The sequence below is a fragment of the Lissotriton helveticus genome, chromosome 4_1 (assembly GCF_964261635.1).
Source record: "Lissotriton helveticus chromosome 4_1, aLisHel1.1, whole genome shotgun sequence".
NCBI lineage: Eukaryota > Metazoa > Chordata > Amphibia > Caudata > Salamandridae > Lissotriton > Lissotriton helveticus.
Window position 1 is genome coordinate 606,412,193 of NC_136063.1, and position 72,089 is coordinate 606,484,281.

A 72,089-nucleotide genomic window follows, 5' to 3' on the forward strand; every position below is an offset into this window, starting at 1 on the left:
GTGTCAGTTTATGTCCCTCCGGGCTTGCAGTCCACGACATTCACGGACCTGGGGCGGATGGTGCTGGGTCTCCCTGAGGGTGTTTTGATACTGGGTGGTGATTTTACCTTCGTAATTTCTGGCAAGATAGACGCTATCCCCCCCAGATCTCCCTGCTGCGCGGTCCTGGTTGGGCGATTTCCTGGAAACATTGGGCCTCATAGACTGCTGGAAACTAATGCATCCAGAGCAAACACAGTTCACTTTTCACTCGGGGGCTCATGGCAGTCTTTCTAGATTGGATTATATCCTGATACCTGCGGCACTGTCCCCCTCGATTGGAGAGATTAGACACCTCGCCCGGGGCATTTCGGATCATTCCCCTATTTGGTTTCATTTTAATCTTAGCATCGGGGCTGAAGGCAGGGTGGCTCCGATTAACCCATGGTACCTCCTCAACCCCAAGACACGCGCTGAATTGATTAAATCATTTGTTTTTATTTTACTGAAAATGTTGGTTCTGTATCCTCACTAAGTATGGGTGGATTTTGCGAATCTGGCGTACGCGAACTTGCGTATGTACGGATTCGCAATCCGCAAAATCCGCGAACTCTCGCGAATTTGCGGATTTTTGTGTTTTTTTGTGTTCGCAAGGGTTTCTGCCAGTTCGCGAGGTTTGTGTACCAGTTCGCAATTGCGAACTTACTTGTCGGCTCGCAACGGCAGCGACTATGTTGTTTCTACGTCTGGTTCATCATCACAGGTTCACAGCACCCTCTGTTTCACCACTGCCACCCTCTGGTACACCCATGCCACCCTCTGGTACATCACTGCCACCCTCTGGTTGGTTTATCACTGTAGTTTATGGGGGTGAAAAAAAGCAAGCACACCTGCCCTGCTTCAACTGCCATGAATTAATTTGGGGTTGATTAATGTGTCACTGATTTTTAAACTTCCAGTCTGGCTGGCACCTGCTTCCTTCCTTATCTGTAATTTGCTTTCTGTTGCAGTGCAATTTTTTTTCACAGGACCTTTATGGCCTACTTGTAGCTATTCTATGAGCCTGCTGTGAGGGTCAGAGCAGGGTCATAGAATAGTTGCAAATAGGCAACTGAACTCTGGAGGGGCTCCTCAGGAAGCACTAGAGTGAATGGTTACTAATGTTAAGATTGAACTTTTGCACCTGCTGAGTGCTTTCAGTTTTGCAAAAATCGTTTTTCTGCAATTTCGCGCGATTTGCGGGGCGCAAATCCGTGCGAGATCGATTTCGGAAGCCGCGAATTCGTGCGAATACACGATTTGTTTTTTTTGTGGCGTGTTTGTTCGCGTGATTTTTTGCGTGTTCGCAAGCCGCTTGTAGCGCAACGTTTGCGAAGTTACCCTAGCGGTCGTACATGGGCGCGGCCATCTTGTTTGCGTGACGTAATTCTGTTTCCGGGCGCTATGTGTAATCTCGCAAAGTGTGCGGCTCGCTAGTACAATTTCGCGTGTGATCGCGAGGAAAATCTCGCGCGAACTTACCCACGCGGTCGTGAACGGGCGCGGCCATCTTGTTTCTCATTCATTGCTATGGTTCTGGGCATGCTCTCTGTATCCTCTGTGAATCTCTGCCATCCTTTGCTTGTTTGAAGTTTTTTTTGATCTATTTTACTTATTATCTATCCCTCTATTTTTCTAGCTCTATATTTTTGTGTTTTCTGCTACTTTTTGTTAATTTTAAACTACTTTTTTAAACGCTTTTCTTTTCTTCTTCCCTGTTCTATTTCTTCTTTATTATTTTGCTTCCTTTCTGCCCAGACCATGGCAGAGGGAGCCGGGAAGAAGCCCGCGAAGGGGAAGGGTCCCGCAGCCCGTGCCCGGCTCCCGTGCGGGCGTTTGAGGGGGGAGACAGTTATAGCTCGGGAGATTTTTAGTGCAGCGAAGGTGGCCGCACTGGTCTTTCACGTCCAGCGCCGCCTCCCCAAGACCATCATGGGAGGCGGCAAGATCGCTACCGGCTACGGGATCCAGGAGCACCGGAAGCGGTGGGAGAAGGTGTGCCGGGCCATGTTTGAACACTCTGGGGTCCGGCGCACCTATAACCAGGCCACCCACCGCTGGACGGATCTCATGGACCGGGAACGCGACTTGCTGGACGTGCTCGGCGTAGAGATCCCCGGGCTTGGTGAGTAGTAGTAGCTATTTCTAGCTATTTCATCACTACCCTGTTTTCTCCCGCTCTGTGTGTTATTATATTGCAAATTTTTGTTTTTTACCAAGAGCAATAAACTTGCGCCGGAACGCCCCCTGATGGCGCAGGGCTTTACAACGTGATGCATCTCCCATATGCGTCACGTTGTTAATATACGCCGCACCATGGCGCCTCTTTTATTCTGCCGCTGCGTCACAAAAGTCACGCAACAATGGAGCAAAAGAGCCGCAAGGGGCTTCTAAATCAGCCCCTACAGACTCAAGTCCAGTCCTTCCTTTGTACACATGGCGATAAGAAGAAATAGTGGTGGTGGATTGATAGTTTGAGTATTCACTGATCTGCAATCATGATGGACTTTGTCTGTCACTTCGCGTGCTGCGGACTGCTGCCTGCCAGGCCTAGGCGAACCTTTTTAGTAGTTTGTTTAGTGAGTTACAAAAGAACTTTCCAAGTCGACGGTCCGCAAATCAAGCAATACTAATAACGTAGTAGACCACATGAAATCGGTCAATATATCCCGTGGAATAGTTGTCTATTTGCTATTTCGCCAAAATATTTTGTTATTGTTCTTTTGAAATGTTTGATTTGGTTGACAAATATCATCCATGTTTTCTGGTCTTTCTTTCTTTCATGTTGTACATCAGCTCCCCCCAGGGGCAAGAGGGCATTGGAGGAGGCTGCTGCTGCTGCTGTAGAAGGCCAGGATTGGCCAGGCGAGGGCAGTGGCCCCAGTAAGTTTTCATTTTAATATAGAGTACCTATTTTTTTCTAGCGTTCCTCATTCGATTTTTTATAAATCGCCTTTGATCTTCTTCTAGACTGTATCTAAATTCTTATCCTGCCTCGACTATGACTCCCTGTGGTATTACTAGATTATTCTCATTAGGCTGTCTGTGTAGCTAACTAAGATTGCACATTTGGCAATTCCATTGGACTCCCATTCTAGTCAGCAATAGCTCTATGCACTGAGCCTTTCCTGGAAAAAGGAAAAATTTTACTTTAGATTAGACAGTCACAAATTATTAAATTGTTTTCTGTTTTTTTTTCACATTTCTTTATTCCTAGACCAAAAATTATATAGTAGTGAGTGGTGTATTCTAACATTCTTAAATGTACTTTGTAGGTGGAACATCTGGTGGCGGGGCCAGCGCGGAGGTGGTGGTGGTGGATGAGGACTCGGAGGACATTTCTGGGGAGGAGGCGGTGCAAGTGCCGGACGACACCAATGTGCCTGTGAGGGTTCACACGGTGGTGGCGGGCAGAGGTAAGCTATATATTCCTTACTTATTGAGATTGAAGACTGCAGACTGTGCTTTCTGCACGGGTGTATCAACCAGGTAGTAGCCTCCTCTAAATGTACTTCGACTTAGCTGTGAAGTTTTTGGCGAGAAGAATCCCAATCAGATCTGAGATGAACTTGATGGATGGGATGAACGAAAAGCAGTATTTTATGTGCATATGTCTGTGGTTACTGCTTTTGTCACAGAGATTCTTTTGTTAGTGTGCACATAAAAAAACGAAAAGCGAAAGAAGGGTGTAAGTAAGTGTGGAAGGACGAGAAATTTAATGATGACTGGCAAAGAAGAATGATATGTGTTTGCTTGGTCCCCAAGGTGGCTGAGAAGAATATGGTATGGTGCATGGCTGGGTGAATGATGAAGCAAGAATGGGTAGAAGGAGAACAGCCTTGGTGGGTGAAACAGAAACTGTATGTGTGCATATACTTTGAATGGATGGATGCCTGGATCATGGTACTATCTGACTCTTAGATAGCATATGTGTATCTAGAGAGAGTAGACGGTTACTGGATGAACTAAGTCAGGGGTCTTCAAACCGGTCCTGGAGGGCCGGATACATGCCAGATTTTTAAAATAACTACATGTATCTCAATGGGGATATCCAAAAAATCTGGCATGGATCCGGCCCTCCAGGACCGGTTTGGAGACCCCTGAACTAAGTGTTACTTTGAAGAGCATGTAACACCGCACCCGCACGTCCGTTCCAGTGTAGGAAAGGCAAGGAAAAGAAGTTGTAATTTTGTCCAAATACTACCATGAATAGTAGCAGTAGTTTGTATGCAACTGCAAGCACAGCATATATCCGGTTATTACGGTGGACCCTCCCTACCTCTCTTAATAATTTTAGTTTAGTAGTAGTACGTCATTCATGTGTGGGTGTATCACTGTTCACTCAAAAAAGCAAAGCACCTAAAGTCATCCCATATGTAATCAAATACATCCCATGTGAAGTGATAGATAATCAGATTATTTAGTTTCTTATTTTTCCTTCTCTAGTACTCATTTGCACTGTAGGGTGAAAGTTAAATTAATTAAGCAGTAGCCCTTTTAACAGAGTATTCTCAGTGCCACCTGTAATGGAAAAATATGAGCTTCACCACCTGCATGTACTGTACCGGTACAGTAACGCAAGTCTGTCTCACTCATCATGGTGTGCGTCTGTTTTTCTCGGGTGCAAGTTCACTGTGATGGCATTATGCCGGCTTGCAGAAGATAACGTACCAATTTTCATAAACAAGAGAGAAGAAGAAGAATGAGACTGGTGTACTACTGTCATAGTTGACTGTAATGGAAGTCCATAGTGCTCGTAGAATTTGTTCCTTAAACTCACACTAATGTTAGAGCAAGCCAAGGATGAAGAAGTGGGAGGTTAGATAGATACTGGCCTCAATAGTTATGTACTGTGCTTTCAAGTTACTACTTGTACTGTGACACAACTTTCTGCTCAATCATTTTGTGTTAATCTTAAGAGCATTGGTTACAGACTATGTCTTTCTTTCTTTATATAGTTGCTCCTCCCAAATCCAACAAACCATCAAGGAAGGAGCAGGCTCGAATGGCCCGGCAACGGAGGCTGGATGCCACTGTTGCAGACTATCGGCGGCTGCTGGCCCTGGAGGAGGAGGACACACAGTCTACTAGTACATCTACTGCGACAGCTGCATCCTCCTCCGGGCCCACACGGGCTGCCAGCCAGCGCAGTGCTCCAGCGGTACGGAGCCGGGCTACCAAAGCCAACCGCCACCGCCGAGCAGCAAAGACATCAGCTGCCCCCCACAGGAGTTGCAAGGCATGCCAGCGCCGCTTATCCCTCAGAGTGTCCTACCTGGAGCAGGAGGTCTTAACCTATAAGAACTTGGTGGAGGGCCTCCGCTTCGACCATGCCACCCTCTGCAAGGAGTATGATGCCCTGGCCGCTACAGTGAACAGCATCCTGCCGTAGTGTCCCTTGCCCCTTTTTTAGAGACTTTTGGGGGGTGGGATTTGGGAGTTGGGTTCTTTTTGGGACTTTTGAAAGATAATCGTTGGGGTTAGGGAGGGTCTTGAGGGAGATTATTTTGTTAGGGCTATACAAATATACTTTTTGAAACTTTATCTGAGCATACCTGTTTTTTACTGCTTTTGAGTCTGGTGGGTGGTGGTTTAATAGTAAGTTTGTTTTCCTGAAACTTAAGTCTGTGTCATTTTCTTCCTTTAAGTGTAAATGGCTAAATGTTTTCAACACTAAGTGCCTCTCACAGAGTAAGTGATCCCCCCTTTCCCACCATGGATTTTCTTCAAATCACTTGCAACAAAAATTACACATTCCCACGAGTGCTCTAAAACCCCAGAACTCAGTTGCAAAAATCAAGAACACCCCCAAACACATGCAATCCTGCTGCTAGGGCTAACCCTAACGAACCCTAAGTTACAAAAAGTGCCAAAACCTTTTTCCTCATGGATGTTGTTTAAACCAGTTTTATCCAGTATTAGACCTTCCCAGCAATGGCCCCAGAGCCGTCAACCCAGGCGAAAACAAGTAGAAGACCCCCAAACAGCCAAAAAGCAAAAATACAAAAATGTGGACTTAGTCACTTTTCTGAAAATTTGCAAAATCACTCACTGCGCGCTCTGCAGCTAGACCCTAACTCCCCTCTGCCTCCATGGATTTCCTTCAAACCTCTTGCTATCTAAACTATCCATACCCAGTAGTGCTCCCAGACCCCGAAACCCACCCACAAACACCAGGAAGCCCCCCAAACAGGCCCCCGAAAACGCTACATTGAGCGAAAAGTCAGAAAATGCAAAGCCTTTTTCCTCATGGATGTTGTTTAAACCAGTTTTATCCGGTATTAGACCTTCCCAGCAATGGCCCCAGAGCCGTCAACCCAGGCGAAAACAAGTAGAAGACCCCCACACAGCCAAAAAGCAAAAGTACAAAAATGTGGACTTAGTCACTTTTCTGAAAATTTGCAAAATCACTCAGCGCGCGCTCTGCAGCTAGGCCCTAACTCGGCTCTGCCTCCATGGATTTCCTTAAAACCTCTTGCTATCTAAACTATCCAAACCCAGTAGTGCTCCCAGACCCCGAAACCCACCCACAAACACCAGGAAGCCCCCCAAGCAGGCCCCCGAAAACGCTACATTGAGCGAAAAGTCAGAAAATGCAAAACCTTTTTCCTCATGGATGTTGTTTAAACCATTTTTATCCGGTATTAGACCTTCCCAGCAATGGCCCCAGAGCCGTCAACCCAGGCGAAAACAAGTAGAAGACCCCCAAACAACCAAAAAGCAAAAGTACAAAAATGTGGACTTAGTCACTTTTCTGAAAATTTGCAAAATCACTCAGCGCGCGCTCTGCAGCTAGGCCCTAACTCCCCTCTGACTCCATGGATTTCCTTCAAACCTCTTGCTATCTAAACTATCCATACCCAGTAGTGCTCCCAGACCCCGAAACCTACCCACAAACACCAGGAAGCCCCCCAAACAGGCCTCCGTAAACGCTACATTGAGCGAAAAGTCAGAAAATGCAAAACCTTTTTCCTCATGGATGTTGTTTAAACCAGTTTTATCCGGTATTAGACCTTCCCAGCAATGGCCTCAGAGACGTCAACCCAGGCGAAAACAAGTAGAAGACCCCCAAACAGCCAAAAAGCAAAAGTACAGGTGATTAAAGTTTTAATTATATTAACTTGTGCAAAACAAAGAAAGACAGAAACACAGGAATAAAAGTGAATAAGTACGAAAAAGAAAATTTCTGAATTCATTGGCTCATTTTCAGGGCTCGGTGTCAGGGAAGAAGAGTTCGTCCTCATACTCTGCAAATTCAGACAGGAGTAGGTCAGTGTCACCTAACACAGAAGAAATTCCCTCATCTAAGTTGCTGTCCTCCTCGTCTTCTTCCGTTGTGCAATCTGGTACTTTGAAATCTGGTGGTATGAGGTGCTCATTCATCTTGATCATTGTCAATATCTCCACATTTTTGGGCGAGAGGCGGGTCCGTTTGCAAGTTACAATGCCACCAGCAGCACTGAAAACACGTTCAGAAGACACACTTGCGAGTGGGCAAGACAAGTAATGTATAGCCAGGCGGGTGATCTCTGGCCACAATTCTTTTTTCCCATGCCAATACGCCAATGGGTCAGCATTAACATAGACCTCTGTTGAGTCATTCAGATAGTCCTGCACCATCGACTCAAAGTTCTCCACGGTTCCTCCACTTTGCTGAATTTTTGCTCGGACCTTTTGAGAACCATAACCAATCTCAGCTAGCCAATCCTCTTCATCGCCCGATATTTCTGTTGTGTCTGGTGCAGATGATGCGGTTGCCGGTGTCTTTAACGGCTGATAGGTCACTTCTGCCACAGCCACAGGTGCAGAAGTGGAGTCTTTTGACTGGGGATGGCCTGCTGATGCTGATGTACTGCCTTTTCCTTCTATTTGCTTCCGTTCTCTTTCAAACCTGATGGCTGACAAGGCTAGCCAACGTTTGTACTTTGTAACATCTTTATCACTAAAAGGAAATAATGCACAGCCTGCCAGCGCCTTTTTGTAGCGTGGATGCAGAATAGTAGCACAAATGTAATGCTGTTCTGAGTGGATCTTTTGAAGACGTTCATCGCCAAGTAGGCGCTCTAATAATTTCTCCGCCAAAACAAAAGCTTCTTGCTTTTCTTCATCTTTTTGAAACTTTGAAGACACCGCCTTCAGTTTGTGCTCCAGCATGCGCAACAATGGGATAGCTTTTCCCAAATTACAGTCCTCCCTGCTGACTGCACGCATTGGACCTTTAAAAGGTCCAAGCATGTCTGTCAGGCTTTTAACTAGCCCCCATTCTGCCGCATTTAACCTAAGGTCCTCCTTCACAGCTGTACCCAGTGTTAAGAAATACTGATCGAGTACCGTAAACTGCTCATACAGACGCTCAAGCATGTAGAAGGTTGAGTTCCAACGTGTTGGCACCTCCTGGATGAGTGCTTTCACTGGCATTCGACGTTCATGTAGCAGGCGCCTCAGCTGCTTCCGGGCCTTAAAAGAATGGCTGAAATGGTTGCACATTTTTCGGCAGGTGACCACTAACTGGCATGCTGGACTGTCTTTATCCAAGAATTTTTTAACAACCAGGTTTATACAGTGCGCCAAACACGGCACTCCGAAATAGTCACCCAGTTCCATGGCCTTAACTACATTGGCGCCATTATCCGTGGAAACATAAGCAATGCCACATTTTTTTGGAGACAGCCAGTGAAAGAACTTTGTGTTGAACTCATTCAAAATGTTTTTTGCTGTATGACGTTTCTCCAAGCCAAACATGGCTAGTGTTGCATGTTTCCGAGCAGCTTTAAAAACTTGGTCCAGGTCAGCACCTGCGTTTAGCTTTGCTTTAACCCATGAAAAAGAGACCCAGTGTGCAGTGATGCACATGTAATCAATGCCTGCGCCACTGGTCCACATGTCTGTTGTCAGATGTATAGTGTGAACAGCACTCTTCTGCAAAGCTGCCCCAATCACCTCCAGCACATCTTCATGTAGTGCTGGAACCGCAACTGGGGCAAAATAGTACCGGCTAGGAACCTTCCATTTAGGGCAGAGCGCTGCCACTAATTCTAGAAAACCAACCCCTTCTACAAAAGAAAAAGGGAGAAGATCCAGCGCTAGCATTTTAGCCAGCTTTGGGTGGTTGCGGTCATATGGCGCGTCTGAAAACAACATTGTTTTAATGTTGCCCTGGACCATTTTACGGGATGATGATGATGACTTCTTCGACCCAGTTACGCTCGCTGACGAACTTTTTCGCATTGGTGTCTCACTCTGTCCCACACTCTTAGTGTGGCTCACAGGGGGTGTGCTGACAGGGGTACTGGGTGTAAGTGAAGTGTGTGACACTTCTTCCTCCTCGTCATCATCAGATGGAACATCAACGTTTTCTCGACTTGCAATTCGGGCTTCCTTGATCTCCTTTAGGTGCGCCAACCATTGGACAGTGTGCTGTCTCTTAAGATGACCTCTCTGGCCTCCAGTCCCATAGTTGGTACCAAGCTTACCACGACTAACTGCAAGCTTACAAATGCTACAAATGGCTATGTTTTCCCTTTTTGGGCAAACACTAAAGAAGTCCCAAACTGCGGACTTCAAATGTCTGTGGGGGCCGGAGGAGGCGATACTGGTGGTGGTCGTGCTGCTAATGCCAGATGAAGTGGAGGATGTGTATTGCTGAACTTTACTACGTTGTGCACTTTCACCACCACTAATTGAGGTGGAGGTGGATGGAGGTCCCTTCTGGCGAGTAAGAAATATGGAAGCGGTAGGTTGTGGTGTACTAGTTAACATCAATGATTGTGGTGTTCCCATTGCCTCCTCGTCGACTTCATCATCACGCTCAGCAGCTTGTCGGGCTAGGGTCAAAATGTCTGTTTGCTGCATGCCCGCTGGGGCTTCAGTGACGTTAGTGATGATGACTGCGTCGTCGTCGTGAGAGTCTTCAGCAGCAGGAGTATACGCCACTTCTTGTTGAGCGTCATCACACTCCATAACTATGAGAGTTTCGACGACCTTCCTTTTACGCTTAGATACCTTTGTCAGATCATGGTGTGCCTCCTCAACCTCACGCTCAGACGGCAGTGGTGCTGGTTCCCAAGTAAGATCCATATCATCAGAAGGAGGTGGGCTTGAAGAAGATGTAGACACCAACACCCTTGATCTTTTCCTTGCTCGGGATGTGGAAGACAATGAATGATCATCAGGAGGAGTGGCTTCCTCGAATGATACCTCGGCTTGATTGTCGATTTCCAGATGTGCCCCTACTTCTGGAGGAACAACTATTGTGGCCACTTGTGCCCCTCCATGCACCTCTGCTTGCTCCTCTCCTTGCGCCGCCTCTCCTTCCACATGTACTTGGGCTTGTACTTGCACATGTGATTGTTGTTGCGGCTATGGTTGTTCAACACTCGTAAGATGAGTTACAACAACCTGTGTTGATTGAGGGACATTGCTGCTACTTTCTTGCGATGAGCCAACATCACTGGTCAATGGTGATTGAACAACTATACTGGCGGCCTCTGCAGCACTCAAGGGCTTGGACCTAAGTTGGCGTGGTGGTGGTGGCACTGAGCCCAATGGAGCGGGGGTGCTGCTCCCAGCTTGGTCCCCAGCAGATCCTGCTGCTGCTGCAGGCGTACTTTTTTTTTTATTCCCAAAAAATGTGGCGGGCGGCACACCAGTCTGCTTGGTAACTTGCTTCTTCTGCTCCTTTCTGGCATCTTTCTTGCTAGAGGAGCTACGGGGAACTTTTTTTGGGGCCATCTTCTTCAGATATCACTCTGAACAGCAGGCCGCAGTTGCACAAGTTGCAGAGTTGTCTGTGGCCACACGTGACGTTGTGCTGCACACACCGCAGCAGGACTTCTTCCTGGCACTGGTGGTTCTCTTGTGCACCTACAAGCAATGGAAGACAGAGGAACATCAGTTATACACCCCAAAAAGTCGAAAAAACACACAAAATTCTGCACAATCCCAGCCCATCCATGGCCTCAATGGTGTTTAAATTCAAGAAGACACCCCACAGAAAGACTAGGCCCATGCACCACTCACTACCCCTGGGCAAAAGGCCCCACCAGCAGCCCCAAAAAAACTACAAAAAACAACACAAAATTCTGCACAATCCCAGCCCACCCATGGCCTCAATGGTGTTTAAATTCAAGAAGACACCCCACAGAAAGACTAGGCCCATGCACCACTCACTACCCCTGGGCATAATGGATGAAAGCTAGGCAAAATGGGTGCAGGCCTCAGACACTGCCTCTCTTCAAAATGGCCCCTTGAACCCCAAGCACATGTTGCCTGTACCAGCACTCAAGATGGCCACCACCACCACCCACATGGCCAGTCCACATCAACAGTACACACCAAAAAAAACGAAAAACACACAAAAATCACCACAATACAATGCCATCCAGGATGTTTACATTAAAGAGAGTGAGACCCCACAGGCAGACTCAGTCCATGCACCACTACCCCTGGGCAAAAGGCCCCACCCGCAGCCCCAAACAAATCGACAAAAACCACAAAATTCAGCACAATCCCAGCCCATCCATGGCCTCAATGGTGTTTAAAATCAAGAAGACACCCCACAGAAAGACTAGGCCCATGCACCACTCACTACCCCTGGGCAAAAGGCACCACCAGCAGCCCCAAAAAAACGACAAAAAACACAAAATTCTGCACAATCCCAGCCCATCCATGGCCTCAATCGTGTTTAAATTCAAGAAGACACCCCACAGAAAGACTAGGCCCATGCGCCACTCACTACCCCTGGGCAAAAGGCCCAACCAGCAGCCCCAAAAAAACGACAAAATACACAAAATTCTGCACAATCCCAGCCCATCCATGGCCTCAATGGTGTTTAAATTCAAGAAGACACCTCACAGAAAGACTAGGCCCATGCACCACTCACTACCCCTGGGCAAAAGGCCCCACCAGCAGCCCCAAAAAAATGACAAAAAACACACACAATTCTGCACAATCCCAGCCCATCCATGGCCTCAATGGTGTTTACATTCAAGAAGACACCCCACAGAAAGACTAGGCCCATGCACCACTCACTACCCCTGGGCATAATGGATGAAAGCTAGGCAAAATGGGTGCAGGCCTCAGACACTGCCTCTCTTCAAAATGGCTCCTTGAACCCCAAGCACATGTTGCCTGTACCAGCACTCAAGATGGCCACCACCACCACCCACATGGCCAGTCCACATCAACAGTACACCCCCAAAAAAACGAAAAACACACACAAATCACCACAATCCAATGCCATCCAGGATGTTTACATTAAAGAGAGTGAGACCCCACAGGCAGACTCAGTCCATGCACCACTACCCCTGGGCAAAAGGCCCCACCAGCAGCCCCAAAAAAAATCGACAAAAACCACAAAATTCAGCACAATCCCAGCCCATCCATGGCCTCATGGGTGTTTAAAATCAAGAAGACACCCCACAGAAAGACTAGGCCCATGCACCACTCACTACCCCTGGGAAAAAGGCCCTACCAGCAGCCCCAAAAAAACGACAAAAACACACAATTCTGCACAATCCCAGCCCATCCATGGCCTCAATGGTGTTTAAATTCAAGAAGACACCCCACAGAAAGACTAGGCCCATGCACCACTCACTACCCCTGGGCAAAAGGCCCAACCAGCAGCCCCAAAAAAACGACAAAATACACAACATTCTGCACAATCCCAGCCCATCCATGGCCTCAATGGTTTTTAAATTCAAGAAGACACCCCACAGAAAGACTAGGCCCATGCACCACTCACTACCCCTGGGCAAAAGGCCCCACCAGCAGCCCCAAAAAAACGACACAAAACACATACAATTCTGCACAATCCCAGCCCATCCATGGCCTCAATGGTGTTTACATTCAAGAAGACACCCCACAGAAAGACTAGGCCCATGCACCACTCACTACCCCTGGGCATAATGGATGAAAGCTAGGCAAAATGGGTGCAGGCCTCAGACACTGCCTCTCTTCAAAATGGCTCCTTGAACCCCAAGCACATGTTGCCTGTACCAGCACTCAAGATGGCCACCACCACCACCCACATGGCCAGTCCACATCAACAGTACACCCCCCAAAAAAACGAAAAACACACAAAAATCACCACAATCCAATGCCATCCAGGATGTTTACATTAAAGAGAGTGAGACCCCACAGGCAGACTCAGTCCATGCACCACTACCCCTGGGCAAAAGGCCCCAACAGCAGCCCCCAAAAATCGACAAAAAACACAAAAATCAGCACAATCCCAGCCCATCCATGGCCTCAATGATGTTTAAATTCAACAAAACAGCCTCAAATCCAAATATCCAGCAGCACCCACAAAAAGTAATCCTTCCAGGTCAAGGTCCAAATGAAAGTGACCAGCACATGAAGAAAGCACTGGGAGGAGCCTGCTGGACAGGAACAGGAAGCTGGAGACTGTGGGGCACTTCCTTCCTCCCCCCCCCCCAAATAATGGACTCCTTGCAAAAAAAAGTGCAGGCAAACGTCAACCTGAGGAGTGATTCTGATAAAAATCATCATTTTCTGAAGGTTTATGCTGTTTGCTGGTGGATTTCTTGTGCAGAATTGCAAAATCTCTATTTCGCGAGTGCGAGATTGTTCCTGCCCGCCGCATCTACATGTTCGCAATTGCGAACTCTCACGATGCGTGCTGTGCAAGGTGGTGGCAAGCCGCGATTACGTATTCGCGGGCGCCAAACTCCCACGGGATTCCGCAGCAAGATCCAAAATGGCGCAGCACTCGCAAAACATTGAGAAAAACAACTCGGCAAACGCTGAATGACGGAAAGTGAATGCCGCGTGCCACACCGCATGCAGAAATATTGTATCACCAAGCAAAAAAATCCGCCGCGTGCGGATTTGCGGTTTTTCGGCAAATTCGCGAGAGTTCGCGGATTGCGAATTTGTCGAAAATCCGCAAAATCAGCGAGCGGAACGGATTTTACGCCCATGCTTAATCCTCACCTGTTTCGTTGTGGGAAGCTTTTAAGACTGTGATCAGGGGACAGGCATTGTCTTTGGTCGGGTGTGCCAAGAAACGTAAGACTGAGACAATAGTTCAGCTCGAAACTGAAATCACTGACCTGGAGATTGCATTGGAGCGGGGGGTGTCTCGGGATGCATTACATGTCCTCCACCTTAAACAATTAGAATATAAAACTCTGGTCACTGATGCGGCAAAGACGATGAGGAACAGCAGGGACGACTCTATGATGTGGGTGATAAAGCAGGTAAATTGATTGCTTGGCTGGACAGAAGAGAGAGAGCGAATCGAGTGGTTTCGGTGATTTTGACACGTGATGGTGTGGGTGTAACTGATCCCGTGGGCATTGTTGAATGCTTTGCTGATTATTTTCGAGAGGGTTATACCTCGGTGTCTGACAGGCCTGAAGAGGATTCGCACTTGTTGCTCCGTGACATAGCGCTACCCTGTTTGTCGGAATCGGAGCGTGATTGCTTGGATGCCATGCCCTCGGTGGATGAGGTGGCTCTCGCACTGCCCTCCCTTCGCTCTGGCAAGGCTCTGGGTCCCAATGGCCTTCCTGTGGAATTGTATAAGTTACGCCCTGATACTATACTGCGTGCTATGTTTCTGGCTGCGCGAGATAATGGTTCCCTCCCCAGGGACCAGCGTCTTGCGACCATTGTGGTGATCGACAAGGAGGGTAAACCTCGAGATCGCTGCTCGTCTTATAGACCCATTTCGCTTTTAAATACGGAACCCAAGATCCTCGCCAAATTGCTTGCTAATCGTCTGATTACGGTGATCGGCGACCTGATTCATCCGGATCAATCGGGTTTCATCCCGCACCGTAACACGGCATTAAATTTGCGACGTTTGCATGGTGTTCTCACGAGGGCCCCGACGCTGCGTGAACCTGCCATCTTGGCGTCCCTGGACGCCACGATGGCCTTTGACACGATCGAGTGGTCTTATCTCGGGGCGGTACTCGCCAAGTTTGGATTCGGCGCCGGTTTTATCGGTTGGGTCAAACTCCTGTATGAAACACCGCTAGCCCAGGTGGTGGTTAATGGTCGCGTCTCCGCTCCTTTTACTCTTGGTAGGGGCACACGACAGGGTTGTCCGTTGTCCCCACTCCTTTTCGCTTTGGCGTTGGAGCCCCTCGCCGCCTGGCTACGGTGGGAACCCTCGATGAAGGGAATACGCTGGTCGCCGGAATTTGAGGATCGCATTTCCCTATACGCGGATGATATTTTATTGTACCTTACCTCTCCCCAAAAATCACTCAATGTGTTGTTTGACGTACTTACCTCCTTCGGGAAGAACTCGGGCCTTATCATTAACTGGTCGAAATCCTACATTTATGTACTGGTGGGTGATGCCCCTCGTTTGCCACGGGGCTGTCCTATCCAGTTGTCGCAATCTAGCTTTAAGTACCTGGGTGTGTTTATCTCCATGGAACCGGCGGTTCGCTACGAACGTAATTTGCTCCCCCACTCCAACGATTACGCTCCGATGTAGCGCGTTGGCGTAAATTACCGTTGTCTCCCCTGGGAAGTGCGGCCCTTTTTAAGATGATATCCTTACCTCGTTTCCTATATGCCCTCCAGAATAGTTTTGATGTTATCCCGTCGACGTATTTTCGGGAAGTAGAATCGTTGCAGAGGCAACTAATATGGGACGGACGTTCGCGCATAGCTCTTCCGAAATTGACACTCCCCTGGTATGATGGCGGTATAGCGCTCCCGGATATTCGTAGGTATTACTGGGCTTCCCACCTTGCTGCCATTAACCAGCATTCGAAATGGACAAGTGGCTGCTCCCGGGTGGAGATTATTATAGGGCACTTTACTCGAGACCCTCCCGTTCACAACTCACAGGACCTACCGCTATAGCTGTGCGGGTATGGCATAGCGCAACTGCGGCTATGGGCTGGAATGATAAATTGATGGGTGCGACACCACTCTATGCCTCTGCGAAGTTGGGTGGCCTATGGAGGACGAAGGGATTTGATAAGTGGGACATGATCGGTATTAGTAAAGTGCGTGATCTCTGGGTTAAAGGAAAAGTTAAGGCCTTCTCTGACCTACAAACGGAGTATAATTTGAGTGACAGGGAGAGATTTCGTTACATCCAGGTACGTCATGCTCTGAATTCTGTGTTGCCAATGGGTAGTGCTGTTCTGGATTCCTCCCCCCTCGAAGATCGTATACTGGATGGCTATGTGCGGGATAGTACTATCTCGCTGTTCTACAAGAAAATGATTAATGACCGATCGGGTCTGCTCGATCGCATCCGTGAGGCCTGGATTGCTGATGGTATTGAACTGGACGATGAGGATTGGCAGTCTGCAATCGCCTCTCCCAAGGAGGTGGCGATTCCGGCCCGTCTCCGCCTGGTCCAACTCAAGATCCTCCATAGAATTTATGTCACTGGTCCCCGTCTAATTCATATGGGCTTCTCTACGGATGGTATGTGTCGGCGTGGGTGTGGTCTCCTTGGCACCTATCTCCACATCATATGGGAATGCCCTGTGGTGGTGCGATTCTGGAAACGTACATGAGATTATGGGTGATGTCACGGGTGTTGTTATGTTGCCGGAAGCCCGACAATGTTTATTGAATGTATGGGGTCCGAATGACTATGATGTGTTGCAGCTTCGGTGGGTGACTTTGGCCAACATGGTTGCAAAGAGGGATATTGCCCAGTTGTGGGGATCCCCAAGGCCGCCTACAGTGACTGCTTGGAAAGAGAGTCTGGACTGGTGCATGTTTCGAGAGAAAACAGTATATATTGCAAGAGGCAGGCCCGCAAAATGGGGGAAGATTTGGAATCCGTGGAACTCATACCGTGGAGAGATTTGTACACCCCAGCTTATCGCTATCCAGAGTCCTTCCCCATCGCCCTGACTTATATCCCTTCCGGCTGTGGTATATCGTATTGTTCCTATGCAACTCTGCCTCTGCCTCCCTCCCCTCATCTGCATTCAATGACTTTTTGCTCCTGATTCATGTATCTCCCATCCCCCATGAGCACAGACCTAATGACTGTATTATTGCTGTACTGCCTTGCTTGTCTGTTTGATGTTTTGTTGTTTTTGTGTTTCAAATAATAAAAAAGTTACAAAAAAAAATAAAAAAATTGTAACCACCAGGCCACCAAGCTCTCGCCACCTGCTACGGGCTGACGAGAATGTTGCGGACAATTATCCCTCTTCTTACCTTCCATGGGGGAAGAATTATGGTACAGGCCCTCATACTCTCTTGCCTTGATTATGGGAATGCTGTATATCTTGGAGCTCCCCAATTTACCGTCCACAAACTGCAACTGATTCAGAATTGCGCAACTCGCCAACTTCTCCAGATTCCCTGGTGGCAATCTGCAAAACTAGCACTGAGGAGTCTTCATTGGCTCACAGTTTAAAGCCATGTGCCTGGCTCACAGAGCCATCTGGAAGACTGGCCCGGCCATTACCCTTTCCCTGGTCACTCCCTATCTTTCTCCCAGAACCCTTTGCGCTAGTTCTTCGTTTCTGGCCACCCCAAAGAAAATACGAAGATCTGGATTGGGTGGATGCTCCTTTTCGGTCAATGCCTCCAAGATATGGAACACTCCCCTCCCCCACTTTACGGAAGGAAAATAACCTCTTGGCCTTCCTGAAACTCCTAAAAACCCATCTCTTCCAGACATCGCTTTAACTCCACAGCTCTTCTGTTTCTCTGTCAACAGCGCTCGGAGGCCTCAGGGTAGCCATGCGCTATAGTACATATATAAGTACAATTTCATTAATTCATTCCTTCATTGATATTCAGCCCCTACCCCTACTTTTCCACCCACATACATCACCCCTCAATTATTCTTCCCACATGTTTCTCTGTGCTACAGGGAATTGGATAGGTGCCTGTAAAGACCACCCAACTTACCCATGATCTCAGGTCAACTTTCGAGCTACTCAGCCATATTACCAACCTGTCCTCTCCCCTCCTGCTCTGCCTTTATAACCTCCATCCCACTCCACAGGCACCCCTTTCTCTTCTGCCCCCATGTTGCCAGATTGTATGCTGCCCAAGAAAGGGCTCTTTAGAGCCACTTCCATGGCCCGAGCAGTGGGCCACGCTCCTTATTTATGTGGGCACCTCCAACTTTTACAAACCTGCTCCTGTGGAACCAACCATGATACCCCACGTGGCCCTTCTACAGCCCTCAGCAATTGCAATTCCTTTCCTGGCACCTGTAGTCAGCACCAACATGGCCCTTTTATGGCCCCCTCCTGCCCCCAGCGCTCACACTTCTCACCCTGGCACCCGTGTGTGCCCCCCAAATAGCCTTAGCTTTGATATTAGGCCTCTAACAGCTAAACTTATCACAACCCCATGCAGTCAGACCGCTTCCATTCCCTTATAACTTGGGGACTCGATCGCAGTTGCAATTGCCTCACTGCTAGCTTCCCTGTCCCTCCCTATAACCTCTGTGCCCCTCACCCATATTTTTGGCCACATGCTCATGAATGGCCGATGTGGCCTGGTCCGCCCCTTAAGAACCGTCGCTCCATGCCCTAGGCCTGGTGGCTTGACTTGTTGCAGAGCGGCCCCAAAGACTCACCTCAGCCTACCCTGCCTGCATATCAAAAGGCAGGAACAATCCCACAACGCCCTGAGGTCGGCAGTCACCACTGACGCACATCACCCAGGGGCATATGTAGGTAAATCACATTTTGCAAATTGCGAATCGCAATTATAGAATGAGTGTCCCATTCATTCCAATGGGCCAAGAGGCCCATAGGAATGAATGGGGATACATTCTCATATTGCGATTTTCTATGAGAAAATCGCAATTTGAGAATCGCAATTCCAAGGGTGCTATGGTGTCCAAAGGACACCTGTTGCACCCCTGGAATGTGCCTGTAAGTACAAGTGGCGCACAGACATGCCCTAAGGGCATGTCTGTGCGCCACATGGCACTTTGAATTAAAAAAAAAATCATTTTGAAAGGAAATCGCAAAATACTATCTACTTGGAGTAGGTGGTATTTTGCGATTCCTTAAGACATATTCGCAATGTCAAAGGCACTCCTACGTAGTATTTAAGGAATCGCAAAATTGTGATTCCTTAAATGCTTGAGAAAAATAAGGAATCGCAATTTTTGCGATTCCTTATTTTGAAATGTGGCACCTACATACCAAAAGGCTGTTTGCGATTAGCAAACACCGGAATTCTGCGAATTCCGGTGTTTGCGAATCGCAAACGCCTTCCTATATATGCCCCCAAAAAAATTGAGGCACCCAGCCTCCTACAGAACTACTCCACCTCATCAAACGCTCTAATCTCGGCTGAGAAGCACTATCTTGCCAAATATGCTTACACAAACCACAGAAAAAAAGATAATAGCTAAAACGCCCTGTCACCAGGTCACCTTTTCTTAAAACGGTGGCGGGGAGCCAAAAACCAGCCCATATATATTCCTTGGACTACGTTGGGCGCTATTGTAGCCCAAAACAAGGTGACAGTTGCTGTAATGTACCAAATCTCCCAATATCCCTGGGGGGTTGCCCTGCAAACCCCTATTATGGCTGAGGCTGGGATATTGGATTTTGGGCAGTCTTTAGCTGCCTGGAGCAGCACTGGCTGATGCTTTGGTGGGCCTTTCCGGCTAGGGCTGTACCAGAAATCACATGAAAAACCCCTCAAGTCTCAGTGCCCTTCTTGGAGTCTCTGAAGTTTTTAGACCCCACCAATGAACTTGCTCCATGCTTCACATTGAACTTCCTGGTGGGTGGAGTCTCCGGTCTGCAACATCGGCTGTCCAGGCAGTCAGACCTCCCGCACAGCATTTTGGATTTTGCGTTTGACATCAGAAATTCAGATAAGTGCCAGAGGGTCTGTTACTAACTATTGTGAGATTACTGATAAGCTTTGCTGGAACAACACCACTAATCCAGAGTGTATTCCTGCAACCTGCGAGGCACGGACATTACCAGAGACCACATTTAAAGCAATGTTGTGATGTTTATGGGCAGTTGCCTTTAAACTTTTGGAAAGCCTCTGCCTAAGTTGTTGTGGTAAGTGTAAAACCAAAGCATTCATGAACCTTGAACTCAGTGTATATAAGTAACTATTTGCATTCTGTTTGCAAGTGTCATGATGTGATTTTAGGACTCTCTATGTTGTAATATGATATGGGATATGTAACTTGCGATGTTTGTTCTGAGTTAGAAACTGGTACCCACATCTTCATGCATGTCAACATGTAATAGGGGAAATATCCCTGTGAGGTAGCAGGATCTGAAAGCTGCAACAAAAGAGGACACTCCAATCTTCTCTTGAGGACAGCGGGTATAACTCAAGTGAGGAAATTGCATTTAAATTCAACTCAGGAGGGTGTGAAGGTATGCTGTTGGAAATTAAATAGATTTTTTTAATGTTTATATGCTTCTCACTTCTTCCCTGAACAGGCTGGACTGCACTTGCTATCCTGTGAAATCTAGGATAACTATAAGTCAGCCAGAAGGCAAAGTCTATGTGCTAATTTCTAAGAGAATACGGAATAGATCTAAACGGCATGTCGTAAAGCATGCAGGTACAATACTGGAGACCTCACTGTTTGTTTTCTCCACAGGCACAAACACACACTCATCTGTCTTTCGTTATTTTAATTTATTTTGTTCTCAAACTCTCTTCCCTTGGGAGCATCGGTCAGGTATCAGTACAGAAGTGTCAGTGGCCGTTCAGATATTTTTGGTGAATTTTTGGTCCAGAGTGCATCTGCGACTACACACGGTGAGAAGAACGTGTTCTGCCTAGGTCTGTTCCTGACAGAACATGACACATTAGTGTAATGACTCTCAATGACATCGAGCAAACAGTTGAGAAGAGATTTATATGTACCATGACTAAAGTGCTTCAAATGTGAACCAAAGAGAATAGTCTGAGTGGGTCCTCCACAACTTACTGAAGCCATAAGGCAATACGCCTCTCTGTGTCATGCAGAGGACCCTGGGATTGCTCATGTTTGGAAGGAAGGTCGGCAACCTATTCCCAACATCAGCAAAGTGGAAAACAAAGAGGCTAGTGGCAGAATATAACCAGAAGAGGAGAGCAGAAACTTTTCAGTGAGTAACAGTGGCCCGAAATGCTAAGGACAGAGGGATGCAGAGAGGTTCCAAAGTGGTCAAAAAAGACCAGTATTCTGGATAGAGATACGGAGTGCCATACAAAAAAGGGGATATGGACTGTTTTCCATCCAACGCAAATGAACCAGGATCATTAAGACAAGAGGAACTGAAGATGTGACAAGGAACATATTGTGTTTCAAATGATTGCACCCAAGAACACCCTTAGAAATGAAGGAAGGAATCTCTGAGAATCCGAGGGAGGAACCCGAGTAGGGGAACAGAAAGTAAGCCACAGCTGAATTTCCAATAGCATCCACCGTGACCCTAGGATTGCCAGTTGGCCAAACGAGTCTAAGGAGCTTACCAAAATTGTGCAAATCCTTGCTGTAACCGTCTGCAGAAAGCTCTGGAACAAACAGCAGGAACAGTATCTCCTGCAAACTCATACCCAACCAAACACATGGCTGGGGGACTTTGACAGCTATGTCTTAGAATTAAAGAGAGGACTCTTGCAGAGCCTAGGGTGACGAACCATCCATAAACTTCACGGACCGTCTGTTAATTGAAAATCACGTCAATTTTCCGTCACGATACCCATATCCACAAAGACTTGTAGGCATGGATTTGCGCAGCCTTATGCCTCCCTGAGACTGACGGAACAAGAAGTAATATTTTTATTTCTCCTTGGTTTTTCCTCTTTGCATGTGTACTGCATTCACGCAGCACACATACAAGAGGGAATAGCCTCAACGGATTGTTTTTGAGCAGGAAGACCCTGCACAAAATGATCCTGACTGTAATGCAAACAGTCTTGCAGTATGGCACATGAGTGCCTATTTTGGTGCTAGGCAGCATCAAGTGCTCTCTGCATGGAAGAGCAGGGCTGTGTGATTTCTTTGACGATAAGATGCAGTTCTGCTTTCTCCAGATGATGCAAAGCAGTGCAACAACTTTGCTTGTTGTGCAGCGCTGCGCTAATTTTTCAGTCAATCTGGCCCATAATTCTAATTACGATTGTTGTAGACTAATCTAAAATTGCCCTATGATATATTAATGGAATGACAATATCTGACAAATGTTAACGTTTAAAATGAAAAAACAAAAATATGTGTGTTTTTGGATATTGCAAACCAAAGCTCCCAACAGATTGTATTTCACCATACCTGTTGTGTACGTTATTTCCCCGATGAATCTGATTGCGTGTTGTACTTGCTTGATGTTTTCTAGAGCCTCATACTGATTTAATGTACATCAAAATGTCCATTTGATGAACCACAGGCCTTATATAAGCTAAAGTGCTGTCTGTATACGAAAATAAACTACATTCAGCTCCCAGCAGTCAGCAAATGGTCCTATTTCAGAGACATGTCATTTTGAAAAACAAAAGTTTAGATGGTGTTTCACGACTTTTAAAAGATCAGAACAATAACATACAAGGAAGAAACTTTTGAAAGGCAATCATTAACATTTCAAAAGGCATGCTCTTGCTGGGCATCGCTGTATTTAGGTATTATGCACATTAATCTAGATTCGAGAACATACGAGTTACATTGGAGTTACAGTGGCCTAATAATTAAAATATCAGATAGTAGTTCCAATTCTTGTTTTATTTCAATTCCTGTTTCGATCTATAATTGTTACACACTGGAATTTACCAAACAATGGCAAGTTTGAGCTCAAAAGTATTCAAATATCTTTTGGAATTGCATCTCTGCACTACAAGTGCATTTAACTTGTCCCCCCCAAAAATACCCCTGCAAGTAGGCCGGAACAGCACAACATCAACACATAAAAAATATTTGTGACACCCACGCTGATTTTCCACGCACGTCATACATAACATATTGTCTGGAATGCATTCAAAACCAAATATGGCCCCCACACATTTTGTTGAACTAAACTTGATCCAACACAGGAATAATGAAAAACAATTATAAAAATACTGTGCGACCCTCAAGATCACTACCAGCACATACTCATGGGCTAATTGCGTTTGGTGGTGCGGGAGCGGGGTGGGATGGCACCGCCTCACACCACCAAAGTCCCCTGCCACTGCCCTCCAGATTAGGAGTTTTCACCTGGTCTGTCGGCAGTCATTTAGCCATAGCGGTGCATTTGAAAAAGGCACCACAATGGGAACGCCAAAGCAAGTTCCTGCAGGGCATGGACTATTTAGTCCATGCTGTGCAGGAGCTGTGCGTGTATGAACTCAGGGGGCACACCCTGTGCCCCCTTGCATGCATCCCAGCTAAAAAGGGGAACAGAGGGCCCTTTAGGTGCCCCTTTGTTTCCCCACGGCCCACTGCCATGAAAAGGCTGGAGGTGGAAAAACTCAGGTTATGCTTAACGGTGCTGCAACGGCACCACCAAGCATATTGCATACGTTGTTCTCTTGTAAAACAACAAAAGAGTGGCATTCATCGGGCCCACCAGGAGAAGCCGAATGCCTCCCTGGTGTGCTACAACACCAGATTACCGCGGAGCAGGGTCTTTGTGGCAAAGTTGTCAAAAAGAAATGTGAATTAAAAATGTCAGAAACTGTACCATACAACATTTTTTATTCAATGGTCAGTTTGACATAGGTAAAATATGTATGGGAAACTTACCAGTTAATGACTTGGTTGTTTCCATCTATGTGTCATTTACTGGGCTTTCATCAGGACCGTCAGGTGGTGTACCTCGGCGGTATGGGCGCGCTAAGGCCCACCCTTACCAGAGGACAGGAAAGTTAAAAACAAGTGTGTAAAATAAAGTGCAAAAACCAAACAAAAAGTGGTGGGATACCTTCAATTTGAGGTCCCTATACGGTTTGTAATGCACAAGATCCACACCCCATGGGTCTCGGGAGGGGGGGGAGTGACAATGGCACACCGCCCGCAACGCCTGCCACCCGTTCAGCACCTAGCGTCTCCTGCTACCGGACCCCGTGGATATGTTGTTCTCTGGCAGCTCCAGCAGACCCAAAATGGTCTGACCGCAGTACTTGGTATACAGCGGTCGAACCACTGGTGCGGTGGTCCGTGACCACCACCGCACCTCCACCACAGGTTCAGCGGTCAAATGGACCCCAAACATGTAATTAGGCCCTTACAAAGTAGCAAAATGTAACCCAAAAGGTATTGTACAATGCAGGAAGACATACGCTCAAAGACAAACAAACCTTAGGGAACATTGTCAGTAAATATTACAAAAATATGGCATCACAACAGATGTAGGAGAGACATTGAATAAACTGTAATCTACAAAAAATCTCATATCATGTATCACTCCAGTGGAAATTACTTTGAAAATGAAAATTTAACTCACAGACCATGTTAGACTTGCACCTTAGAATGCTTTTAAACTGCTTCAGAAATGTTTTCACATACAAAATTGAAGTAGATTGAGCATACCGGTGATTATGTTTGGGACAATCGTGATTCTCTGTGGGTAAAATGATCAGCGTGCCATGCTTGTGCAAAGCCTGCCAAGCATGCAACGTATAAGTGACAGTGTCCAAGTTCCAAAGGCAACTTGGACTCTAGAGTGCACAGCTATATGGACTACTCCTTACTACTGAATGAATTTTTAGGAAAACAAAGGAAACATTTGTTTAAAATTCACTCAGTAGTAAGGAATAGTCCATATAGCTGTGCACGCTCGAGTCCAAGTTGCATTTGGAACTTGGCCCCTGTTACTTCACATTGAAAATGACACATAGAAAAATTGTGCCTTCTTTATAATATGAGAGAATCCTCATTAATGCTGCAAATAATATAATAATTAGTCATATATAGGGGAAAGTGTGTTTATTAAAGTGTATACGATATTATGAAGAAAACGTTTTGTACCAGGCTATTATTTTTAAATGTGCCTCTTTAATTAAGCCTAAAAGCCTTTTCTCTTTTGACTCTTGCTCATAGCTCAAGACGCTTATTTAAAACATTTTGCCTAGCACCAGCAACTTGCTTAAGAATGTGCTGACTTCAAGCTTATGTTTCCTCAGCCTCGTCACACTGTGTTAGATCATCTACCTTAATACATTGAGCTTTGCTGTAACTGCGTGAAAAATAATGATTTAGATATATTTGAGTAATGCTTCACAGAATATTATTGCTAGTTTGTCCTATCATATCCAATTTGCTTTGTATTCACAATGGACACTGAGTGCATCTTTTAGCTTAGGTAAGAAGTTTCTCATGAGAACTTTCCTACATGTAACAAAGTCCTGAAATCAATGTTTAAACTATATCGGTATGAATGTTCATCGTGTGAATCAAGAGAAGAAGAATTGGAAGTTGACACCACCATCTGATGAGTGGTTTCCATTGGATGGAAAGATCTAGCGTCTAACAAGTCAGATGAAGGTCTAGTTCTCTTTTCCCTGCCTTGCGACTCTTCTTCCGGAGAGTTGGTCCTCTGCTTTTGTTGCCGACAGGTACTGCTAAAGTTGACTTTATTCTTTCTTTATTCAACGACCCTTTCCTGATTGATGCTACTGCAAAGATCATGCTATTATTGAAGGTTGTTAATGCAGCTGGAAAGAACTCGGCTGAATTTCCAGAATTACTCTGTATGGGTAGTTCTTCTTGTGTTTTAGATCTTGCTCTTTTACAAAAACAACTCTTCATGGGTTAGGTTAGGCTCCTTAGCTAGCTTAGTGACAATTTTCCTTTATGGAACATTTTATATTTATTTATGAAGTCACTAATCAATCTTTCTATTGATATTTCTGTAAACTGACTCATCTAAATAATGATGACAAAAACAATATTAATCCGTTAAGGTAAATAAAGGTGTTAAAAACTTCATCAACCTCTCGTCATTGACTGAACATTAGTATTCTGACCACTGATGATATATGCATAGTTTATGTCTTTGTTATAGGTCTATTCTAAAATGGTGGCAACGTCCACTGATCTATTAAGAGCCATCAGGATTTCCCAAAGGATTAAATCTTTGAGTTGGGTGTTTAGACTTAAATACCATTCTTTGGCTAATCTTGAGGCGCCCGCAACCCTATCCAAGACACAAAAAGCACACAAGGGAATAAATGAAGTTTTCATGAAAGCAACCTTTGGGGTGTCAAAGGTCAACTGGCAGAATCTAAATGTTACAAGCAATAAATATTTATAACGTAAGATGTAATTTACTTCAGTAAATTCAGGTGTGCATCAGAAGTTTGTCACACATGCTCAAAGAAAAATCTTTGTTATTGTGTATATGTGTAACATGTCTCAAAGACGCCTATTTTACCATCCCTATGGCCAAGGAAGATCAATCCTTCCTACAATTTATTTGGAAGGACCGACTTTATCAATTCCAAGCTCTCCCCTTCGGTCTCTCATCAGCCCCTTGGTGCTTCACCAAAATAATGAGAGCAGTCGCATCCTCGCTAAGAGAGAAAGGGATTCGTATGATTATTTACCTAGACGATATCCTTATCATGTCTCAAGACTTTACTCAAATTCTTCAAGATCTCAAAACTGATATGGATCTTCTAGAAAATCTAGGCTTTATTGTAAACAAAGAGAAGTCAATACTGTCCCCCTCAAAGTCTATGGAATTCCTAGGTTTCACTGTAGACACCTCCAATTGTCTTCTCCTTCTTCCCCCGAAGAAGATTTCCAAAATCAAAAAAGAAATAAGACATGTCCTCAAACATCAAAATCTTTCCTTAAGAGAACTAGCCAGACTCCTCGGTCTTCTCTCTTCCTCCATTCAAGCCATCTTTCCAGGCCCTCTGAATTATCGAGCCCTCCAAAGGATAAAAGGAAAAGCTTTGAGATCAGGTCTCTGGTACGGAGACCGTGTTTCCCTGAATCAAGAATCTGTTTCAGAACTAACCTGGTGGTTGGAGAATTTGGATGCTTGGAATGGCAAAGCAATATTCGGTTCAACACCAGATTTTATTTTGGAATCAGATGCGAGCCTTCATGGCTGGGGTGCCTGTCTCCTAGATCAAAATACTGGTGGAATTTGGTCTCGAGAGGAGTCTTCTCACCATATAAACTATCTAGAACTGACTGCGGGTCTTTATGCTCTAATGAGCTTCAAACACTCTCTTCAAGGCAGATCAGTAATTCTAAAAATGGACAATATGTCCGCTGTTGCTTACATAAATCGCCTGGGTGGAACAAAGTCGGAGGACTTGTCAAATTTAGCCAAAAAACATTGGATCTTTTGTCTAGAACACAAAATATCTTTAAGAGCAGAATACCTTCCAGGAGATTCCAACCTTTCTGCAGATTGGAATTCCAGATTCCTCTTGGATTATTCCGATTGGAAACTCAACACCTTAGTATTCAGATCCCTCAACTATTTCTGGGGTCCCTTTCAAATAGACCTTTTTGCGAGCAGACTGACTTTTCAACTAGATCCTTATTACAGCTGGATGCCCGATCCGGGTGCTCTAGCAGTCAACGCCTTTCTTCAATCATGGGTGGGAGTCAACGCTTATGCCTTCCCTCCCTTTGCCATGATCCAAAGGGTCCTCTAGAAAGTGAGACATCAACATGCCTCCATTGTCCCGATAACTCCCTTTTGGCCTTCACAAGCCTGGTTCCCAACTACTCTAGAGATGTCTTACGATCTTCCCTTCCTAATTCCTCCTCTCAAAAACCTTCTCACCGACATAGACGGTCAAATTCACCCTCTTGTTCAAATAGGGAAGTTGAACCTTCTTGCTTGGAGAGTGTCAGGAGATCCAATGATCTCGCAAGACTTTCGTCTACAGCTTCAACTCTCCTCGGAGAATCTTGGGCTCCAGGAACACACTACCGGTATAACAACATCTGGAAAGTATGGTTACGTTGGTGCTTGGAAAGGGACTTGGATCCCGTGGAAGCACCTTTCGTTGATATAGTCAATTTTCTCGGAGAACAATTCGACAGAGGTTTAAGTTATAGATCTATCAATTGCTATAGATCGGCTATTTCTGCTGGTCATTCCCTGGTCAACAGTAAAACGGTAGGTAAAAATCCTATCATTTGTAGAATTCTTAAAAGTATCAGACTTAGAAGACCCCCCAAACCTAGATATCAATCTTTGTGGGATGTTAAATTAATTCTTGACCTTTTCTGTAATTGGCCAGATAACTCACTTTTGAACAGAAAGAACCTTTCTATTAAATTAGCTACCCTACTTTGTTTAATTTCATGTCGTAGAGTTTCTGATGTTAAAGCTCTAGATATTTCTTATAGATCTTATGATATGTTTGGAGTTAAATTTGAACTCCACAGAAGGACTAAAACTATGTCCGATTCCATTTTCTATCCTCGTTTTGATATTTGTAAAAAACTTTGTATTGTTGATTGTATGAAACAATATGATTTGAGAATGCATGCTCTTCGCCCTTGTGGTGTTAATCAGTTGCTTATATCCTTTGTTAAACCTCTTAAGGGTATCTCCTCTGCCTCTATTGCAAGATGGGTCAAAATTATAATGAATTTTGCTGGTGTTGATCTAAATATCTTCAAACCACACTCTATCAGAGGTGCTATGGCCAGTACGTCTTTTTGGTCAGGAGGTAAGTTGGATGATATTCTTAAAGCTGCTGATTGGTCGAATTCTAGAACTTTTGCTCATCATTATTGTAAACCAATCACTCATATGTCTGATGTTGTGTTACATAGCTACCAACATGCATAATGGTAGCCTCCGGTCTTGTAATGAAATTGCGATTCTCCTATTAACATGACTAGAGAATCTGGATTTCATTAAAGACACGGAGGCTAACATTATCCCTCCCACCCTTCCCTGGGTGGTTGATGGTTAATCTTTACTTACTGTTTATTTCTTCTAAATATGTCTGTAAATGCAATGATAATCTTGCCTTGACAATAAACATATTGCATTTGATTGAATGTTTTATCTAAATTCTTTAAATTCCTTTTCAGGATTTATCTTTGTTTATATTTCTGGATTTATTTACACTTCTTTTCTTTTCAGATAACCTCTCGTGAACTCTTGTTCCTGATTCCTTCTCTACTGATCTTGGAGGTTTCGCTCGTCTTTCATCTACCTTGATTTATGTGAAGTCTCATCATTGAATTTCTCTTTGGGACATTTTCTCTCCTTTACTCCTTATTTAAAAGAGGCTGTCTACCTAGTGCTTACTGGAATTGTTTTGTTAAGAATGTTCTATTGGAACTATTGATTTATGACATATGCGGCTGTTTGGAGTTGCATTAAAAGTTGTATGCATAATGTTAGCCTCCGTGTCTTTAATGAAATTCAGATTCTCTAGTCATGTTAATAGGAGAATCGCAATTTACTTCAGTAAATTCAGGTGTGCATCAGAAGTTTGTCACACATGCTTAAAGAAAAATCTTTGTTATTGTGTATATGTGTAACATGTCTGTTAAAACGTTAGGAGGGGTAAACTTTGAGACAGCCAAGGTTCCCAGAACCTTAGAAACTGTATTTAGGGCCATGACCCACTCCAGCAGAAGCCACTCCAGGGCAGGTCAAATTGGAATTGTTGATTTGGGCTCTTCAGGAAAAACACTTCAAGCAGCTTGTCGTGTCCCTTATAGCCAAATAGCAGGTCAGCCAACTGACCCTTAGAATCCACTTCTTTGTCTTGAGTACAAGTTGGGCATGGTCCAGCTTTCACATCTCCTCACAGGTGTCAACAGCAGGTGCAGACCTTCTTCTGTTTTCCACCACCCTAGCAGTGTCTTTAAGAGGGTGCCAAGACATGCCACATTTATGCCTGGTACTAACCAGTATAGACTGAATCCTAACCCCCTCCATAACCATTAGGAAAATGATCATAGGGGTAATCATACCCACCTTTGAAGAGATTAGTTACTATGTGACCTACTTCAAACAATCCCACAGTGCCCCTCTCTACATAAATCCAACATGGTAGAACTGTTCATCTCCTGTACAGATCTCCTGTACCCTTCTTAGAGGTGTTGCTAGGGAAATAAGCAACCCATCCTCTGTGCTCACTTCATACCAGTTCTAGTGGCAGCTCCACTCCCCCTGGTATTGGTGCCTGGCTGACCAGGCGGACAAAAGAGTGCCCTGCCCAAATGTTAGCTAACATTTGCCTGTGACAGAGTAGGCTTCTTTGAACCTAATTAAATTTGTGAGCACAGTCCACATGATCCTCCTTCCAGATGAACAGAACACTTCCCCAAACACAATGCCTTTGTCACAGATCTACAAGGGGGCTATTGAGCTCCAGAGGGACAGTTGGAACCTCATGCAAATAGGTTTGGCATATAGAGGCTTTAGACATGAAAAAGGTGACTTTTTGAAAGTACACCGTCAAACATATTACTTAAAAATCTGACTTTACCTGTGAATTGGGCTTGTGATGAATATTTTAGAAAGTCAAAGAATGAACTTTGCAGCTGTTTCCTGGGGTGTAGATAACACTTTCTTTTAAATTTCATATTGCATCCCCATGCTTCCTTATGGAATATCTAGCCGTTCTAAGGTGAAAATCGTTTTTGGGGCCATGTCACTGTAAAGACAAATTTGGCATTAACAGTTTGCTTGTTCTACTTTTAAATGCCATGCAGCCTCTGGACATTATGGTGTACTTACAGATGGCTTATTAATATTTAAAAGGAGGGTTTGACAGGTCAAATTTGCAGTTTTAAAACTGTACAGACTGCCTACACTGGTACGGCTCCAGGCATGTTTGCATTGTCAATGTGGGGAGTAGCACAATGGGTGCTGAATAACACTAGTGACATTTTGCTCACATGATCTTCGCACACTTTGTACCATATGTACCAAGTACCACTTTGTACCAGGGCCCTACAGGTGAGTTTAATATGCCAATTAGGAGTATTGCCATTTCAACAGGTGTTAGGGGTAAGAGCACACACACTGGCGCCTGGTTAGTAGAGACCCATTGCACAGAGTAAAAAAACATAACCATCGGTCCATACAAAATGGGGCTATTCATGCAAAAATAGGCATTTTTCCTACAAATGTTATGGGGCTAGCTTTCATATCACTTTTAAATAAAATCCTATATTAAGGAAGAGAAATATTACATCCAACAATAGATTCTATACCAGTGATAAAAGTTACATTGTAGCATAATAATCCGAGGTTGGATGCTACAGTGGGCTATAAGCCTATTATAACATTCCTGCTCATGAGGGCTGAATGTTCTATTTACAGTAGAAATAAACTCTCTAGAGATACCCCTTGCTTCTCTGAAGTTTATGAGCCTTTTTCTCACAGCACTTGCTGTGTATGTTCAACATTCACTGTTACACGTGGGGACATGGCAGTAACAGGCAACAAAAGAGAGTGGGAACCACTAACTCTCCCTCTGCTTTGACAAACTGCTTTCTTTATTTGGCAGAGCCATGGGAGATATAGAAGCTAAGTCAAATTTCCTGATCTGTGGGTGCAGTGACATTGTAAGTAAACATAGGGATTCTATCAATATGTGGAGGTGTCAAATATTTAATGGTTTTATGTTTTTATTGTGAAATGATAGGCTCTCTCTTAGCGATGGAAAGATGAGAGCACGTGTGCTTTGTTAAAATACCCCTCACACACTAAAAAAATCCATTAGTGTCATGCTTCATCATAGGGGTCTTCCCGTCCCTATAACGGGGCGGGCGTGCTACGACCAGACGGACTACGCGGGAGCACTGTAGATGTGACAGATCTATGTGTAGGTGTAGTGGTGTCAATGAAGTGTAGGGATCTTACTAGTGAATGCACCAAAAAACAGAAAAATAGAAAAAATGAAAAAATTAAAAATTCCCTGGCTGGTAGAACAAATACATTTTATTGGTATCTCTAGCTGGAAATGTTAAAAAGGGGAATAAAAGGTAGAGTGATTACTAACTACCAAGTCGACATGTTTCATAGGCAGTCCCCAACTGCCTACTCATCAGGACCTTTCGGTGATCCCTACTAGGAAAAAGCTCAGTTCTACAGTAATATGCCTACTGTCCTATAAATATATCAGCAAAAATAAGCTGAATATTTATGCTTCGGGGCATGAGCTGGCCCTAATGAAGCAAAGCACCAAGAATTAGTGCCAAAAGGAAGTGACCACTAGTAAGATCCCTACACTTCATTGATTTTTTTAGTGTGCGAGGGGTATTTTAACAAAGCACACGTGCTCTCATCTTTCCATCGCTAAGAGAGAGCCTATCATTTCACAATAAAAACATAAAACCATTCAATATTTGACACCTCCACATATTGATAGAATCCCTATGTTTACTTGAATCGTTTAGGAGGGTGATTCTGTCTCAACCTCTACGCTTCCTCCTTCTGATTTTTTTGTGCAGTGACATTGTAACACATAGTAGGTGGAAGGGAGAATGCTCACTGTTTTCCTTTTTCTAAAGTATCAGCCTCTGTCATTCCTCTTTGCAGTTCATATATCCTGGAGAGGCATGTAAGAGAGAAAACATTTGAGGCTGTAGATTAGGAAATTGAAAAGTTGACAGCAGCAAGACTATATCAGTGTTTATAGCCTGCTGCTACTTCATTGTCTTGAGTCGAGCTGTCAACATTCCAATGGCCTTAGAGCCCGCTGTAGCACGTTCTACCAGCCATTAAAGGCTCGCTCCAGAGTTAGAAGCCTGAGCCAAAGGTGAAGGTCATTAACAAGGGAACTGGCCTTCCATGGCCGCTCAAGCCCACCACGGAGTATTAGAACAATTAATAAAACAAAGGCCTCAAGGAGCCAGAGGGGATTGAAATCCCCTTGGGCTCAGTGAAGCCATTATTCACAGCTGTTGCTGTGAAAGACAAACATTGGAGCTCAGGGCTTTTACCAGCTATTAGAAGCCCGGAGCTACTCCATTGTCTTCAATTAAGCCCTCAGCATTGCAGTATCCTAATGAAAGGTGTGTGGATGATTCACTAGTTTATTCAGGCTAGAAAGATCTCTTTTTCATATAATGCAATTAAAAGTATTTAACAATTAGGATGAGTCCCCAAGGGGCCTCATTATTGATTGATTAATTGATTAGTGGGCCTCTTTGTTTTTCTCTGTTTTTTATTGTTTAAATATAATATAATAGAAATAATTGCAAGGTTTTCCTGTCTTAATATTGTTAATTCTGCAATTGTGTGTGTTGTAAAGGATAGTGTCAGTTCATAGGATACAGCTGCAAGTATAGAAATATAAGATGTTATGCAAAATAAACTAATGTGCTGCAAGTTTAGAAATATAACAACATGTTATGTAAAATAAACTAGTCTTTTCTCATGATGGTGGCCAAGCCATTCAAGTGGGGAAAAGGTCATAGCAAGTCTGAGTAAAAACATAGCACATTTTCTATTAGCAAAAAACAGCTATTCTGGACCTAACCAGCCATTATTTTAGTGTTAGAAAATAACCAATGAAGGTGTTCAGCTGTAGCTGTAATTCAAAGATGAATGTTTTTCTATTTTATTTAGAAAAAATATCAAATCTATCATTGCAAAAAAATGGTAATGAGAGAAGTCTGGTTATTGTTGACATAACTTTGAAATATTCACCAATGGTTTGAATTATTGTTCTTCCATAGACACCAGTATTGGCATGTGAGGTTGTGCAAAACTGGCAAACTTTGCATCTCCAATTTCAGAAACCTTTTGTTATTTTGTTATTTTTGTTATTTGTTATTATGGGTTTATATAGCGCCGGGTCACCTACAGGTCTCAGGGCGCTTTGACCACAAAACAAAACATCCGGGATATAAAAAGGGTGGAGTACTTAAGCTGAACTGAGTGCTGTTCTGAACAAATTAGTTTTCAAGGCTTTCCTGAAACGGAGTAAATTCCCCTCCTTTGGGAGTGTCTCAGGCAGGGCGTTCCAAAGGTTCGGTAGTAGAACCGAAAAGGATCTCCCTCCCATTGTGGCCAGTTTGAAACGAGGACATACAAGGAGTTTGGCATCAGAGGACCTGAGATTTCTTTCCGGCCTATATATCTCAATCCGTTCCTTGATGTAGGTCGGGGCCTTCCCATAGATGGCTTTGTGGGCTATACAGAGGCTATACAGAGGCTTGTAAACATTGGTAACCTTAGAAGTGATTTTAAAGTGGCTTTAAGTGAAGAAAAATATTCTAAAGATATCAGTCAAAATGAATTCAGAATGAGAATTGCTTCATGTTTCATGTTATGACTACATTTAGCACTATCTACATGGATCAGGGTTGCAAAGAAAAGGCAGTTAGTTGATTAGACAACCAATCTTACTGCTCACTGATAAACATTGTAACACATGCACTACAGAGACTGATGGTGAAAAATTGAATGATCTTACAAGCAAAAATCTAATCTGTACTGATACAACATATTAGAACAAAACGAGGAAGGAAAAAAGCTTGGCATGTTGCAAATACGACTCTGCCCAGAACATGCAAGGTAAGCACGGAGGGATAAATTGATGGGTGGAAGGATCTTGCAGTAATGACAGGGGGTTAAGCAATGATGGGTTAGAAATGTCAGAAGCACTGAAGGAGTACAGAATGGGGGAAAGTTGTGTGCACAGACAAGGAGAAGTGAGGGAAGCCTACACCCAGGACGTTTTCGGATGGGTGAGAAGGAGCAGCCAGTTGCTTAATGGAAATAAGAAGGTTACTTTCTCCCATTGGGTGCTAAAGGACAAAAGAAACAATGTAAAGAAAAATAATTCCCTGACGTCAGCAGTGGGAGGGCCCACTCAACCACTCATAAAGCATGGAGGTACTAAATGCTAAAATAGTGGGACAAAAACAGGAAAAGAGGAATGCACTGAGTAAGAAGCAGGCAGCTGAGTTAGGCAAGAAAGCCATCAAACCATAAGCAAGGACCAAACCCAAAACCAAATCTCAGGATATTTCTTTATAATGCTGTCTGCAACTTACAGCTGTAGTTGTCTGTAACAAAACCTCACAAAATATGTAAAGTTGTAAGATGATCAGTTCCAACAAAATGGAAGAATGTCAGAGGAGTACTCATTCTCATTCTCAGGCACAATGCTTTTTTAATTTTAACACAATACCATCTGTATTGTTATTCAATCAGAACTACTTGTTTGTAGCAGTTTCTAGTGTGAAGGAAAAGGTCAGGATGCTCTGTATATCAATGATTTATTATTATTATTTATATCAGGAACTGGTATTCTCTGTCTCTCCATTTAAGTTTGTTGCAGCTATATGCTATCTTTACTGCCTTAACTATAATTGGATGACTTACATTTCTCTTCTAGTTTAATGACTTGCAAGTGTGTCTCTGAGCAAAACCTATTTATAAGGTGCAGATGAATCTGTTGTGAGGGGCATTGTCTAAGCAAAGGTAACTTGTTTTTCTAGAAAAAATTAGATAAGAGACTTTACGCCGACGGGTCTTAAAACCATACCATGGCACATTTTTGTTTCTGCCAGCTCACGTTTAGCTGAGTCAAAGGATCCAGAATGAATTCCATGCCTTTACCTGTGTAGTGCATGAGTATGACCTGCAAAGAGTGTTTAAGCATATGCAGTGAAAATATGTATTGCATCCACTGACACTTCTATTAAAATCAATATTAATAGATCCTAGTGAGTGAACGTATTTAACCTGATTTACCCTCATTTTACTGCCTAACCAGCCTTGGAACTTCACTCTGTATATCGCCAACAATCTGTGGATTCTTGTTGACTTATCTTTTGTTCCACAGGTCAATGCTGTTGACTCTTTAAGTAAGAAATGAAAGGGTCAATCGATGGGATTGGAAGTATCAGAGTATCTCATAGACTTAGTCAATGTCTATCAATAAAACGTGCACATGACAAGATTATAAAGTTAATAATCTTGTGGGTTAATCAAAAAATACAGTATCAATACTGTAAGCAAAAGTAGCTAGTTAATGAAGCAGGTGAATTAGCAGATTGACATATAATTTCATTCTAAAAAAAAAGCCCAAAGAGTTCTCAGACAGAGCAAAGCAAAAGACTTCTGACCAATCTCCAAATAGCATATTCTTTTATAATGTTTAGCAATTGAATGCACACACACTTATAGAATGATATTATGTGGCCTTTTTTGTTTAGAAATGTTTCATTTATGACATCTAATCATGGAGATGAAATTATGCTTTAGGAATCCCAGGAATATAATACAATGTTCAACTACACATGAGCTCTGTTAAGTAGCCTTGAAATTGCATAATTCCTGAACATTTTTCCTACCAGAGGAAAGAACAAATATGATTTATTTGTTCAACACACAGGCCATGGCTAAAGCTATATTTCCATTGATTTTCCTAAAAAGAGAATGTCACATGCAGATAGAAATCTAGTACAGATAATATAAGCATGCACTCTTGAGCTACATTCCATGAATGATTGTCAGTGTGGCCTAGTACAGACTAGTAATGCTAGAGAAAGCATACCAAACTTAACCATTATTTTCTAGCATATGAAACCTCACGAACGATCAGCCCTCAGAAAACTAATAGCTATTTATCACCTTACTCTACTCCAAAGTTTCTTTCATCATTCTTGATTTTGTTAATTTCTTCTACTCCAAGGCTTTTAGGTCATCATCCATCCTGGCCTTCAGATCATCAATAGCAATCTTCTCTTTGCTCGTTATTTTCTTTATCTTGTCTCTGCACTTAGAACTACACCCTCTAATGCAAAGTGTTTCTAAAAGCTGAACTATGAGAGCAGCATTCTTTATACCCAACATTATTCCTATTGGTAAAGTTTTCATTATTTTACTCTTACCAATCCTTCCAAACTGTGAACCTATCTTTTCCCAAAGTCCAGACTCTCCCATTGGATAAATCACACTTGTAATGTTAGCTATATTATCGATGTGTCTATTAATATTCTCACAGTTGTCTGGGATATATGTGCAACACTGTCTCCCTACCACATGACAGACACCAACTCCTTTAACCAAAAGCATATCAAAAGCAAAATAAATTTGGATAACCATCATTCTTATTGCAAATATCTCTTCATTAATCTTAATTTAGGCACCTACTGTGTTACCTGCTAATCACTCTACTAAAGTAGAGATTTTTCTAATCTTAGCATCATTTACAGCTATTCCTGTTGGAGGAATCAAAAGACCAAATACATCAAGCGATTGTTGACTCGCACTTTCTCTCTTGACTCTACCATGATGCACTTCACTCACTTCACTCAAACTTTTAATATGGTCGACTCTAGGAAATACAAAAGCTTAATAAAAAGAACCTATCCAATCTTGTGGGAATGTAAAATAAGAGGTCTTATTGCAAATGTAATACAAGCATTTAAACATCATCTTTATACTCCCTAACATGTAAATCCTATCTGTAATATTCTTTGTCACTGACTGTTCTCTCAACTCAAACCTAATTATAACTGATGTTTCCAATCTTTCCTTTTATATCTTTCTGTTATTTTCTCGAATTCAATCACTCTCAGCATGTGGCAGTTTACACATATTCAGTAAGAATTTCCATTGTTAGTTGCATACACCTTGAAAGAAGTCCTAGGAGTTAAGACAGTGCAAGAGTTCTAATAGAATGTAAATTATCTATAGACAAACCATATTCTATATTTTCTTCTTCTAGATAGTTCTGGTGGTTTACAACAGTATAGTTCACTGCTTATGAAAGACTATAACTTACTTACTGCTCAACAGTAAGTAATTCACAAACAGAAGTAGGTAAATGACTGCAAACATAAACATGAACCAGATTCATTATAGCTCTATAATTCTATAGTAATTGTATGTGTAAATGTTCTCCAAACTCTTCATAATAATTATCTTTATAATCTAATCTATAGCTTTTGATATCCATTTCATTATAGAACATTTAGCTGTTATTTAGTATTGTGACATATTCAGAAGGGGGATAGAGCTACTTTGATACACTAATTAGTGTAATTGAAATACCAATTATTAAAACAAATTGGAAAACCAAGCAAGTCTTTCTTTTCTTAAAGGCATCTGTTCTAGTTATTTAAAATAGTTTTTAAATCAATTTGGCATTTAAAGCAAAAATAAAAAAGTACAAAAAGTAACCAAGCAATCAAAGGTAATTAACCCCTTCCATGCTCATAAGGAGCTCAGCTCGTCATGCAGTACACTGCTTGTGTGCTCATGACGAGCTGAGCTCGTCATGAACAATGGGAAATAAGGATCTGCAGCACAGAGGATGAATTGCTGTAGCATTGATAGTGTTAAAAGGTTCCTCAAAAGAAGTTTAAAAGTAATAGAAACCCATCTAAAGCAAAAATTCCAAGACAAAGCATAGTCTTTCAAAATGTAAAGCAGCAGTTCACTTACTCACCAGGAAAATATTTTTAGCACTGATCGTTATGTAGCTCATTTATCATTTCACGGGGGCTCTTCCAGAAGATCTTTTTCATTTTTCAAATAAATGTCTCTTTCTTCTGGCACAAGTTTTGGCAGACACACTCTTTCAGGTGCTGTGTATTTTTGTTTCATACTCCTACTCTTGTTGATCTTCCTAAAGCCATATCTATAGTTGAATCCTCAAATAATTCATTGATGCTTTATTCATTGTCTTTGTCAGCATTCTATTGTACAGTTTAAGGTGATTTTACATCACTTTTCATCATTTTGGACACAGTAACCACACATTGGAGCTCTAACCTTCTTCAAAAATACTTCATGCTTCTAGCTGGTGTTCTGAAAAAACTGAAAGGAGACACACTGCGATTTATAAATCTCCATGATAAATACCTAACGGGTAGATGTAGGTAATGAAAATTCACTGATTCTAAAATTAGAATAGGTAAATGCTATGTAGATAAAAATTCGGCAAGTATTACCGAATCGGTACAATTCTGTATTTACTGAATCGGTATTTACCGATTAGGTAATTCCCATTCATTCTTATGGGCCGATTCGGTAAAATAGGGAAACATTCAAGGGTGGCAGGGTGTCACATTGACACCCTGTTGCACCCCTGAATAGTGCTTGTGTGCACATGTGGCACACATACATGCCCTAATGGTATGTATGTCTGCCACAAGGTACTGTTGAAAATGCACAGATTTGCTTTTTCAAAGGTATTCGGTATTTACCACCAACTAATAGTTGGTGGTAAATAACAAATCCTTACAGCGCATAAGCACTCTTAAAAGTGCTTCCTACATGCCATTTACTGATTTGGTAAATACCGAATCGGTAAATAATGATTCGCTAAATACAGGATCGGTAAATACCGATTCGGTATTTAGCGAATCATCCCCTACAGCAGAAATGGCTCAATACCGGTCGGTAAGCCTGAAATTTACCGAATTTTGGGTTTACCAAACGGTAATGGGCCACCTACATCGGGCCCCAAATAAGGACTTAAAAACGCAAGTAAAAAAGTAGAACTATACTTGGTTAGCAGTGAATAACAGAGATGGTTTTCAGTGAGGGGTGCTGAGTGTCATTAAATAAACAACAAGTGCAAAGCTTGAGCTGTTTATAATGTCACTAAAGGCCTGATTACGAGTCTGGTTGTCTTCCGACCGCCAGATTCACAGTGGCGCAACAGCAGCGGTTCACCATCTACTGCATTACGACTTCCAATGTCGATGTGGCGGTGGACACTTGTTCCCTGGCGGTGGTTTAGGAGCATCACAAAGCAATATGCTAAGCGGGGACCAATGCAGTCCTGCTCAGCATATTACAAGTTCCTGACCCGCCAGCCTTTTCATGGCAGAACCCCACCATGAAAAGACTGCAAAACGTGAACACATGCCATTCTGGGTAGCTCAGAAAATAACACAGCTAGAAACAGTATTCCCAAATGCCAGCCCTTATAAAAAACACAGAAGGCTTACAATCTGCTTTTTCATGGGGATCACACGACAGATAGAGGATTGTACCTCTTGGGGTACAGTTTCTACTGCCACTTATACCAGGACACATGGTATCCTGTCATTAGCAGTAATGCCAGATGTATTGAGACAAATAAAAAATGGGTACGGAGCAGAACCTGCTGTGAACTTAGGGGTGAAATTACTAGGTAATTTTGCCCGGGTATCAGCTATAATATTAGTAAACATTAAAGGCGAGGCAGCATCAGTGGCAATCCATCAATGCCTAAGGGAGTTCAGTCCTTTACAACAGGAACAAGAATTACCAAAAATAATTGAGATTGCGTATTCAGAGTTAGGCAGAGACAGTTAGCATGGAAAAGCATTAAACCCCCATTTTATGAAGAAGAAGAACTTGGGTGTACTTCTGGACACCAACCTCTCGTATGCCGAACACATTGGAAATGTGTCGGGTAAGTGCTATGGCATACTAAAGGTCCTCTGTAAAATCCTGGATCTATTACCCATTTTATGAAGAAGAAGAACTTGGGTGTACTTCTGGACACCAACTTCTCGTATGCCGAACACATTGGAAATGTGTCGGGTAAGTGCTATGGCATACTAAAGGTCCTCCGTAAAATCCTGGATCTATTACCCATTAAAGCTAGGAAAACACTAGTTCATGCCATGGTCACTTCTCATCTTGACTATGGGAATTCCCTGTTTTGCGGCCTGAATAAAAAAGGTATGCACCAACTTTAATGTGTCCAAAATGCGGCCGCCAGACTTGTCCTGAACCTGCCCAGGAAGTCATCGGGAAAACTTGCGTTACAGACCCTGCACTGACTCCCTATGCGGGGACGTATTCTGTTTAAAGCCTTGTGCATGGCTCATCGTATTGCACAGGGCAAAGGCCCCGTGTACCACCAAAGGATGCTGACTTTGTACCGTCCCAAATGCATGTTGAGATCTATGGGTATCGTGCAATTTCTGGCGCCGCGTATCCATAAAGCGCGTATGGGTGGTCGCTCCTTTAGGTATCTAGCTAGCAAACAATGGAATTAACTCCCTATTGAGCTGCGGATAGAACCTTCAGAATCCCGGTTCAGGCTCAAACTCAAGACCCACTTATTCCCCAAACTCTTAATTTGAGGTCCGTACGTCTTTCTCTCATCCTTCCCCCTTACTATGAAGCTGTTTCGAGTAGTCCTAGTGGACTGCATCCACAGTGCGGGGACGCACTGTTCTTTAGTGTAACCAGGTGCTTTATAAATGGTTTTATAATTATTATTATTATTTGATGGGTAATCTCGATAAGGACCCTTTCAAACAGACACTTGCTTCATCAAAGAAGAAGTGGGACAATAACAATAAGCAAAAGGTTAAAGAAAATAGATCTCAATCCAGAGTTAGATCTCCTCCACAGGAGCCATCCAATAGGAGGTATAACCTTAGGAATAGGGACAATATTAGAAAACCTGACAGGTATCAGGATACTGATACATGTTCATCTCGTTCCTTTCAGGGTTTGATGAAAAATTCAGAGAGGGAAGGACGGTCAGACAGACAGGAAGAGCGTACAAAGTTCAGAGACAAGCAGCACGCTCAAGACTATACTTCCAAAAACCAAAACCTAAGTTCAAAAAGAAGAAGGTTGCAGGTTTAAAGATTCGACATTCTCATAATTCTGAGGGCTCAACTACTGAATGGGGAATGGGCTCTGACGATGCTAGACAGTGCAGCAGAAGTAACAATAGCTCACCAGAACCTGATGGAATATCTGGTGACAGCGGGCTTGAGTGATTATATCATGGTGGAAACACCTGATACTAGGGTAAGTGCTGACATAAATTACATGAAATAACACTCCATATGGAGGGGGACAAGCCTTAAGTTTGGTTATGACATCCTTTTAGCTGAACAAGATTGGCCACCAGCATTTGTCATGGACGGACGTAGGGGAGAACAGTAATTTTACCAGCCTTTTCTGACCCTGTTCCATAATATCTAAAATACACATATGCACAGGAGTGGGCGGTAGCCCTAGCTCCGGCATTACATAAAAACCATGTTGGATAGGATGAGGATTCAACCCACCACATAATTCCATTAAAAAATACTCAAACTCCAGTAGTATCCAATGAAGCAAGAAGCTAAAAACAGAGGACATGGGGATATTAGATCAACTTAAATAGCAAGGGTGATTGAAACTTGCACCTCTCAAATGAATAAACTTTTATTTCCTGTAATGAAACCTGACAACTCATATCATCTAGTTTTAGATTACAGACTTTTAAACACTTGCACAAAGACATTTGCAGTGCAAAATGCACACACTAATGAGTAATATTGTGGGGAAAAAATACAAAACAACACTAGATCTCTCAAATGGATTTTTTTGCCAAAATATAGCACCTGTAAGCAGGTATTTAACTGAATTTCCTGTGTTAGGCTCCCAGAAGTCATTTTTGTTCACTCCCCCAGGGGTATATGAACAACCCGGGGTTAATTTCGGCCAGAGTAACTGAATTACTTCAAAATCTGGATGAAGAGGCATTGTCCTATGTGGATAATATTTATCTAATGGATGATGACCTGGAGGAACACTTGAGCAGAGTAAATACCATAAAATTGGGATTTCCCTCCGAGGGCTACAAATGTAATGAGAAAAAATCAAAGATAGCCCTCCTCATTGTCCTTTTTCTGGGATATGAGCTTTCAAGTGAAGGGAAAAGTTTAGCAGGTAATTTTTTTAGAAAAATGTGCGCTGATCCAACCTCCACAATCATTAAAGAACTTACAATCAATCCTGGGATTCCTGCACTTTGGCAGAACATACATTTTGGATTACACAGAATGGGTTAAACCTTTATACGATTTGATAAAACCAGACTTTTCAGTTAGACAATGGACACAGGTACACACAGGTATTCTTCGTTCCTTACAAGCTGATATGATAGCTTCAAAACACTTACAGACACGTGTAAATGTACGCAACCTGGTGATCCTCATAGTTGCGGGTCAATCAGGGTACACCTGCCTAATAATCAATGAAGGTGAAACAGTACCAATTCAATACAAATCACATTTGTACACGAATGCTGAGATGCTCTTTGCAACAACAGAAAATATTCTTTAGAGCAGTACAGACTGCTGTAGTGAGAGAAAGAGCTTTGGCTTAGGGGAAGCGAATAATTGTTGTAAGCCTAGTACCAACCTTAAAGGCCGCAACACAGGCTATTGTTCCAAACGCTAAAGCCTTACATCCGAGATGGATACAATGGGCTAATTCTCTTACTGCAACAGATGTAGAATACAGGTACGTCCCAATTCTAAATACACAAGCATTCTTGCAATATGAACAGGAATATCCTCACCCTAATGAACTAATGCCTCTAGATCGGTATGAATACATTAATTACACTGACGGATCTGCTCAGCCGGCCATAGGAAGTAAACAGCAATACAGTGCTGCATGCACAATCATTAAAGGTCTCATGCAGGATGGAACATTTCATCCAAGTTGTACAAAAACACAATCTCTAGGAGATTGCACTGTGCAGCTGGCAGAATTGAAAGCACTGTTACTGGCACTAGTGAATACAGATCGAGAATTCCCCATACTAATTGTGTGTGATTCCTTTTACCGATATCCTGATTTCCTGTGATTTCCTTTTGAGATGCAAAAAAATGGCACAATTAAGCACAAAGCGCTATAAGAACAGGTAGTGGAGTTGAAAAACGAACTATGAAGAGCTCACGTGATGCACACACTGACTCATCAATGTGATGGCGTTCACGTTGAAGGGAATGCATTGGATGATGAAGCCGCAAAGGGGGCTGTATGCACGGCTGCCGTAGCTGCAATCACTCATTCAAAAACGAGAATAGACGCTGAGATTATGGTTTCAATTACTGGTACTCGCAATAATTCAGCACTATCGAAAAGGTTTCTACTCAAGTACACCTACAAGTTAGATGACAACAATGTTCCATTTCCTCAGACTCCTGGAGTGGGGGATAGAGTAATACCAAATATGGATCGCAGGTTAGGTTTAATTCTAGCACCACACAAGGGTATAGGTTCTGCACACTCAGGAGCTACGGTGACTGTTTCCCTGCTGAAACAACGCTAGTGGTGGCCAGGATTAACAAAGCGGACTAAATATTATGTCTTGAAATGCAACATCTGTCAGCAGATGAAAGGCTCCACCGTAAAACATCCAGCGCAAACACCACTGCTAATATCAGACAAACCACCCACGTGTGTTTATTTGGACCACTGCGGCTCCCTTACAAGCAGATGGGGCTCACGGGTATATCATGGTTGCAGTGAATTCCTGCTCTAGATTGCTATGGGAATGGCCCGAGTTATCGGCTTACGCTTGAACTGTTTTAAAAGATTTGCAAGTCTTTATAGGGACATAAGCAATTGGCACATTACATTCTAACTGTGACCCCGCATTTAGCTCTAGGCTTACAAGGAAGCCATGGGAGGTATGGGTGTAGCATTGCGGTACTCCTCTCCGTACCATCCCAAGGGAAATTTGGTGGTGGAAAGGAAAAACCGGAACCTAAAGCAGTCTTTTACAACTGCAGTATTAGGCTCGGATTAGAGTTGGGTAAAACATTTGTATGGAGATTAACGAGCATTGAATAACATCCTAAGATGTTCTCTAGGGGATGTCCCACCTTATGAAGTCCTATTTGGGACAAGAATGTGGGTATCTGATCTTTATTGTGAAGGCACACTGGCAGATGAATAACTTTATATGCAAATTTATCTGATTACATGTTAGCAAATAGTTAAAATTTAGCACCGTTTGGGGCAGGTGTACAGTGCGTCTCTTTACAAACAGATTCTGTTTGGGATAGTGGAGATGAATAACCTTTTGACATCCATAAACGTTTGGCTGTTTTACAGAATCTGAATGAATCTAGGGCACTGCTAAGCAATGTCCAGGTAAAGCAGACCACCACTGAGGAAGTCAAGTTAGTCATGGCAAGATCTGCCTGGGTCCCTAAAGTTGGGGATCTGGTCAAAGAGAAAATTGTAGACAAAAAATAATTTGGGCCATCATACAGAAAGCCTGTCCCTGTCCTAGCTGTTGAATGAACAAGAACTGTACTTCTGCCGCCTCTTGCCGGAAAAAAGGAGAAAATATTTGTCAATGTGTCCGATAATGAATAGTAAGCCTCGTGGTCTACTGAGTAGCCGACGTCCTCCTCTCGCTACCATGCAAGAAGTTCAAACAGAAAGACTTATTACGATTGAAGAGTCCCCTACACGGAATGATGGACTATGAAACAATGCCATGGAACTCGTTACCCTCGAAACTGAAGTTCATGATCAGAAACAAAATCAAAATGAAAGACAATTTTCAATTCGACCAAACACAGATATCTACATCAACATGTCTCAATAAGAGCAAGCTACAGTTTCTACAGGACCTGCAGAAATATCGAAAACTGTCTAACCGCATCTGGCTACTTTATAGACTTTGATACATTTTCATTGGATCCAAGTGAATCTGAAACAATGCCAGTAACTTTCTTAAAAAGACTTCCCTGGTATCACCTTGGATAGAACTCTGGGTAATTACTGGAATGCTTTTTTTTTTCTTCTGGATAGGCCTAGTAACTGTTTTTAGCATGCTTTTAAATGGAACTTACCTTCAACAAATCTCTGCAGCACAAAAAGTGAATCTGATTCTGAAACCTCACCTATCATCACATTGTGAACAAAGAGACTTGTCATCAGTGAACATTACAGCAGTTCCTATACCTGATGGTATAGTTTGGGACGAGGTTGATTCCGATATATTTGGTGCAGCCAAACTTTTAAAAATTCCACATTTACTTAAAATATCATTGAGTGATATCATTACCTCCAGTATATATTCCGATGATTGGGATTTTGTAACTGTAAATAATATGTTGTCTGATTTAGTAAAATCTGCTGCCTTTTCTAATAGTGAAATGTTGGAAGACACCTCAGATTTTGAAACAATGTATTGCTATCAAAATTATGCTCATAATTTTCTGCATAAATCTGATAATGCCAGAAATGTTTTTACCTACCACCAATAGGAACATTCCCAACACCACCCACCCCTCCTATTTGAAAAGGCTCCCTTGAGCTAACGAGCTGATGAGCTCTGGTTGATGCACCTGTGCCCAGCGAGAGGTACTAAGACCTGAGAAGACTTTGGGCAGCATCGCCTGCACCCCCAAAAAAAGTGTTGCTCTCTACTGAAGAAGGACAATTATCCTGAAACACGTGTCTAGAGATACACAGCACGGGCTGCGCCAACAAGGGTGAAAATCTAAAGCCTGACACGGAAGAAAGTGTTATCATGCACTGCATTTAATATGATACATCAAGGCAAACTGAGTGCTGGAGTGTGAGGCGGGGTGTGCGCCCACCCACCTCCTATTTGAAAAGGCCCCCTTGAGCTAATGAGCTGACGAGCTCTGGTTGATGAACCTGCGCCCAGCGAGTGGTACTGAGACCTGAGAAGACTTTGGGCAGCATCTCCAGCACCCCCAAAAAACTGTTGCTCTCTACTGAAGAAGGACAATTATCCTGAAACACGTGTCTAGAGATACACCGCTCTGGCTGCACCAACAAGGGTGAAAAACTAAAGCCTGACACAGAAGAAAGTGTTGTTATACATTGCATTCATTATGATGCATCGGGGCAAACTGAGTGCTGGAGTTTGAGGCAGTGTGCGCCCACACCCCTCCTATTTGAAAAGGCTCCCTTGAGCTAACGAGCTGATAAGCTGACAAGCTGATAATCTGACAAGCTCTGGTTGATGCACCTACGCCCAGCGAGGGGCACTGAGACCTGAGAAGAATTTGGGCAGCATCTCCAGGACCCCCAAAAAAGTGTTTCTCTCTACTGAAGAAGGACAATTATCCTAAAACACGTGTCTAGAGATACACAGCACTGGCTGCGCCAACAAGGGTGAAAAACTAAAGCCTGACACAGAAGAAAGTGTTATCATGCACTGCATTTATTATGATGCATCGGGGCAAACTGAGTGCTGGAGTGTGAGGCAGTGTGCGTCCACCCCCCTCCTATTTGAAAAGTCTCCCTTGAGTTAATGAGCTGATGAGCTCTGGTTGATTAACCTGCACCCAGCGAGTGGTATTGAGACCTAAGAAGACTTTGGGCAGCATCTCCAGCACCCCCAAAAAAGTGTTGCTCTCTACTGAAGAAGGACAATTATCCTGAAACACGCGTCTAGAGATACACAGCACTGACTGCACCAACAAGGGTGAAATACTAAAGCCTGACACAGTAGAAAGTATTATCATGCACTGCATTTATTATGATGCTTTGGGCCAAACTGAGCGCTGGAGTGTGAGGCAGTGTGCGCCCAGCCCCCTCCCAACATTGAAAAGCAGGGTTTAACATGTCAGACCCAGCCTCATATTATTATAAGGTTGCACCAACACCAGCACAGAAAAATATGTGGACAAACAACAAACAGATTTACTCTGCTTCTTTTACTACCCAGTTCTCTGAACGTTTGGACTTATGGAAGGACACTATAGACTTAAAATCTGTCTGGGGTACTAGAGACTGTCAAGTCCAGGGAACAGAAGAACTACTTAGAGCATGGCTTGTTCCTCAGCAAATCATGTTTTTGAATGACACCGTCCAACAAATGTCCAGTCTTGGAATAGCCAAGAACAAAGACTTGAATACACCTTGGATGCCCGCACCATAACACACCGAGGGTAACATAACATCACAAGAAGGGATTACGTTAGATAAGATCATGCAATACAACAGATCAGACCCCGATTGGAAGGGATGGTTGATTTAGCCCACAGACACCAATAGATGTCGGGAAAGTTTAATGGAAAAACCCAAAGGGTTTAATATCAGCAGGCCCGGATCCTTTTTATGTACAGAGAGAACATCTAGGGCTAGTGACATCACACATTGTTGGGAAGTTATGCCTCGATCGGCTAAAAACCTTGACACTGTCACAGGTAAACAATACTTATCCTTACTTACAAAGGCTGTGGATCTACAGTAATTTTTATTGGTCCTAGAAAGCTGCACCGGAAATGTTTCTATTATGCTGTCTATAATGAAATCTGGATAATATCCCAACAAGAGGCTGCGGAGAAATTACGTGAAATAGATAGTATAAACCTAGAGAAAGCTCTAGCCATGGTTGACAATGGTTTAACTACAATAACCTGTAGGATATATTCACTGGGCAACATTTTATCTTCTGCAATAGATATATTAGAGGAGGATTTGTCCGTATTACAATACAGGCAGTCACACTTGTGTTATATTATGTTGTTAAGCTGGACGCTGCAATCTTTGTGCGCAGGCTATGGGCCTGTACATCTCTGTTTTCTTCATACAACCTAACAGAAAAACAGATAGAAATGGCACAAAGGGAAACGAAGTATACAATGCTGCGTATTGAAAAACTGGATAGATTAACCTTTACAGTGGCAGAATCACAGTCCACAGAATGGTTAATCCATGGCCACATAACTCTACTGGTCACTACTTTTCAATTTCAATATTGCCTTGAACAAAAGCAGGCAGGCGGATATGAAGAAATGTGTAGGGAATTCTTCAAGGAATCTTGAGAATTATTGTACCGATTTTGATGCCGGAGTGGGGATAGATAAGTGTCTCCAGATCACAAGGTCTTCAACAGAGATACAGGCGCTCATACATATGAACTGCCCTTCCATTTTGCAGAAATGGTAAATTGTATCTTTGTTAGACAAAGGAGGGACCAGGGGCTAGTTTATCAAGGTCCAGCGTACATGCCCCAGCAGGCTGTGTACAAAGTAGGTACGGAGTTCCTCTGTGAGAGTATGTTAGGAAGGTTGGAGCCTATATAGACAGTTCGGTCACTGGAGGACCATTATAGTGTGAGTGAAGGAGAGGGGATTCTCCTTGTTGAAACTAGGGCTCTCACACACCAAGCAAGATAGGTGTCCTGCTTCATCATTTGAGCCTGCCCCTCATCAGGTCGGCGCTGAAATACCTGATGGGCACCCGGCACCGGGGCTCATTATCGGGGATCTTTTGTTCCTGCCGGTGGGTGCAGTGGGGGTGAGGGGCCTAGCGTGTGTAGATGTAAGGAAGGTGTGAGTTAAAATAGGTCAGTTAGTCCTAACCAATATTTATTCCGAAGGTAAACTGCCTAAATTAAAAGAAAAGGGGGGGGAAGGAACTAGTCGTAGTGTGTCTAGTGCTGTATGCCCAGCTCTCAAATGAGCGACATGTTTTGTGTCTCTATTGTCATTCTGATCAGGACACTTCTTCAGGATCAAAGTGATACTATATACACTACAAGTTAAGTGGAATCTACATACCCCGTACTCTGGTGGTAGACCTATACTGTCTGCAAAATGTGTTTGCAACAGTAGCTGGCGGTAATAAGAGGACACCGATTGGGTCCAGCATCTGTAACGCTTTTGAGTGTTCAACCTACCCTGCCGCCGACACCGGGATGGATGATATCTTTAACAAGTCTGATACGACAGGCATCATCCACCTATTTAAGACCAGAGGTTCTGGACTAAAAAGCATCTTTCAGATGGTCCTCGGAGTTATACCAAACTTTATACACTCCGTATTTTTAAGCATTTTTGAAGGACTGCCGCTGATCCTGTATCTAATAGCAGGTGTTCTGGTTGTTATTTTTCTGCTACATAATGGAGGTCGCAGTCACAATGGAGATGGAAAAGGCACTCCAGGAGCGTAAATACTGTGATCGCACTGTACAACTTCCATGCACACCTCACCTGAGAGAACTAAGTGCGTCTTGGTTCCTGTCATTTAGACCAATCTGGATGGACTGTATCTTACCTGTCCTCCGATGCCTATTTTGCGGAGAAGAATGCGCATTGGTTCTCTGTCTGACACTCCCATCATGTACACAACTGGACGTTGATGCTTTACTGGACCCGATAAGAGCCCATGTTTTGCAGTGTCCCCAACGTATTCCAATGTTGATGGCGGCATTCCTAGAGCCACCACAGGTATTGGCTCCTATTGGTATGAACATCGGCTCCTCCTCTGACACCCAGGCCTTTGATGGCACACAGGCTCCCCCAGCATCAGCTGTGGACAGTATGGAAGATCATCGGTGCTCAATTGACATAATCTACAAGGTGTTACAGGGACCGTCGTCTGCGGAGGCAGGCAACGTTAATGTTGCGTCTACCAGCAAGGACACATACATATTTGACTCATTTGGCCCTCCTTGTGCTGGGAGAAATTTTACTTTTTAAAAACAAGCTAAAATTTGAACTCCAAAACAAAATTGAAATTATTTTTGGGCATGCATGGCTTTCAAATGTTTGTAGTAGTTCAAACTATTCCTACGGTCACATTAGAGCTATGGCTTGAGTGACAATTTCCTTTTATTTAAAATTACAATTTTCTTTTTTTTCAGAACTTTTAATTCTATTTGCGTACCAGTCTCTAGTGCAGCCTGTTTAGAATTTAACTATGTTGTCCATTTAGAGATGAGTGAGTGTTATATTCCATAAAGGGACCCTAATATAGGCCCTACATTCTTCCACATGTATGCCGTACTGGAAAATTTTTGCTGTTCCCATTGCGGTGCCTGTTTTCCAGGCACCACCATGGGAATGGCAAAGAACCACTGACCGTATTACAACTTGTGCATTTCCAACTTGTAATACGGTCGGCAGTCCTTGGGCGGTCTTGCACAGCTTTGGCGCAGTAGACGTGGCGTTACACCGGCTCCGCTGAGCCAAACCCATAATCAGGCCTTAAGAATCGTAATTTAAAACACATCCTCATTGTTCACTGTGACTCATGTACAATGATTTACTATATATGCTGCCCAAAACATCTGCACCTGCTTTTATTTGCTACAAAGACATAATGAGATAATGAGGGAGCCAGATAGAACAGTGCCTAGTCTGCCTCAGCCCCCTGCCCTGTTGTACATCGGTTACCCTTCTATTCAACTCTCACCATCCTCTGCTCATTCCTCTTCATAAACACCAAAATTAAGAAATAAATGTCTGGCCTCCTGCCATCCTTCCCCCTTTACAAATTCAAAAAAATACCTGGCCACATACTACTCTCCTCTACCACCAATATTCTGGTGCCAAGAGATGGATTGAATCTCCAGCCACCTTTTCACGGCTGCGCTCAGGTTTGCATAGAAACAGACAACCTTCACTTGGATCATCACAGACACAGGATAAATGACTGCTTCTTCTGGTGATGTAACAAAAATTTCCCACTGTTGTTATGTCACAGCAGTTTCCCACCGTTTTTATTTCATAAAAGTGAATTACCAGATTTCCAATCCTGTGATTCATGCTAATTGCTTGCAATGATAGCTATTAATCTACATACAAGAATTTGAACATGGCAGATATTTGGAAGAAGAAACATGTAAGGATGGATAACTATGTGTCGGTTTAGAATATTTACATTTAAATATAAGATTGAATAAAAAGGAGAAGCTAAGATATAGACAAACCTGCAATTTTTTTCCAGACTATCACAAATATAATTTCAATTGAAATCACTAATATGCCAGGCATGACAAAATAATACGATTGCTTGATACCCGCATCATGGTACATTTAAGATCAGTAAAGACATTCCTTTATGAAAATTGGAACATAAAAGACATTTATCCAGTTGCAATCGAAAATGTGGCTTATAGGACACAAATCTGATTGCTAAGTCTGAAAATATGGCCTTCAAATTCATGTAGATTCAGTGCCTCGAGACTCCCAGGGGTGTTGTGCAGTTCTTTACAAATGTTGATTGACTGACTGATTGTGCTAGACTTATCATATTTTTTCCAAAGACATTGAAGCTTATATTTTGGGAGACGTTTTTGATCAACCATATTAATAAAATGTTCACATTTTTAAGTATTGGCTACACAGGACTTGAGCTGTCTCGAATAGAAGACATGCTGTATCTAAATTGTGGGCTTCAGCACATCTTCAGCACATCTACAGGCTTCCCATTTGCTAGGTCCATCATCACTCTCCTATTCTTTCTCTTCATTTGTCCGTGGCATGCATAGTCATGCGTCTCCATCTGACCAAATTGGGAACTTCTTTTTTCTTTTCTTTGTTTAAAAGCCTCGTCAGGAGTACTGGTGTTTTCACTTGCTCCTGAAATCAAGTGTCAGAGGCTGTTTTCTTTCTCTGACTTCAAAGATTGCTTAAATGCCAGTGTCAACTGCTTGTTAGGTGTAAACAGCATGATGACCAAGCATACCAAGGGCTGTTGTTTATGTTTAATCTTGTGATCTAGCCTGGAGATTTCTGACAAACCACCCCTATTCCACAAAGAAAAAGCATAACTTTTTCCACGAGAGAGTGATCAGTGGAGATTGTATGTTTAGTTGCCTTGCAGGCTGACGTGTTATATTCCTTGCGCTGTCATTGCACATTGCATTGACGTGATGATTGTTCATTTCAACCGAAGACCTACTTTCACGTTTGCAATCACCACATAAAGCATTTTGTTGTTAAGCTGATGCATCTGCAGATTGTAATCACATTATTGTTTGACCATGTTATAATTGAACTGATGGTTTCATTGAAATGAATCAGTATTGATGGAGCAAGGATTCGCACGAAGAGCGACTTGCTTGTACTCAACCCTCTCAAATAACTCATAACGCACTAATTAACATGTTTTGTCTAATTAATATTGCATTACATGACATATCTAGCATCTAGGGGAAGCTTTCCAATGTGCTTTTACTAACTATAATTCGCTTGCATTAAAATGGCTACTGCTACGCGGGATTTCCAACTGCGCATGCATCTGTCATATTCACGTGACATGACGTACTATCTTGCTTGGAGGGAAACTTCTGCTTCTGCGCACTAGAATTAAGATGGCTGCTTTGTGTTACAGCATGCTTGAAGCTTGCACTGCTGCTTATGCTAAGCTGTTTGTTTTGCCTAAACACTAAATGCTATAGTTAAAATAAATCAATGGGAATAGAGTAGAAATAAGGGGTATACAGTGCATTAATTTATTCTATGTTCTAAAACTGTTTCTTTTCTAGTTTTTTTATGTATTACATTTCGGGCCTGGGTGGTGCTAATACTCCATTTTGAAACCCACAATGCGCATGTCAAACTCCAAGAAAGAACTTAAGTCATTTTTTATTGAACTGAAGCCAAACTTTCATCACACTAGAAGACACGCCTGGGAACCTAACCTGATGACACCAAGCGGAAGACAAACTGTTAACATTGTATTTCTATAAGAACATTCAATTGTTGGGTGGAATAAAAACTCATGGGAAAAATAAATTGATGGGCGGGAACGCTAATTTCAATATTCAGAAGAAAAGTTTCATTTTGGTATGGTGTGATGACCTCTCCTCATCCTTTTGTACAATCAAAATTGGGAATCCTTACACTTGCAACATTGGGGGGTGGTACACTGCCCTGGAAAATAGTATAACTAGAGTAGGCTTAGCTAGTTAATTTGTCCGACTTGTCCGAATAGCTGACCTGTCACTGACCCAACACACTCAATAGGCAATCGAGAGCAGAGGTGCAGACAGAGCACTCTATCAGAAGAATCGATAATCCAATCGGGGTTACTGGGAAGGGAGATTCGAAGACCCAATCGGGGTTTGGCTGTTGGCTGCAGAGAAGGTACAACACAGGCGTAGCACGTTAGCTGTGGGTGCCGGTCTTAGCCTGAGGTGGTCCTGTCCTGATCCAATTTGGTCCGTACCTGTCCTGATTCTGGTTTGCACCTATTCTTTCCTGCTGGTACCTGCACTTTGGGGTTCTGTCCTTTGGCCCAGCCTGTGGCCAGGGTTGGTCTTCACACCATTCTAGTTAAATATAATTAATGTGGGTTTGTCATTGTACTGTTTCCCCTTTCCTACACTCCCTATGTTTAAATGCCTAATGAAAGTTTCTCATTCTATATTACCTTAATCATATTCTTGTTGATTGATCAAGTTTCAGTTAATGTAGTATGGACACTGACATTTAATAATTTACATAGATAAAGAGTTTAAACTTTTCCTGAGTCTGTGGTTATTATATGAGTGCAAATTATATATTTCTACCTATTATTCTAACTCCTTGATCCTATAGGATTTCAGGTACCAGGAGACTAGTATTGGTAAGTCAAATGGTATAGGTCCTGAATGGTTAAATAAACATTTGATTTGAGTGTAGGTTTACCTGCTCATTTGTGTATATAGTTTTTATGGGCCCAGGTGAGTATGGTAAGACGGGCAGGTGAACCTGCGCTCTATCAGTATCTTTCAATTGCGGAGAGAACATACCACTGGCTTATAGTTTAGCTTGCCTTTTTTCTGGGTGTAATGCTGTTTATATGAAACATGGGACAGTGACTTTGTAAACTAACCGAGAACCACAGGTTCCATGTTGATAGACTATTGTTTAAGTGTTTCGGTAATGCTGGGGTGACAATCTTACGTTTCTGGTTCACCTTGAATAGTATATTGTCACTCTGTCAATTGTGTGGTACTCTAGTTTAGCCCTTGTATCTTGTAAACCACCAAGGCAGTGCCCTCTTTTAAACAAATTTCCATGAGGTTTAACAGATGTCCTGCCCCAGACTCAGTTAACCGTGGGACTTTGCCATGAGAGTGGGAGCGTGGCGGGTTGTGAGCAGCAGGGTATCTAGTGGAGGAAATGACTCTGAGGCACTGACGCTTGGCTCCTGGGGTCAGCAATGGAATATGGTAAGCAGATACAGTGCCCAAGAGGCCCTTTCTAGGTAAATAATGAACTTTTGCAAATTGGGAAGCATTACCAAATCTACATAATAACAACTGCACAAATTCAAGGTCTATTTAAAAAGACGTTTGCCTCTTGCTAAAATTGCAAATATTTATTTTCTGTGGTTAACATTCTTTTATTTTGCCAAGTCTTCTTTTCTCAATTTGCACTTACTTTTTCTTTAGTTTTATTGCTTATGGGCACTGTTCTCAAAAGATGAGGATTACGTTGTTCTAAATATTGCAAAAGGACATTGCTTTTTCTGATGTGTAATTTCTGAAATGATGTTTTAACACATAATCGTGCAGTACACTCCACTCCACCCAACTCCAATCTGACCCACTACAATCCACACCAATCCACCCCACCCAACCTCACCCTACACCAACCCACCCCACTTAATCCAATCCACCCCAGACCAATCTAATCTGAAATAATCTACGCTTCTCCAATCTAAAACAGTCTGCCCCGCTCCAATCCAAAACAATCTGCCCCACTTCGATCCGCGCCACTCCATTTCAAAACAATCAGCCCACTCCAGTCCAAAACAATCTGTCCTAATCCATTCCAAAACAATCTTCCCCACTCCTTCGAAACACATTCTGCAATACTCCATCCAAAATAATATATCCCACTCCAATCTACCCCACTCCAATCCAAATCAATCTGCCCAACTCTAATCCAAATCTATCTGCCCTACTCCAATCCAAAACAATTTGCTCCACTCCAAAATGCTTCTACAATCCTCCCAACCCTGAAATCCACCTCACCAGCAATCCACCCGATTCTGCCATCCGCTCCACCCCACAATCTGCACCACTCCAATCCAAAACAATCTGCCCCTCTCCAAAATAATCTGCCCAACTCCATCCCAAAATATTTCCTACTAAAATTAAAAATAATCCACCCCACTCCAATCTGCCAAACTCCAATCCACCCCACTCCAATCTGCCCAATCCAATCCAAAACAATCTGCTCACTCCAATTCGCCCCATTCCAATCCAAAACGATCTGCCCCACTTCAATCCAAAACAATCTGCCCCACTCCAATTTGCCATACACCAACCTGCCAAACTGCAACCTGCCCCACACCAACCCCCCCACTCCAACCAAAACAATCTGCCCCACTCCAATTTGCCATACACCAACCTGCCAAACTCCAACCTGCCCCACATCAACCCCCCCACTCCAACCCAAAACAATCTGCTAACTCAAATCCAAAACAATCTGACCCGCTGCAATCTAACCCAGTCTAATCTGCCCTCTCCATTTTGCCCCCCTTTAATTCACCCCACTCCAATCCTCTCCACTCCAATCCAAAACAATCTGCCCCACACCAATACAAAACAATCCACCACTCTCCAATACAAAACAATTGGCTCACCTCCAATCTAATACAATCTACCCCACTCCAATCCAAAACAATCTGCCCCACTTCAATCCAAAACAATCTGCCCCACTCCAATCCAAAACAATCACTCCAATTTATCCCCACCAATCCACCCGACCTTGCAATTCAATCCATCCTTCAATCCACCCTACTACAAACTGCCCCCCTACAATCCAGATCAATCTGCCCACTCCAATCCAAAACAGTATGCCCCAATTCTAACAATCTGCCCCACTAAATCTGGAGCAATCTGCTCCACTCCAGTCCAAAGCAGTCTGCCCCACTCTAATCCAAAACATTCCGCCCCTCTTCAACCTAACACAATCTGCCCCAATCCAATCTAACACAAGCTGCCCAACTCCAATCCGAAACAACCTGCCCCACTCCAATCCAAAACAATCTGCCCCACTATACTCTGTCCCACCCCAATCCAAAACTATCTGCCCCACTTCAATCCAAAACAATTTGCCCCACTTAATCCAAAACTATCCTCCACTCAAATCTGCCCCATTCCACTCCAAAACAATTGATTCCATGCCAATCTGCCTATCCCAATCCAGAGCAGACTTCCCCTCTCTTATCTGCCCCACTCTAATACAAAACAATCTGCCCCATAACAATTCGCCCCACTCCAATCCAAAACAATCTGCTCCACTCCAATCCACCCCAATTCACTTCCCAGCAATCCAATCAAATCCTTCCCACTCGGCTCCAAATCACCCCACTCTGATCCACACCACAGCAATCTAATTTACCCCAAGCCAGCCAAATCTATTTTACCCCACTCCAATCTGCCCCACTACATTTCAAGACAATCTGCTCCACTCCAATCTGCCCCACCGCAATCTAAAACAATCTGTACCACTACATTCCAAAACAATCTTCCCACTCCAATGTAACACAATCTGCAATTCTCCACCCAAAATACTCTATCCCGGTCCAATCTACTCCACTCCAATCTAAAACAACCTGCCCCACTCCAATACAAAATATATTCCCCACTTCATTTTGCCCCACTCGAATTTGCCTGACTCCAATCCACTCCTTTCTGCCCACTCCATTCCTCCCCACTTTATACCACCCCACTCCAGTCCAATCTGCCTTACCCCAATCCACCCATGCATCCCAATTAATCTCACTCCAATCCACCCCCTCCAATCCAATCCACCCCACACCAGTTCAATCCACTCCAATCCAGTCAAATCCAATCTACCACTCTCCAATCCTCCCCACTCAACCCCACCCAACCTGACCCCAAACAACTCTAATCCACCCCACCCCAATCCAAGTCACTTCACACCAATCCACCTCAATCAAGCCCAATCCAATATACCCCACTCGGAGGAAAGAATTATGAATGTAGTGCAGACCGTTGGTACTGTATTTTAGGCGCGATCACTTACGCTATTACGTTATTAAATGTGAATGTATCATTTATACTTTTTGTTTGTCTTTTATTTGGTGATGTGCTGTTCCAACAATTCCCCCCTGAATTATCTTTATGATGTGGAATCCACTTCGCATGTCTTAGATTATTGGAATTAATGATGCTTCCCAATAATGAAACAGCTGTAACTCACTGACGGAAGTGGCAGGGAAACTATGATTGGGTATAATCAGCTGTCAACAGAGCACATTATTAGTTTTTCTGTCTGCATCTTCCTATTCTAAGTATGTGCCAATGCATAAGCGTGTATCTACTTTTAAACCAAAAAAATCTAAAATGCTCTAATAATCTGTGCTCTGACGCCTTTCTGTGTATCCATCATAGTAATAATAATATGTGGATTTATAGAGCGCCTGGTTAAACCACACCGTTGTCCCCCTCCCCCCTCCATCGCATAGGTTTCTAAACAGAAGTCCGTGTGAACAGAATAACATCTACACAGCTGTGGCGCAGCTTCAGTGCGAATTGTTACTTTTGGCGGTAGCACATCTTGGCAATTTAGTCCCAAGTAAAAGAAACCAAATACATATCTTCGTTATCGCCCCTGCGAACCCCTTAACTAAGAAAACTGAAAGTATCTTATTGAAAGTATCTTAAATTATTCTTCCATCCGACATTTGTGAAGATTGACACAGTTCATGTGCAAGCACCAAATCAAAATACAAGCTCTCCTCCGTCAAAAACACACAATAAGGTATTATGTAAAGAAACATGAACCCTCGCATATTTATTATTATTATTATTATTAAAGACCCTGTGGTCATTGTATTTTTTTCATACATGAAATTAAAATTCAGGCCCGGCTGGGCACTGAAAAACTCTGAGATATAGTACTTATTGGAGTCTATATGTTATATTGTACTGATAAATTCCTTATTCTAAGGACCACTGTTTTCTTTAATAATCTATTGCCCAAGGTCCTTGGTACTTCTCTGGGTTCCCTTGTTTTTTGAAAAGACTTGAGCGCAAACGCTGGTTTGCAAGGGCTCTTCATTGTCCAAAACCCCTCATGGCTTTGGGTCCCCCTAGCACCCCCATCCCCTCCCTATACCTAAACTCCTTCCTTAAACTTTCTATCCCCTCTAAAATATCGCACTATGTCAAGTCATGCTCCACTCTACACAGACGAATATTTAAAACAACTCTGCTCGGGCCCATCTCTACTGTCTGATACCTCAGAAGTCCCCAGTCAGGAGAATGCCGCACTACCCGAACAGTTAGAAAAACTCAGAAAGAAACAGGTCCGGCTAAAATTGATGATACTAATGCTAACAGATTACCTAAAGGCCGACGTAATTCCACTAGGGTTACAAGTCCGTAATATACCTGGGATTTTCACAGACAATCCTAAATACATAAGCAATTTCAGCTACATAGGAACAACTTGCTCACGTCATTGGCTGGCACTAGAGATAGATATTGCTGTTGAGACCCTTAAATCCCTCGAAGTAGAAATCTCAGACATCCTAAAACAAATTCAGGACTCAGATATCACTGAGGACAGCAAGAAACTCCTTGAACAGGTGGATAAAACCATCGCTGAGTTTCATAGAATAGAACAAAATAAAAAATCAAATAAAATAAAAAAAGACATAAAAACATACAATATTGAGGCGACATATCCATACCTACAAAAGGATTTTTATACAAATCGGGTATACACCAACCCTCAGCAATATAGACCTTGGGGCAGATTCAATAGACGCAGGAACATAGTAGGCTTCTCGGACACCTCAGCTGAATCGTCTGATAACTCAGACGCAGGCGAAGGTAGCAGCACCTCCAGACGAGGTGGTGCACACCAGAACACTGGGACTAGTGCTTTTTTACAGAGGGGCCAACAAGGCACCCCTCAGAGAGGGAAGGTCAAGAAAACCCAGAGATGGGTCAATCCACCGGGAGAGCGGCGGACGAGGAACAATTATTATCAGTGGTAAACTCGCCACCCTCTCGCATAGAAACCATTCCTATTTTCAATATTTCTAACTATTCACTCAAGGAGGATGAATTTTCCCTCCTCAAGAAAGGTCTCACTTTTGTGCCCACAACCCCACCTAACTTTTTAGAGCTCCACACAGAACTGATGAGGTTCTTCAGACGAGTTCGGCTTAAGGCCTTTTTCCAACTGCATCCTGGCCAAGAGAGTAAGGCTCTGACTCCTTTCCGACCACCGTCCACTTTTTTGCCTTCATCTTGCATGATCCCTGCGGAAATAATCACCTTTGAGAAATTGGTATTAAAAGATCTCGCCATTTTGCAGGGTAAGCACAGGTTTACCCCATATAATATCACACTGAAGGAAAAACAGGCTATTTCCACATTGAAAATGAATACTTCATTGGTCATCAAGAGTGCCGACAAGGGTGGTGGAATTGTTCTCCAAAACCTTGACTCGTACACCCAAGAAATACAGAGACAGCTAGATAACAGGGAACATTACCAAAGGCTAGCGGCTAACCCTACAAAAGAGATACAGGAACTTATAAAGAAAATCACTACAGACGCAATGGCAGAGGGCTTCTTATCCAAGAAAGAGTTTAATTATTTGAATATCACAAGCCCCAGGACACCAGTGATATATACTCTACCGAAAGTCCATAAGAGTGTAACGTCACCACCAGGCCGCCCCATTGTTTCAGCTTGCGGTTCAATTCTGGAGCCTCTTGGTTCCTTTATTGATTATTTCATAAAAGGTTTTGTCCCCTCCACGCCCTGTTATGTGAGAGACTCTATGTCCATGATTTCATTGGTTGAAAATTTACCATTCAACCCAGTGACAGACACCCTGTGTACCATGGACGTAGAGTCCCTTTACACAAACATTCCCCAGGTTCTAGCCCTGAAGGTGATTCAGAAGACCTTGGATACACGACCACGCCCACACACAATACCAACGGAGTTCATTTTACAACTTCTCGAAATCTGTCTGACAAGGAACTTTTTTACATTTAATGGCGTGTTCTATCAGCAGATAAAGGGGACAAGCATGGGAGCAATTTTTGCTCCAAACCTGGCAGTATTATTCATGAATGAGATTGAGACCGAGGTAATATTAACATCCTCGAACCCGTTCTACCCAGGGATAGGTTTGTGGCGCAGATACATTGACGACATCTTCATGATTTGGAGATGCGAAGTCAGTGATCTGCGCCACTTCCTACACTGGATGGACAATAATTGTTGCGGCCTCCATTTTACCTTAACATCTGACAATTTGGCTATTGATTTCCTGGATCTCACTATTTTTCACCAGGAAGGAGTCCTTTTGACCCGACTATTCAGAAAAACAACAGAGCGCAATACCCTACTGGACTATTCCAGCCATCATCCTAGAGCATTGCGCGACTCACTCCCATTCTCCCAGTTCCTGCGAATTGGGAGAAATTGCTCCTGTAGGCAGGACTATTTCAAAGAAAGTGCCATCTTAGCTGATAAACTCAAAAACAGGGGCTACCCAAAGAGAATTGTCAAAAATGCCCTAAAGAGAGCATGGTACAGACCCAGAGAAACACTACTCACACCGACACACAAGACACCCCAGGACAGACTAGCCTGTGTGACCACTTTCTCCCCTGTGTCAAATAAAATGAGGAAAATGGTACTCCAACATTGGCCAGTGGTGAATGCAGGCATACTTGAACTTGAGCGTCCCTTGTTCGCCTTCAAGAAAAGTAAGAATTTGAAGGACCATTTAGTGCGAGCAGCACTACCAAGTCCCACCCAAGCATCTACACTTGAAGCTATTTGGGGCATGCCCCCCGTTGTCGGGCATGTGAAATGTGGTAATTGCAGTGTGTGTGACATGGCCATTGAAGGAAAAACAAGAGTATTTAATAATATCACTTTTACTAGCTCTTCTTTGTCTAATTGCAACACCTGTAATGTAATATACTTGATTCAATGTCCCTGTAACAAAATGTATGTTGGCCAAACTTCACAGAAGGTAAAAACAAGGATTTGCCAACACAGGAGCCGCATCCACTGCCAAACTCCTAATGCCCCACTTGTGGAACACTTTACTGACGCCAAACACAAGGAAGACGAATTCCGCTGGACCATACTAAAGTCATTGAAGTTACCGGCGAGAGGTGGCAATATGAGCCAACTGCTCAACCATGAGGAACTCAAATGCATCATCCTCTTGGACACGATCCAGAATGGACTTAATCGTACAGAGGATTGGGCTGGCTTACTCTGAAAAAAAGAAAAAAATGAAAAAAATAGACTTGGGTCTTCTGAACTTTCTTTCGGACACAGGGTCATACTGCCACTAATAATGAATTAGTGAAGGAAAACTACTAGTTGGGCTGAAAATGTCACTACCATCTCTTTTTTCTAAGGTCCACTGCACAAAGCTCACAGTACTGGAGCTCACAGGTTAGAACCGCTGTGCGAATCAATACCATCCAGAACGTATTTTACTTGTACATTTGAAAGCTATAATGACATGACATAATTGTAAATGTAAATTCTTTTGGTATTGTTCCTAAAAGTCACGAAACATGCATGAAGGTGAGCACTTAGACACTTCGCTAGCATATATTTTACCGTTCTAAGATGGCCGCCATAGATTTATGTGCCTTTACTGCTCTTATTTAAACACCTCACACCGGCTGGGACTCCACTTCCGGATTGCTGAGAAGTCGGCTCGCTGCCATTGTGCACGCCGAGTTGGATTTTGCTCGACTGTAGAGCCAAGCAGCATTTTCTGCATTAGAAAGGTAAGAGCGCACTTATGCTCCCCTCGCCTCGCCAGCTCCGTTTCCTAATATATTACAATAAGTAATCCTCGCTTTTTTACAGAGTGCGCAAATTGAAACTCTGCCCCCACAAGACCCAAATCATTTAAATCTGCGGCATGGATGGATTGTAAAGACTGATGCCAGTTTATCCATCAAATAGATACGGAGGTAATTTTTACGCAATCTATACCACCACCAGGCACGCCTAAACGGCCCACCACGAAACTGATCTGCTTCCTTAAATCCCCAGGCATTGTACCTCCAACTCGCTGCAAGGGAGTAATTCGTGCTCTGCAAGGTTGATGTTTACCGAGTCTCAACGGAGGTAATTTTAGGCACCTTAGTCCACTGTTTGTCACCACGCAAACGGCTCACCACGGAACTGACCCGCCTCTTTTAATCCTTAGGCATTGTACACTACGTTCATTGCAACTCGATAAAAAAGAGTAATCCTTGCGCTATAAGGTATGTCTAACAATCGGCTATTACGTTTACACGATAACCACCTAGACACATGTTGCGGCATGCGCTAGCCCCAGTTCGAACTCGCCACGAGTGCTTCACTGTCTGTATGCACAAGCGGTAATACTTTTCAAGTATATAAACTGACACCTTCACTTCACTTACATTCACAAGAGTGCGCCGCCATTGAATTCCGTTGTCACACAGTATGTCTGCATGAGGCCAATACTCACTCGCCACGGGTCGCCTTCATGAATGGTCCGCCCACTTGTTTGTAGCCCTCGGCATGAACAGCAAGAAATATTGTCTGAATGTGTAAAAGTCCTGAACTAAGTACTTTATATGTAAAAAGATTTCTCTTTCTTTCCTCCCTTTTTTACTTTAAACAGGCTTATGACAAAAGTTCTTACAGGCAATAAATTAGAAAGTCCTGATGATGATCCCAGTTCAATAGGAGCCGGGGGATCGAAACGCCGTCGACACTTTTTGACAATTCTGTAACCTGTCTATTATGTTAATTTTGTTACAGTTATTGTTTGTCCTAATTTGCTTGTGAATGATATTAATGATGCAAGGGACAGTTGGCTCCCATGTTCTTTTTGCCTGAACTTCTTTGCTTCCTCTTTGTTTACTCCTATTTTTCCTTCCTCGAACGTTGTTCGAATGTACTTTGGATAGGTGCAGGCTTGTACCCTATCAACTCCTGAATCAGACCCTGTGGTCATTGTATTTTTTTCATACATGAAATTAAAATTCAGGCCCGGCTGGGCACTGAAAAACTCTGAGATATAGTACTTATTGGAGTCTATATGTTATATTGTACTGATAAATTCCTTATTCTAAGGACCACTGTTTTCTTTAATAATCTATTGCCCAAGGTCCTTGGTACTTATCTGGGTTCCCTTGTTTTTTGAAAAAACCCTCGCATATTTATATCATTGTCGAAAGTGTGTGCTTCAATTTAAAATGTAGATCATATTGGAAGATTTATAAATCATCAAGTAGACCCTCATGCCGCTATGAGAGCACGCTTTAATGCAAAACTTTTTTAAGTGACTGGTATTATTTTAGTCATTTGGAGGAGAACTCTGAAAGTTACTAATCTGGTAATCTGCCACAATGTAAAGAACAGGCGCGAGCATGCTTAACTGAAGGCACTATACTCTGACAAATCAGCCACTGTATTTTGCGCCTGCATTTCGGTTACCAGAATATCTAAGTATGACAAACATTGCAGGGTGAACCATCAACAGCCCTAAATTAACCTCAGCTCAAGCCCGTGGTAGATATGCCACAGCACAGAGAGGCTGAATTTAGGGCAATATTTATGCAGCATCAAAACAGTAATAAAATCTGAATTAGAAAAATCGAATAAAGTGCAATAAACAAAATGATACCAAATTTGACAAAAATCCAATAAGGGCTGATGAAAATATGTATTTTTAAAGTTTTAAGTAGGATTAGCACTAAGAAGCACAAGCCACATTAATAAGGATTGAAGGAGACCGGGACCAAGTGTGATTGGAGGCTAATCGCAATCGAGCGCAATGGAGCATGGGTCGGATACACCAACCAGATTCGTCCTGGTCAAAGATTTTACCCTCTGACCTAGGGTCAGACTTACATCGTGGCGGAGAGGAAAGTCCATTGCAGTGACACAGGAGTTCCCTCCCTGCCACACTATTTAAATGTGGGTGGACCATAGTTTGCTGATGGTGGAGACTAGTCCATCTTTGCCGTTGTCAACCTTCTCCAACAGCCCAATGAAGGCTGTCGGAGGTTTGCCTGCCTAATTTTGATGGGAGGACGATTAGCCATTTTCAATGCATGTCACCGTCAGGAAAAAGCCTGTCAGTCAGGGGCAGTGAAGAGTGCTCAGTGACCCTTTGCCACCGGAGGAAACTCCCATGGTGAGGAGGGCATTGCTTTTTTATTTTCTAAAAGAAAATCCCACTTTGGTATTTTCCTTTAAAAATGTTTTACCTATAGCTCCAACATGTTTGATGGAGCCATCTGGAAAAGTTACAATGCTTTGGCAGAAACCACTTTGATGGCGGTTCTAGTCAATGCTTATAATGTCTGCTGGGCCGGCAGAAATTTACAATTTCGCAGGTGGCACCTCCGTCATTGTAACAAATTAATATCCTCTGTCTCCCTGGTGGAGGACAGTCCATTCATCAAAAAATAAGAGTTCAGCAGATGTGTTCCTCCACATAAATGTGATGGGCATTCCATCTGCCCCATATTAGAAGTGCATATGCATATAATGCACTTGAACATGAAGGACGGGCTATCTGTCACTTTTGTCATTGGAGTAATCCATCCTTCTAACTCTAAATCAGGCCCATAGTTTTTTAGGGTCCCAATGAACCACACAAGCACTCTACTAAAGCCCACAGGATGACTCCAGGGGAGGTACTTATAGATGCACAAGGTGCAATGCAAAAGCCAACAGCACAGCCCAGTCTAGGTCTAGTTGCCACTGGTCAGCCGGATACTTTCCTGAAAATGTCTCTTGCATCTTTTCCCTTTGTAGCCACCTACCCTCAGAGTCCACCTATTTGTCCTGGGTACAAGAGGGAGCAGGTCCAGCTCTTCAGGGCTCCTCTCAGGTCACATTAAACGGTCCAGTCCTCTTTGATCTTCTACAGTGTTCTGCAGGGGGTGCCTTGGGATGCCACATTTATGCCTGGCACTAGATAGTGCAAACATAAGGAGATGATGGACAGAGTGATGAAACGTTTCAGACACTCACTCCCAGTCACAGATCTGGGTTGCATCCATCATCGTTCTTTAGCTCATTTCACCACCCCAGTTCAGACTCAGTCATATGCAAATCAGTCTTGACCCTGTGCCTCATGGGAACAGTCCAGCTCCAAATGCCAAACCAGGTCTTCCCTGGACCAAAACAAGAATCCTGGGACCAGTTTTGGGGTAACACCCCTCATTAGCAAGGATGCCCAGATGTGGGCCCCGTGCCATGCCACTGGAGTCAAGCTAGCCTGGCTGATGGGGGGGTTATGCCCCAAAACCCGTCCTAGGATGCTTGTTTCTAGTCTGGGAGGACCTGGCCTGGCAGTCAAGACTGGCTTGCATATGGCTGGGTATGAACTGGAATGAGCTGGGGAGCAGACAAAACGATGGATTTTCGCCCAGATCCCTGTATTTGGGTGAATGTTTGGCAATGGGCCTTATTCTGTCCATCAAGTGTTCTTTTTGCATTTGTCACCCCGAGTAGGACAGGTATGCACAGATGTGGGTCCCGTGCTCTCCATGCCACTGGAGTCAAGCTAGCCTGGCTGAGGAGGGGGGTGCCAAAGAACGGGTCCCAGGATGCAAGTTTCCAGACTGGGGAGGACCTGGCCTGGCAATGTGGGCTGGACTGTTTCCATGGATAACAGGTTCAAGTCAGATTTGCATATGGCTGGGTCAGAAATTGAATGGCATGGGGAGCACAAACAAAAACAGATGAATTCAGGCCCGATCTCTGTACTGGGGTGAATTTTTGACAATGTGCAGCAATATGTCCATCAATTGTTCTTTTTGCATTTGGCACTAGATAGTGGGCTGGCAGTGTCAGCTGTTCGGGAGCGGTCTTTGGAAAGTCAATAAGCTCAACTCATAATACGGTGGGTAGACTGCCGAGCTCACCATGCTCAGATGGCCACTGCTGGTATGGCGGTCCCTGGGACCACAAAACTCATAATGAGACCCTTAGTCTACATTTCCTCTTGCAACGATCAAATCTGTTACAAAGATGGCAAATGGTATTTTTCTTCAGCTGCTGACTTCCATACCTGAATTTAGTCCAACCAAAACACCTCTACCTCTATTTTGTAAAACACCAAATCCTCCTTGAGCATCTTATATTCCTGCTTGTAGAACTACACCTTGTATCTCACCTTCATTCCCTGCAAATGACTTACTCTGAAATCCTCTGTAAGCAAATTTCCTCTGAACCAACATAAGTTGCTCCTTAAGCTCTTTCTGCTTCATTTCTTGTCCATCACTACAGTACACTTGATACCTCAGAATGCCATTCAATGACTTTCTTTGCCAACAAATCCCACTTTGCTGTATATGCACACTGATGTGACTAGACATCTTTCGTCCAATAACAAACTGAGACATAAATAATCTCATGTCACTAGCAACAGGACATTCTCTCTTACTGTTTCGTTTAAATTCCTGAAACAATCTCATGAAATGCATCAACCAATTTTTTTGGTAACTGGGTTGTTTGATTAATCTTAGCCTAATCCAAATCTTTTGTTCTCACTAGGCCTTTCAGGAAAGTATTCACTGCTTCATTTTTCTTCATAACTATAGAAGATGGTTCATGAGAGCAAGCAGCTCTCATTGTCTCCTCACTTGGTCATAGCACCATAACCTTACATCCGAACCACAGATCAATTGGCATTGCAGTGTCAAAGCACATTTTGAAATCAATCCACAACACCTTTGAAATTTCAACAAAACCGTCAACTTGTCTGCACCACAGTACAGCCTTGTCTCTCAATTTTCTAAAAATTTTCGTAAATGCTGCAAGATCACCATTGCTCCATGGTACATGAACATACACTTTTCTCGCTGTTTGTCTTCGCGGATAAGGTAAGGCTTCTACCTCATCTTGTGTATTATTTTCCCCATCTAGGTCTGGTGGTTTCTTGTTCTTCTCATGTGTCCTTGCCCACTTGCTTCCTAATCTCTCCAAACCATTCCATTCATGATTACATTTTGTCAAGTCTGTAATGTGTAATCACAATTCTAAAGTACACAATGTCTCAATTGCTTCATCATCCATCTGTACATTGATTCCATATTTTCGGGCCAAATAAGTCAGCCCATGTGTAGTTTCTGCACATATTGTAATTTCCTTACTTGGGTAAATTAATTATATTTCCTGATACTGGTTCAAATGCTCAAGATCTAAACATTCCCTCATAATTTCTTCAAGTTAAATTTTTAACCTTGAAACATTAAATGGCGGTAGGAGCACAGCGGTGGCGGTCTACTGACTGCTCTATTATGATTTGGGCAGTCGAACTGCCACAGCCCTCAAACTGATGTTCCCTAGTGGTGTTATAGCAGTCAGGAGGCTGCAGTAGGCTTGGTGGGACCGCTGCGGTTCCTCCAAGCGTATTACGAGTTTCCTCTCTGCTGGCAGTGTAATGGAGGTTCCTCCTTCAAAAACACATCGGCAGGGATGAAACAAAAAGGGCCTTGCAGGGCCCCCAGTGCCTCCACCACATGAGAAAGCAGATGACCCCCTGTGTGCATGCACACCAGTTCCTGCACGACATGGACTTTTCAATCCTTGACGTGCAGGAACTGTTTTTGGCGTTTCCATTGTGGTGCCCATTTAAAGTGGCACCACAATGGGAACATGAAAAAAAGGCTGACAGAAAGGAGGAAACTCATAATCAGGCGGGTGGTCTGGCCGCGGCTTTGGCGGTGCAGCTGCAGGGCGCACCCAGTGCCACATCACTAAAGTCATAATCAAGCCCTAAGTGGTCTCTCTTTTTCAGGTTCTAGGTTAACTACTGTGCTATCTTTTTTAATCCTTGCTGCCACCTCAAACCATAGTCGGAAAAAACTGCTTTAAACAAATGTATTTCCCTCTGAACTAATGGTGTTTTAAAGACAATTCTTCACCATCTCCCAATGCTTGAACTATCTGGGGCGGTTTCCGTTAAATAATCTGAGACTTCTGACATGTTGGGAGAAACACTGTTGTCATTATTCCTTCTGCAGCTCTTTGAGCTTCTTGAGTTGGGACCATATTAATGAGGACAGTCACAATTTGTCCAGGCACTGTTTGTATGGCTACCGTTTCTAGTATTTGTACATGATCAGTCACAATTGAAGCAGTAATACCTGGAGGTATCCCTGCCAGTGTCGAGTGAACAGGTGGTGGGGCAATTAAAAATGCCTGTAAAGGTCTCTCAATCTATATTTCTGTTGGTTCAGAAGAAGCAGTAGCCACTGTAGTTATTGTTGGTACACTATTATTAGTATTTAAAGTGGGGACCACTTAAGTTAACAATGCATCTAATATTCTATTAATTGTATCTCTGTTTGTTTGAGGCTTCTTGTCATCCTTAATTTCCTTTTCATATCTGATCCTTTTTTCTGCTTCTAAGGTCTCGCAGTAGTAATGGATTTTTATAATCTGGTTCCCTCAACAGTAACTTTCCTATATCTCCCTAGTGCTTCATCCCAATGAGCATCTCCATAATTATGGTGTGCTCCACTTGTGATGTTCTGCTATTTTGCTCTTTCCTTGTCTCTTGCTGATTTTTCCCCACATGCTTAAGGCTTCAAATTGCGTAGGTCTAGATGGTGACTTTATTTCTCATAACATTTCTCTTAATCTGTAAATAATTTGCAATTCAAAAGTACCATATTTTGGAAGACGGAAAGGAGCATCTTTCTCAGTAATCTTGCACCATAGGCAAATCCACAAACATGAATTTAGGCCCACGTTTGTTAACATCAAATGTGCAGGCTTTCTTCAGGTGGAAGCTTGTCACTGCCCCAAATAGAATTTATCACATCATCTCCGAAAACATTCTTAAAGCCGTTAAACCATTTTATTCATGCAAATTCAATGCAATGTTTTGATTCTATTATGTAAACGTCAGGTTTCTTTCCTTCTTTCCTTCAATCCTGTTATCCTGTTACGGTTTGAATCCTTGAAGACTTTCAACCAAATCTTAATGCAGTATTCAAACAGCTGAACTATCACAGCACAGCAAATACAACACCATCAGCCAATCGCAGCTTAACAATAGACGAACCAGACAGTCTCAATGTGAGAAATTTGAAGCATAAACTAATTCCTCACTGCAGCACACCCTTGTTAACAATTTTCCTCTCGTTCACACAACTCCAATTAATAACTTCTTCAAATAACTTTGTATTTGCTCTGCTAAAATAAATAACAGCACTACAATCACTCAAGATTATTTTACACCCCAGCAAGTAAAATCTCTACCAGCTTGAAATCACCCCAATCGATGCAGCTTCACCCTGTGTACAATCAGGTTCCACTAACACCAACTTATATTAGTCAATCACAAACAAATCTCAAACCATCATACTACAGATGTAGGTGATGTTACATCATACTCCACACCTAGAATCCTGCAAACAAGTTTACATTTTGTAATATTATCTCAGGATCTTTTGGCATTTACAAGCCCGAAATCTTCAGTATCTTCTCTTCCTCAACTCATTGATCTCTTCGCTACTCACTCAAGCATTCAAAAGCATAGTACCTCAATCTAACCCAACACAATTTACCACAAATGCAAAAACCACAAATGCAATTACCGCAGAAGCAATTACTGCAAATGCAATTACAGCAAACATAATTAACACACTTCTCCCTATTAATACTCACTCCTTCATCAGCAACTGCCTTCTTCTATCGCCTTCTAATACCGCTTTGCCAGTCTTCAACATCTGGGCAATAGAATCAGGGAACAGGATTTTTGCCGATTTCTTTTGTAGCTCCTTTATAGCTCCATACAGGGAGTTAATCTAACCTCTGCTATCAGAAACTGTGGGAAATCTAATAGGATTAGACCACATGGGTATTTAAGACTAAACAACTCAACTTATAGATTTTGTCCTTTAGAATTCCTGATGGCTCTTGACAGGTCAATAGACCTTAGCCGCTGTGTTCTGAATTGTAGCTGAAACAAAATGTACAGGTCATGTATATCCTCAACTGTCAAGTTCTGTATTTTCAGCCAATGACGAGAGGTATGAGTAGTTTCAAAAGGTTTTATTTTCCTATCAAAGTTTAAGCTTCTCTGATTCTTTATTTATAGTCAAATAGCAATCATATTACCAATTTGATATTAGAAATATATAGGGGCATATTTTCAACGCAGGCGATAAAATTATCGCTTGCTTTATCGGCAGAAAACTGACGCTAAAGCCGCTTTTGCGGCAGAAAACTGCCGCAAAAGTGGCTTTAGCGGCAGTTTTCTGCCGATAAAGCAAGCGATAATTTTATCGCCTGTGTTGATAATATGCCCCATAGTTTGTGCCGATCATATTATAATGTGCATACAGGAAACAAAATACTATTCTAAGAAATGGAGCACAAATTATGTCGGTTAGACCACAAGAAGAGTTTAAGATCAAAAATTATAAATTACAGAATTTCCCATAAAGAGAAAATAAAGCATAGAGCAAATGAGCCTTGGCAAAGCCAATTAATCAAAGCATAAATATTGGGTTTTAATAAAAATCAAAAGAACAGAGGCTGACAGTTCTGCTCTGAACCTCAGCTGATCTGCCTCTGTTCTCCTTCTCAAACTAAATATCCTGTCATCAGCTCTCCTGCACACAAATCTCTCTAGCTGAATCTCTTGCTTTGCTAAAGAAATCCTATCTCTGTCTAAGTTTGTCCAAATCTGAAGTTCCTAACTAGGAACTTGTTTATAAAACTGTGATTTAAAGTTGCAAAAAGATGTTGTCTGTTCTTTTGTCCATCCAATAGACATCCATCAAATTCTCCACGTCATCCATTCTACGAGCTGGATATCTCCTTTGTTCCCACAGTTGGAATCTTCATCTTAAGTGACTTCATTTCCTACCCTTCTATTTAAGCAGATATTATTTAAACTGAACACATGGTCTGTTAACTGCAAATACAATTTTATTTAAGCAGGAAGTCATTAGAAACAACATATGGAAATGCATTCTTAATTACATCTGTTTTCTGTTCTCTATGGCAAAGACATGAAGCTTTAAGTCAGTTCTGAATAAGGCTCCGTTTAAATAATAACATTCTATTAGCAACAAATACAATATTATGAAGGTTCTGAGGTAACATGCTGAGGTGTCCTGGTTTTACAAAGGAAAGGCACATTTTACAATTATCTGGAAGGTCAAGTTCTTTAAGCAAGCTACATTTCTACAAATCATTAATTCTAATGATCTATCACTGTTTTCTGCACTTTTAAATGTCATGTTAATGTAATACTATATGTTACTGCTGCAAACATGTTTAATAAGTATTGTAAGCCAGAAAAACGCATTTCATATTTAGGATAAAATCTAAAAGTAGTCAAATTAACTATAGATTATATGTGTGCATGCTTTAGCATTCTAAAGAACATGATTTATTAAATGGAAAGCTTCTGGTTAAAGGCCTTTGAATATCAAAGCCTGCTTATTTCAGCACCAATTTTCTGCATATCATGTTTGTAGCCCAGTGCATATTGTCATTAGTAGTGATTAATGTTTAGGACATTTTTACTTTCCTTCAGAAGTTTGCATCTGTTGTTGCCCAATTATAATTCAGAGGTTGGATCTTTCGTACAAACATCTTCTTTGTTTTATGCATCAATATTAACGTTTTTTTCTGTACTGAGGGCAACAAAAACATGACTCTTTTCCTCTGCGCCAAACTATACAATAAACTCTGTTAATGCAGCATTAAGACAGTGGTAATAT